The following is a 72,089-nucleotide window of genomic DNA, read 5'->3' on the forward strand; positions in this document are numbered from 1 at the left end:
AATTTTTAATTTTCTAAAACTCAATTTCCCCATTTGTAAGCTAAGTTTACTACTAATATTTATTTATTATAGTTATAGAGATGATTGAAAAGTTTGTTTACACAATGTTTAGAAGAATATTAGGCACATGAAAATGTGAAATTGTAAACTAATAAAAATAATTATTAGACTGCTGTTAGTGTAATTAAATAACATATAGAGGCCATATACTCACTCTTAGCAAAGCCAGAATATAAACTCATGCAATTTCACTTCCTGATTTTAATGTTTTCCCAAACTTTACCTTTAATAACAGTGGAGAACCCCAGGGTTGTGTAAAATCTTAACTGAAGAATATCTTATTAAATTGTCAAGACTGTATTCATCATTTGGTATATATATCAAATTGAATTTAGACTGTTTCATTTGCTTACTGTTTTACTTTTTTCAAAGTTTCCATCTATTTTAAAATTTGAACCTCACAATTCTCTGAATTATTTAGGGAAGAAGCTATTTCTCTACAATTTAGATACAGAAAAATGTTACAGGAAATGTAGTTAAGAATTCACACTTGAAACTGATGACTGTGTCAAAAATAAAAGCTAGAGATCTTCTCCCACTAAAATTGAGAAGCTAGACATCTAAGCACTGCTTTAAGCATTGTGGGATACATCTGTATGGGAAGTTAGCAAAAAGAGAAAACTACCGAGAAGGAATTAAAGAAATGTTTGTGGCCTTGAGAATTGAGAAAACGTGAGATCAAACACATGTTTAACAAAACTGTTTGGCTGGAAAGTAAAATTTAATTAGAAGAAACATTAATACTGTATGAAATGGAGACAGAACAGTTGGCTTTGGTAAATTGTTGTAAAGCCTTAGTTTCTTTATAGGCTTAATTTATTTATGTATAAACTAAAATGTTCCTGTTTAATTTGAGGGTGGGAAAATTTTTTCAACCTGTTGTTTTTTCCCATGCCCATAATTCAAAGTAGCTTTGTTTGCTACTGCTAAGTCACTTCAGTCATGTCCGACTCTGTGCAACCCCATAGACTGCAGCCCACTAGACTCCTCTGTCCCTGGGAGTCTACAGGCAAGAATACTGGAGTGGGTTGCCATTGCCTTCTCCAATGCATGAAAATGAAAAGTGAAAGTGAAGTCGCTCAGTTGTGTCTGACTCTTCGTGACCCCATGGACTGGAGCCTACCAGGCTCCTCCGTCCATGGGATTTTCCAGGCAAGAGTACTGGAGTGGGTTGCCATTGCCTTCTCCGATGGCTTTGTTTACGTCTATTCAAATGAACAAGTGATTGCTTCAAGTTGACCAAATCAGTATTTTAAATGTCATTTTAGATTAACCTTTATATAGGGGAGAGAGAGAGAGAGATGAGGAAATATTTCTATAATATCACTGGAGGCATGAAACCTTACTTTTCAATAGCTACACTGTAAACTAATTTTAAATCTTAAAATTTTACCATAGATATAATTTAATTGTTTTAAGGCTTTAAGGACTTTTTCTTTTTGGATGTGACAGAATTAATTTTGTCTGTAAAAGAGTGTGATAAGCAGAGAATTTATAAATTAACTGATAAAATATAGCTACAAGATTAGGGCAGAAGATACGTAACAAACTTTAAAAAAAGGTTTTAGTTACTTATAGTGTATTTTGGGATCCACATTGATAGCAAGAATACTTGGAGTATGTAGTTACCAGTTCTATGTAATATTTGTCATTAGTATTGAGACACAAGCTACATTCTCAGAGGCTATGGTCAATCCCAAGTGAATTGTTTGTATTTCCATATGTCAAATCCATATTAAATCCATATGATTTAACAGATTGTTTATGAAGTGTTTATTCATTTTTTAGTATTTTCCATAAGCTTTTAATTAAAATCCCTTCTATTTAGAACTAGAGGATTTGTCTAGTATACCTCAACATTTTCTTCCAGTTTAAAATAATTATATGGCTTTAAACTTCAATTTCTATATGAAAGTTATATTTAGTTAACTTTATTATTGACAGCCTCACTGGTAACACAAGAATACATATAATAAAAATATCGATTATTACTTCAATGGCTAATAAAACAATGACTATTTATTGATTTGAGTGTTTTGTGACAAAATATAAAATATTTCACCATTTTACAAATGTTGTTGTTCAGCTGTTAAGTCATGTCTGACTCTTTGCGACCCCATGGGCTGCACCACGCCAGGCTCCCCTGTCCTTCACTATCTTCAGGAGTTTGCTCAAATTCATGTCCATTGAGTTGGTCATGCTATCTAACCATCTCATCCTCATCCACCCACCCTCTTCTTCTTTTGCCTTCAATCTTTCCCAGCAACAAGGTCTTTTTCAATGAGAGATAGCCTAAGTTTAGAGGAATAAAGTGTTTTGTACCAATTTCACACACCATGGTATAATTAATAATGGATTCTAGACCCCAAATGTTTGTCTTCAGAAAGCCTTTCCCACACACCTCCCATGCACTTTTTCTCTGAACTATACAGTGTAAAATTTTTACACATGGGTTCTAGAAAAGTCTTAGATTGGACAAATAAGGAGGAGAAAGCCATACTCCAATTCAAACCACTGAGAAAATTGTTGCTCTTAAAATATGATACAGTGAGTTAAGGGCAAAGTCGTGAAGGTAAAACTTCCTTTTGATTCTCTGTTTTTAGTTTTAGCTACCATTCTATTCTGTGGTCGATTTAGTATATGATTTTTAATGATGTGCCAGAAATAAACATACTTCTGTTATAAAATGTTAGAACTTTACTATCTCAAAACAGTAATAAAAATATAACTAAGCAATCAAACTTTTTCAAACCAATTGCATTGGCTTCTTACATAGTTTCCATCTCCTCTTTGTAAATATACATGCATCATTATATAAATAAATATTTAATTTTATATTCTACCTCATTTTAAAATTATTTTGAAGCGGGATATTTTCTACTAGTGAATATTTTTAGGTTTTATACTTTCTTCTGTATCATTAAAGGTAAACTTTGTAATACTTATGCTTAATTGTGTCTTTAACAAATTTGAGTTTGTAGACATACAGAGCAATGTTTCTTTTCAAGAACTTGTATATTTTTTTAGAAGTGGGAAATATTTGGCAACTAATCATTATTTTTAAATAATTTGACTGATTGATCAAATGTATTTATATTTATTAACATTTATTTTGAACCTAATCTTCTTAAAGATGGACTTGTGAAAATCATGAAACTAATCAGAAACAAAAAATACTATCAAATTTTCATTTTGTGAAGCTGGAATTATTTTCATTAAACATAGTTTCATGATATTATTGTGCTTTAATTAATTTTATTGGACTAGAGTTGATTTACAATGTTGTGTTTACTTTCTGCTATACAGCAAAGTTAATCAGTTATACACATAGGTATATCCGTTCTTCTTTTATGTTCTTTTCCCAATGGGTCATTATAGAGTACTGAGCAGAGTTTCCTGTGTTACAAAGCAGGTCCTTATTAGTATCCATTTTATTTATAATAGGTTGTTTATGTCAATTTTAGTCTCCCAGTTTATGTCTCCCTCATTTCCCCTTGGTAACCAAAAGTTCTTTTTATCTACATGTAAAACTCTATTTTCATTTTTGCAAATAACCGAAATAGCAGACATTAGTGTTATCATAGATTTTATCCATGAATATTTCTGGTATCAAATTATGCATTATGTCTTTCAAGGGACTGTTATGACTTTTTACTGCCCTGGACCATGGAAAATAGAAATAATGTCACTGTGTTTATTCTCTTGGGACTATCTCAACATAAGAACTTTGAAATCTTCTGCTTTGTCTTATTTTTTATTTTCCTACATTGCTATTTTGGAGAAGGCAATGGCACCCCACTTCAGTACTCTTGCCTGGAAAATCCCACGGATGGAGGAGCCTGGTAGGCTGCAGTCCATGGGATCGCTAAGAGTTGGACACAACTGAGTGACTTCACTTTCACTTTTCACTTTCATGCATTGGAGAAAGAAATGGCAACCCACTCCAGTGTTCTTGCCTGGAGAATCCCAGGGACGGGGGAGCCTGGTGGGCTGCCACCTATGGGGTTGCACAGAGTCGGACATGATTGAAGCAACTTAGCAGCAGCAGCAGCACATTGCTATTTAGATGGGAAATTTTCTCATAATGATTTCTATTATATGCAGTCTTCTCATTGACCAACTTATGTATTTCTTCCTTAATTACCTCTCACTCTCTGACCTTTGCTACACATCAACGGTGACACCCAAACTAATGATTGATTTACTGGCAGAAAGGAAGACCATTTCCTATAGTAACTTCATGACACAGCTTTTTATCCTTCACTTCCTTGGAGCCATTGAGATTTTTATCCTCACAGGGATGGCCTATGACCGCTATGTGGCCATCTGCAAGCCCCCGCACTACACCATCGTCATGAGCAGAGCAAAGTGTAAGACAATCATCATAGCTTGTTGTACTGGGGGACTGATACCCTCTGCCAGTCAGTTTCTTCTCACCATCTTTTTTTTTTTTTTGATTGCTCATCTCATTTATTAAACCTTTTGTTTAACAAATCTCCTGTATATGTAGATGATTTTTAGTTTTTTTTTTTACAAATGTTGAAACAAATATAATCTCATAATTTTTGCAGACACCTGCATATTCTATAGGAAAGAAGCTTTAAAGTGAAATTTCAGAGATAAGTGATGAGTCCATTTTTCTTGTTTTTGATATGCATTACCAATCATCTTCAGGGCTTCCAAAGTGGTGCTAGTTTCATCTTTTTACCATTCTGTGGCCCCAGTGAGATTGATCACTACTTCTGTGATGTGTATCCTTTGCTGAAATTGGCTTGCATGGATATATACAGGATTGGTCTCCTGGTAGTTGTTAATTCAGGTCTGATTGCTTTGGTGACTTTTGTGATTTTGATGGCTTCTTATTTTCTACACACAATCAGGGATTACCCTGCAGAGAGCTGCACCAAAGCTCTTTCCACTTGCAGTTTTCACATCACCGTTGTGATCCTCTTCTTTATGCCTGTCCTCTTCATCTACATTAGACCAGCTGAAACTTTTCCAGAAGACAAAGTGTTTACTTTTTTCTACACCATCATTGCTCCCATGTTCAACCCTCTGATCTGTACATTGAGAAACTTGGAGATAAAGAATGCTGTGAAGAAAGTGTGGTATCATCAATTGCTTAAGAAAGGGCAGTAACAGGCATGAAAAAAATATTTCAGAAAGTCACTTTAGGGCTAGAAATATCATGAGCCCTGGATAATATGGGATGATATACAAGGAGTTTACAGTGATTGCAAAAGCTGGGTATAGAATCTTCAGCATTTTCTCAGGTCTCTCCTGGTTGGGAAATTTAATTTTTTTTCATGTTTATTTTCCCTCTTTTCTCTTCCCATACCTGTCTCAAGAATTCCTTAATTTGACATTGTATTTTGACTGTGCAATAAAATATTTTATTTCTTCCTATATATATATGAAAGGTTTTTTTTTTTTCTTTTGAAATGCTTAATTTTCTAGGAAATGGTAGGTGGAGAATAGTGGGAAGTGGAAGTATTGATAAGTTTTATTCAAATTTACTAGATTTGAGTAAAATAATTATGTCGGTTCTTAAAGTGAAAGTGACAGTCATGTCCAGCTCTTTGCAGTCATGTCCAGCTCTTTGTAACCTGCCATATTCCTCTGTCCATGAAATTATTCAAATTTACTAGATTTGAGTAAAATAATTATGTCGGTTCTTAAAGTGAAAGTGACAGTCATGTCCAGCTCTTTGCAGTCATGTCCAGCTCTTTGTAACCTGCCATATTCCTCTGTCCATGAAATTCTGGAGGCCAGAATACTGGAGTGGGCAACCATTCTCTTCTCCAGGGGATACTCTCCACCCAGAGATCTAACATGGGTCTCCTGTTTTGCATGCAGATTCTTTACCATCTGAGCTAACAGGCAAACCCTCTTAAAATATCAGACCAATATTAAATAAGCACTCTTAATTACTGAAACATAAATTCTCTAGTAGCATATAGCCAATTCTCTCCTTTGGATTGTCAATCTTATTCTAGGCTGCTCTTAACAACATAAACTAATAGGAAGTCATCTAATAGAGGACAAATATTGTGAGATTTTACTTCCAGCTTCTCAGAGGAGAGCATTTAAAGGAGAATTTTTGAGTTGAGGCTAATAGGTAAATGAGTGTAACATTTAACTCCTTTGGCTACTTAGAGTTTATTACCACTCTTCTACATTAAATTTGAATCTTCTTATAAAAAACAATAACATCTCTATGTTTTTGCCAAACAAGATGCTCCTTCAAAGACAGTCTCTCTCTCTCCCAAAAAGGAATGCAAATCCTAAACCTTCTGGACAACATTAGTTTCTCTTCTAGTTCAGGTTGCAATCTTTCTTGAATAATCTGTCACAATAAGAAGAGATTGTAAAATTAATGCTCAAAACTTTAAAAAGAAAAAAAATAGTATGTAATTAAATGTATGAAAAATATACAATGCTAAATTAGTCTTTGTTTCTGTGATTGGGATCAGGAATTTAGATATACTGAAGATAGCTTATCTAAGTTCCATGATGTCCGGGGTTGCAGCTTAGATAATTCAAAAGTTGGGAGGGAGCTAGAAGAAGGGGTATATGTATACCTATGGCTGATTCACATTGAAGTTTGACAGAAAACAGCAAAATTCTGCAAAGTAATTATCCTTCAATAAAAAATAAATTAATTTTTTTTAAAAGCTCATTAACTGGAAGCTGAAATCTTAACACCTTGAATTGCATTCCTGGAAGTTGAGGTTGTCTGTGAGCTGGGACCTCACCTGAGCTGCTGGCCATAAAACTCCACATCTGTCCTGTATGTGTGGGTTTTCAATGGACTGGTTTGGGCTTCTGTATAGTACAGAAGCTGTGAAAAACTATTACTAATTTTCACACTTTCTATGCTATGCTTTCTAAATAGTTAAATGTCCAGTGAAACCATTAGCAAATGCCATGTTTAGGAACAGTCCTACACATCTAGACATCTCGTTGTCTATACAAACTAGACAATCAAATCCATTGGCTGAGGTTTTGACTCCTGAGAAGAATTTCTTCACTGTTATCTTTTTGGGAATATTCATGTTTGAGGCTGTAATGCTACAACATTCCATGTTGAGTCAGTGCCAGATTTTCTGGTAGAACTAAAGGCAAACAGATGCAATCATGTGTTTCCTCCTTGGCCAACTCACCATAAGATCACAGTTGTTGACTGAGGGAAAAGAGACAATTTGGCAAGGGTTTCATGAACATTTCTTAAGTGTATGAGACATGTTCAAACCTAACCTCTTAGATTATTCATCATTCTCACTTGATGATGTGTTGCTGGCAATCACTGAGCTTCTTCGTGGGGGAAAATTTACCACTCTGTTTTTCACTTCAGTTCAGTTCAGTTCAGCTGCTCAGTTGTGTCTGACTCTTTATGACCCCATGGAGTGCAGCACACCAGGCTTCCCTGTCCAACACCATTTCCCAGAGATTGCTCAAACTCATGCTCATCAAGTCGGTGATGCCATTCAACCATCTCATCCTCTGTTGTCCCCTTATCCTGCTGCCTTCAATCTTTCCCAGCATCAGGGTCTTTTCCAATGAGTCAGATCTTCACATCAGGTAGCCAAAGTATTGGAGTTTCAGCTTCAATGTCTGTCCTTCCAAAGAATATTCAGGAATGATTTCCTTTAAGATTGACTGCTTTGATCTCCTTGTCATCCAAGGGACTCTCAAGAGTCTTCTCCAACACCACAGTTCAAAAATATCAATTCTTTGGCACACAGCTTTCTTTATGGTTCAACTCTCACATCCATACATGACCACTGGAAAGCAAAGCTTTGACTAGATGGACCTTTGTTGACAAAGTAATGTCTGCTTTTTAATATACTGTCTGGGTTGGTCATAGCTTTTCTTTCAATTTCATGGCTGTAGTCACCATCTGCAGTGATTTTGGAGCTCAAAAAAATAAAGCCTCTCACTGTTTCTATTGTTTTCCCATCTATTTGCCATGAAGTGATGGGACCGGGTGCCATGATCATAGTTTTTTGAATGTTGAGTTTTAAGCCAACTTTTTCACTCTCCTCTTTCAATTTCATCAAGAGGCTTTTTAGTTATTCTTCACTTTCTGCCATAAGAGTGGTATCATTTGCATATCTGAGGTTATTGGTATTTCTTCCCAGCAATCTTGATTCCAGCTTGTGTTTCATCCAGCCTGGTTTTTCGCATGATATTCTGTGCATGGAAGTTAAATAAGCAGGGTGACAATATACAGCCTTGGCATACTCCTGTCCCTCTGTGGAACCAGTCTGTTGTTTCATGTCCGGTTCTAACTGTTGCTTCTTGACCTGCATATACTTTTCTCAGGAGGCAGGTCAGGTGGTCTGGTATTCCCGTCTCTTTCAGAATTTTCCAGAGTTTGTTGTGATCCACACAGTCAAAGGCTTTGGCATAGTCAATAAAGCAAAAGTAGATGTTTTTTGAGAACTCTCTTGCTTTTTCCAGAAGATGTTGGCAATTTGATCTCTGGCTCCTCCGCCTTGTGTAAATCCAGCTTGAACATCTGGAAGCTCATGGTTCATGTACTGTTAAAACCTGACTTGGAGAATTTTGAGCATTACTTTGCTAGCATGCGAGATGAGTGCAATTGTGCAGTAGTTTGAACATTCTTTGGCATTGCCTTTCTTTGGGATTGGAATGAAAACTGACCTTTTCCAGTACTGTGGCGACTGTTGAGTTTTCCAAATTTGCTGGCATATTAGTTTTTCACTTGGGAAGGTCTATACTCTTTTGCCTCAGAGACCCTAATCCTTAGACATTAACATGAGTTTTTGTTCAAATTACTGAATCTGAAGCAGGAGGTACAGTTGAAGTCATCATCTAAGTAATTTATGAACATCCATTGTCAGTGTTCAAAGTATATCTATCCACAAGCTAAACAAGTAATTTGAAAAGCACTTGTAATAGCAATTAATGCTCCCTATTGTTTATGTTTTGTTTTTGTTGTTGCTATTTTGGTGACCTTAATATATGCATGTCTGTCAGAGATATGGTGTTATTTTAGCTACATGGTAATGATAGAGAAATTATATTCCATGGGCTTACATTTGGGCATAATAAGAATCATTCTGTCATCAAGAGTGTCTATTTTAGCTGTTCATTTAGGAACTGTGGAAACAAACATAGTGTGAACCTTTGTTCCCATGGAGACCAGTATAAGATGGCCTGGGACCACCTTATCTCTAGCAGTGAAGTGCTTTCACTTGAGGTCAACTGCTTCAAAAATCCTATGATTCTTATTGAAAAAAAGAAGTATATTTCTTGGGACTTACTGATCTATCATAAATTGCTGTTCACAGAACCCTTTTTACTCTATTTTATAAAATTCTTGTTACACTATCTGGTATCTTCACCTTAGTGACAATATCAGTGAAGGTTATTCCCCTTAAGCTGTATGGACTGCCACAGAAACTAAGAAAAAAATCTTATTTTAAATAATAAATAAGATTCACATGTGACAAATTTCTATAGCAATGACAGAAATGAAAATTTCCAAAATTTCAGGAGGGGAAAACAAACAAATTTCTTTTTAAAAGACAAGAAAAGAGGACAGATTAAAAATAAAAAATATATTAAAAATATAAAACAGATATAGAACTATAGAAATGAATCCATGAAAATATGTCAGACTGCTTGATTTAAATTATTGAGCTAAAAGATAATAATTATCAGACTAGACTTTTAAATATAGTCATATATTTTAAACGGGCTTCCCTCTTAGCTCAGTCCATAAAGAATCTACCTGCAATGCAGGAGACCCAGGTTCAATTCCTGGGTTGGGAAGATCCCTTAGAGAAGGAAATGGCAACCCATTCCAGTATTCTTGTCTGGAAAATCCCATGGACAGAGGAGACTGGCAAGTTACAGTTCATAGAGTCGCAAGAATTGGACACAACTTAGCAACTAAGCCACCACCACCATACAATTTAAAGAGATTAACCTAAACAATAAAGATGCCAAGTGGTTAAAAGTAAAGGAAGAAGATTGGGTAAGTACTAATGAAAAGAAAAGTAGTATTCATATTAGTGTCAGAGCAAAAGTAACAGAAAAAGGTATGTCGATAGTGTTAATGAGATTTCATAACATTAAGAAACTACAAAAATTCTATGGAAATAGAAATTTGTATATTCTATGGAAATAGAGGCTTATAAACCTGGTGAGATCTCATGGACAGCACAGTTCACTTGAACCAGAGACTCCAGAATGTGCATTCCATTTAAGCACACAGAGATTAATTTTTTAAATATCACATGTTGTGCTACAAATTAATTTTCTTCAAATACACATTACTTTGACCACCTCATCTGATGACAATGCAGTTAAGTTTCTACTGCAATAAGCACATATTTTAAACAAGCTGAAAAGTAAAACTATACAATAAAGCATCTAGTGAGGTTGGGAGGGTGTTTTAAATTTGAAGCAACACACAGAATGTTTTTCTTTCTTTTTCCAAACAGTTTATTCCATAGTAAACCAAACTTCGAAACTTGGTCTGGAGTTTCCCTGACAGTTCAGTAGACTTTGCCTTCCAGTGCAGGAAGTGTGGGTTTGATCCCTGGATTGGGGAGTTAAGATCCCACATGCCTCATGACCAAAAACCCAAAGCATAAAACAGAAGCACAGAAATAATATTGTAACAAATTCAATAAAGACTTTAAAAATGATCCACATCAAAAAATAAAATAAAAAGCCCATTTCTGATTTTCTTGGCCTTTGGCTTCTTCAGTATTTTCTAATATTTCCCCTGTTCAGACATTATCTCTTAGTTCTTCCTCAAATTTTGTTTCAACATAAAGGACATGATTTATAGTCTCAGTATTGACCAAAAGTAGGCTTTCAGTTTGTACTCACATTCCTCAAAGTATAAGGAATTAATAGCTGTGACATAACTATTTTTTAAGGACTTGGCCAGCTTTTCTTTGGGGAGCTGTCTCATCCTTACAAAAAGTGAGAAGGAGGTTGGGGGTTATAATCTCCAAGGTCATCTATTTAAATACCTCTTGGAAATCAAACAGAAGGCTTATGTGTACATTTCCATTCCCAGAACCACAGAGGAGATGTAACTTTTGGTAGAAAACAAAAGCACTATTCAACATAAATGCCAGTGATGGTACAGTTTTAAAAATCTAAATGATTTTTAGATCATCTAAAAATTTAGATGATTTTAATTTCAAAAATCAGGAGAGCAATTCCTATTTCTGTAAGGACAGCAGAAAAGTCCCAGATCCAGGATTCACGTGAGCTGATTTTAAGATAAATTTCATTAACTTTAGCAGTGTGGTTAAATTCTGACTGCATTAAGAACATTGCTACCATTTATTCAGAGATAAAGGATTTTATCTAATGAGATAATCAACTGGTAAGTAAAATTTCAATCAACCTATAGTAAATAATAATTACTTTCAAATACAAAAGATAAATTTTGCATACACAATTTAAATTAAATTTTACCTATAAACATGCTGATTACATATGTTAATTCCCTTTGTCATATGCCTCACAGATATCAAATTAAGCAAATTTTTGGTATGATTTTGAGAAATTCATGGCGAAATGATAGCATTTGTGCCACATAGGGGTTATATTAAAGAAGAGAAGAAAAAAACTTATACTTAAGACAGAAGAGAAAAAAATCTTAAAGAGAAAAAGGGGTATAGATGAAATAAGGGAATGTACTGATATAGAGATTCATCACTCTTCTGCCTCCTTTGCTACCCTGCATAATATGTATTTAGTGAGTAATTAAAAAAGCAAAAACTTTACAATATAGAAAACCTTAGTATCAGAGGATCCTGAATGTAAAGGTAGAGCAAACTCATTCAGGAAGATTGAGAACAGGATGAACAGTTACACAGAGAGCAAATATAATTAGTTTAGCCAAGAATTGGTACAGGTGTTAAGAGAAAACTTTGAAACTGTTGGGAAACTTTCAGTTTATTCACGACTTTTTGTGTGAGACAACTTGATTTTGAAAGACATAACAAAAACAAACAAACAAAAATAACATGTCCCTAGAATCATAAGACTAGTTTGTACCTGACAACCAAATTAGCAATATCTGGATAGTGAAAGAAAATTAAACCTAAAAACAGTCTTCAGTATTTATCAGTATTTACCCAAATTGTTAAGTATTTGGCTTTCATTTTTACAAAAAAGAGATAATAAAATGATCACTGGATGCTTATTTGGATTAATGGTTCAATTCATATGAAATGCTTAAAACTCCTTCCAGGAAATATTAGGTATTATTATCATTACTTATCTTTTATGTCTGTGAAAGACCTGTAATAAAAATCAATTTGATATGAATTGCAATGGCTTCATTTTTAGCTATTAATATTTCAGCACACTTTTGTTTATTTTTTATTATGCTATATGAGATACTCAATCTATACACAATGATATGAAGAAAAACAAAGTGAAAGAGAAAATAATCAGTGTCCATTGCACAGTATGTACCTGCTAATTTTACTTGCACTACCATGAAATATTTATATTTATACTAGAAATGCTCATATTAAAAAGGAGAAAATTGTTGTCATAAGTAGTGAATTTGTCTTAGCAGCAATTTTAGTCCTTGTAGTTTATCATATGAAATGTTCTCTTTAAATCACATAAATATGAAAATGAGGATCTTGTATATATAAAATCAGTAACTAATATTAACAAAGGAAATTGGAAATAATGAGGTATTATAAATGTAAGTTATAATTTGAATAGCATGATCATGAAGTCTCTGATGTTAAGTTGGAGGCTGTCTAGGAGAGGCATTGAAGGGAAAAAAAGGAAACTAATTAAGCATTCTAATTATTTTCCCATTTTTGTTAAGATAGCATCTAGTTAACATGAGAGAGACAGATTTTCAAACTATCCTGCCTATGAATTAATGAAATGTTTCTACTCTTTTTTTTTTTTCAGTAAGAATATGCTTTCCTCCAGGATCATATGAGCAAATTATCAAAATGATCTTAAATTCTTGGACTAAAAATATGCTTATAAACTATAGAAGCATATTGGAAAATTAATTGGAAATGAAAGTATCTACAACCTAAACTAAAACTATTTAAGAAAGTAACTTTTACTTATTTTTCTGATTATAGAAATACTAATAATATGCATGATATTCTAAAAAATATTTTCTTGGGATATTCATTTATGAAATTGTCATTATTTCTTAAAGAAATCATTGTAACCTAAAAGATAACAAAGCAGGGACATTATAATTAATCAAATTATAAAATATTCTATTATAAAGATTATTGAAGCCTGAGCCCTATAAAGCAAGTGCCATTCACCTCTATATTATTGTTATTAGTCATTTTGGCAACATTTGTTTCTCAATTTTATGTATAATTACTGTTATTTTTCCTAATTTAAATTTTTTAAAAATGCCACAGCTACTTTTGCTTCACCTGATACAGTATTTTCTTTACTGTTCTCCACAATGCTTGTAAATATATCAGACTTTTTTCCAGAATCAGGGCTTCTTCTTGTCCAGTCGCTAAGCATGTACAAATCTTTATGACTTCATGGACTGTACCAAGCCAGGCTTCCCTGTCCTTCATTGTCTCCTGGAGTTTGCTCAAATACATGTCCATTGAGTCAATGATGCCATCCAACCATGTCACTCTCTGTTACCTCCATGAATCTTTCCCAGCATCAGGGTCTTTTCCAGTGAGTCATCTCATCACATCAGGTGAACAAAATTTTGGAACTTCTGCTTCAGCATCAGTTCTTCCAATGAATATTCAGGGTTGATTTCCTTTAGGATTGACTGGTTTGTTCTCCTTGCTCTCCAGACTCTCAAGAGTCTTCTGCAACATCACAGTTCGAAAGCCTCCATTGTTTGGTGTTCAGCCTTCTCTGTGGTCCAATTCTCACATCTGTACATGACTACTGGAAAAACCATAGCTTTGACTATATAGATCCATACTGATAAAGTGAAATCTTTTATGCTGTCTAGATTTGTCGTAGCTTTTCTTCAGTGATGCAAATGAGTCATTTGTCTTGTGTGCAAGCAACTCACTAATAAAGATAATAATGATTTAGTGCAATATTAAAAAAAAAAAACAAATCTGGTCAACCACTTGTAAAAGAATGAAACTAGAACACTTTCTAACACCATATACAAAAATAAACTCAAAATGGATTAAAGATCTCAATGTAAGACCAGAAACTATAAAACTCCTAGAGGAGAACATAGGCAAAACACTCTCTGACATACATCACAGCAGGATCCTCTATGACCCACCTCCCAGAATATTGGAAATAAAAGCAAAAATAAACAAATGGGACCTAATTAAACTTAAAAGTTTCTGTACATCAAAGGAAACTATTAGCAAGGTGAAAAGACAGCCTTCAGAATGGGAGAAAATAATAGCAAATGAAGCAACCGACAAACTACTAATCTCAAAAATATATAAGCAACTTCTACAGCTCAACTCTAGAAAAATAAATGACCCAATCAAAAAATGGGCCAAAGATCTAAATAGACATTTCTCCAAAGAAGACATACAGATGGCTAACAAACACATGAAAAGATGCTCAACATCACTCATTATCAGAGAAATGCAAATCAAAACCACAATGAGGTACCATTTCACACCAGTCAGAATGGCTGCGATCCAAAAGTCTACAAGCAATAAATGCTGGAGAGGGTGTGGAGAAAAGGGAACCCTCTTACACTGTTGGTGGGAATGCAAACTAGTACAGCCACTATGGAGAACAGTGTGGAGATTCCTTAAAAAACTGGAAATAGAACTGCCTTATGATCCAGCAATCCCACTGCTGGGCATACACACTGAGGAAACCAGAAGGGAAAGAGACACGTGTACCCCAATGTTCATCGCAGCACTGTTTATAATAGCCAGGACATGGAAACAACCTGGATGTCCATCAGCAGATGAATGGATAAGAAAGCTGTGGTACATATACACAATGGAGTATTACTCAGCCATTAAAAAGAATACATTTGAATCAGTTCTAATGAGGTGGATGAAACTGGAGCCTATTATACAGAGTGAAGTAAGCCAGAAGGACAAACACCAATACAGTATACTAACGCATATATATGGAATTTAGAAAGATGGTAACGATAACCCTGTATACGAGACAGCAAAAGAGACACTGATGTATAGAACAGGCTTATGGACTCTGTGGGAGAGGGAGAGGGTGGGAAGATTTGGGAGAATGGCATTGAAACATGTGAAATGTCATGTATGAAACGAGATGCCAGTCCAGGTTCAATGCACGATGCTGGATGCTTGGGGCTGGTGCACTGGGACGACCCAGAGGGATGGTATGGGGAGGGAGGAGGGAGGAGGGTTCAGGATGGGGAACACATGTATAATTTTTTTTAATTAAAATTGAATAAAAAAAAATAAAAAAACAAATAAAAAATAAAAAAAACCCACATTCCACAAGAAAATTATCAACATTTTAAATAAAGATACAGTTCTATCCTGCAATTGCACAACTTACTTTACCCCCTTCACTTTAAGTATGCTTGTTTGAATCTCCTAAGCAAACAAGCTACTTCAGGAAAAGAAATGTATCTTTCCTAAGCTCACGTTTCATCCCATACGTAAGATGACTGTGCATATTTGTTTATACTTGAGCAAGTGTACTTATAAACACTATTCTCTTTCACTCTAGAAAATAATCAGATCTGCCATATTATATGGCAAGATTTTCATACAAAGTTTAGAATTAACTGTTTAAAAATATTAGTATAGGAAGCTAATTTACTAAATGAATGTATTTCTCCAACACTCACTCTGATTGACATCATGCATAGTCAATATTTCTCATGCTAACCTGTCCTTTTCTTTCAGGCAAACTCACTGAGTCGTCACTGTATTAGACCACAAAATATACCAATAATATCACTGAATTCATTCTCTTGGGACTTTCCCAGAACATGAAAACCAAACATGCGTGCTTCCTACTATTCTTATTTTGTTACATAGCTATTTGGATGGGGAACTTGCTCATCATGATTTCTATCACATGCAGTCAGATAAATGATCAACCCATGCATTTCTTCCTTAATTACCTTGCTCTATCAGATCTCATTGGAAAAGACTCTGATGCTGGGAGAGATTGGGGGCAGGAGGAGAAGGGGATGACAGAGAATTAGATGGCTGGATGGCATCGCTGACTCGATGGATGTGAGTCTGAGTGAACTCTGGGAGTTGGTGATGGACAGGGAGGCCTGGCGTGCTGCGATCCATGGGGTCGCAAAGAGTCGGACACAACTGAGCGACTGATCTGATCTGATCTGATTTGATCAGATCTGTGTTATACCTCAACAGTGACACCCAAGTTAGTCACTGACTTGCTGGCAGAAAGTAGCACAATTTCATATACTGACTGCATGGTGCAGCTTTTTGCCATGCACTTTTTTGGGAGGATTGAAATCTATATCCTCACTGTGACAGCCTCTGACTGCTATGAGGCCATCTGCAGGCCCCTGCACTGCACCGTCATCCTAAGCAGGCACAGATGCTGTGCCATCATCAGTGCTTATTGTGCTGGGGCATTTCTGCACTCCTTTGTCCAGGGTCTCCTCACCATTAACTTACCATTCTGTGGCCCCAGTGAAATAGATCACTATTTCTGTGACATTTATCCTTTGCTGAAACTGGCCTGCATGGATACCTACGGAGTTGGGATCCTAGTGGTGGCCAGTGCAGGCATGATGGGGTTGGTGATCTTGTAGTCGTGATGCTGTCCTACATTTTGATATTATACACCATCAAGTCTTACCCTACAGAAACCTGGTACAAAGCTCTTTCCACATCACAGTTGCGGTTCTGTTTTTTGTGCCTATTCTCTTCATTTACATTAGACCAGCCACAACGTCTCCAGAAGACAAGGTATTTGCTCTCTTCTACACCCTCATTACTCGCATGTTCAACCCTCTGATTTACACTCTCAGAAATGCAGAGATGAAGAATGCCCTGAGGAAGATGTGGTGCCAGAAACCATTTTTGATTGCAAGGTAAATCATCTGAAGTCACTTTGCCTCCTCATTACACATCCTATTCAAGTGATATTTGCTTACTTTAGTTTAATAAACAATGGAATTTACACTAGGAAAACTAAGCATAAACACTAGCATTAGTTGAAATCCTTTCTTCTATCAATCCATGTTTCTTATTAACATCTTCCCCTAGTAATAGGAGTCATCATTTCCTTGTTGAAGTTACACTTTGCTTTTTTTTCCCCCCTCTTTCCTTAAGTTGCTAAATGGAGGTTACCATTCTAATCTCCCCTATTTTAGTTCCATGAAACGAATCTCCAAATGTACATAAGCTATACTCATGTTGATCATCTCAGACAGAAAGTCCATAGAACCTTGCTATACTCCCTGCAGTCTTATAAAAAAGGAGTATCTGAAATTTAAAGTCTTATTTTCTACTCACCTGAGGACTTCCCATATTCATTGCAACTCTTTGAAAAGCAAAAATGTAGGAAATGAACAACAAAAATGTGATTTATGTGAGAATCACTATATAAAAATTGGAGCATGTTTCGTCTTTTGGACTCTGTGGGAGAGGGAGAGGGTAGGATGATTTGGGAGAATGGCATTGAAACATGCATAATATCATATAAGAAATGAATCACCAGTCCAGGTTTGATGCAGGATACAGGATGCTTGGGGCTGGTGCACTGGGATGACCCAGAGGGATAATATGGGGAGGGAGGTGGGAGAGGGGTTCAGGATTGGGAACACGTGTACACCCGTGGCAGATTCATATTGATGTATGGCAAAACCAATACAATATTGTAAAGTAATTAGCCTCCAATTAAAATAAATAAATTAAAAAAGGGATTTTAATGAAATCATCTTGAAAATGACAAAAATTAATAATTATATAACCTTTTACCATAACAATATCTTCATATATACTGAAAAATTAGTTTGGAAATAAAAAGAGTAGCTATATGATTTATTGCTCAAATTGAGATAATTTGAATGTAAAAAGAAGAGGTCTGCTAATAATTATGCTGAAATAATGGACATAAAATCAGATTATATCAAGCACATAGGATGGCTGCCCACTTTTCAATGTCTGAGATGTATGGATACTCTACTAGTAAAAATGTTAGTGGCAGAACACTGCAGAATCTGCATGTTATCTTAGTTGAAGACAATGGGATTGTAAAAACAAAAGTAAATGATAGTACTGAAACTATTCAATCTAGTGTATACTTTTGGTTTTCCATTACCGTTGCATTGCTGTGCCCTCCTCCAGGGGATCTTACCCACCCAGGGATCCAACCCAGGCCTCCTGCATCTCCTATATTGCAGGAACATTCTTTACTAGTGCCATCTGGGAAGCCCAAAACAAAGGGTACACATCTTCAATTTCCATAGAATTTCTATACACTTTGATATCCCTAGATATATATAGAATTAAGAAGTATCTCTTAATAACTGAATTGAGTCTTAAATAATTGAATTTTATTTTTAATTCTTTAACAAAATAAGATTCACTTGACATCATGAAAATAACTCGAAGGGGATGAATAATGTATTATATTGCACATGTATAGGGGCTTCCTAGGTGGAGCTAGTAGTAAAGAATCCACCTGCCAATGCAGGAAAAGGAAGAGATGTGGGCTCAATCCCTGGGTGGGGAATATTTCCTAGAGGAGGGCATGGCATCCCCACTCCAGTATTCCTGCCTGGAGAATCCCGTGGACAGAGGAGCCTGCCAGGCTATGGTTCATAGGGTCGCAAAGAGTCAGACAAGACTGAAGCAACTTAGCAGCAGCAGCAGCACGTGTGAAAGGAAAAAAATTATAGATAGACTGAATATGTAAATGAATCCATATAGGGAAAGACAAAATAATATCATAGCACAGTGTATAATGAAAAATTTCAGAGGAGTTCAAATGTGGAAGTAAGGGGAACATTCATATAGAATATGAATTATAATTTTTTTAATTACTAAATACTAAAAATTTTTTGAAAATTGTTATTAGAGCAATTGATAACCTAGCTAATTCTGTGAATTATTATGAAATATACATCATGGTGTATGCTAGTTTGCATTAGTTCATTAAAGGTATCTTGAAGCAATAGAAAATTATAAACAAGTGTTTTAGTTTTTAATAGTTTACCTTAGGTTTAAAGAGTTTGTTTTCCAATAAAATTATTATTATAAAATGTTGAGTTACTCTAAAATTGTACTAATAATAGTTGGCAGTTATGGCAGTAGATGGTAGTTATGGCAGTAGATGGCAGTTATGATTCAAGTGATTTATTAAAATATGAATTTAGTAACAAGTGAACAGGAAGCATGCAGATAAATATCTTACTAAGTGAGGGGCCCTGAAAAGACCTTATTTTTTTTTTCTCTGTTGTTTAGAGATATTAGTAACTAGTTCATAAGCTAATTGTGATGCTGAAAGGAAGTGTGTAATATCATTCTTAGAATAGAAACTGCTCAAAATTGTTTTGCTATTGTTCTTATTTCTAATGTTATATTAGAAATGTATACCTTATTTATAACAATACTATTAGAATACAATTCTAATAGTTTTTATAAATTAATTTCTGTGAAATATTTTATTTTTACTCTTTTCATTATATTAGAAACATAAGTAGAAGAAATAGAGGAAAACAACAGAATGGGAAAGACTAGAGATCTCTTCAAGAAAATTAGAGATACCAAGGGAATATTTCATGCAAAGATGGGTTTGATAAAGGACAGAAATGGTATGGACCTAACAGAAGCAGAAGATATTAAGAAGAGGTGGCAAGAATACACAGAAGAACTGTACAAAAAAGATCTGCATGACCGAGCTAATCACAATGGTGTGATCACTCACCCAGAGCCAGACATCTTGGAATGTGAGGTCAAATGGGCCTTAGGAAGCATGACTATGAACAAAGTTATGGGAGGTGATGGAATTCCAGTTGAGCTACTTCAAATCCTGAAAGATGATGCTGTGAAAGTGCTGCACTCAATATGCCAGCAACTTTGGAAAACTTAGCAGTGGCCATAGGACTGGAAAAGGTCAGTGTTCATTCCAATCCCAAAGAAAGGAAAGGCCAAAGAATGCTCAAACTACCACACAATTGCACTCATCTCACATGCTAGCAAACTAATGTTCAAAATTCTCCAAGCCAGGCTTCAGCAATACTTGAACCATGAATTTCCAGTTGTTCCAGCTGGTTTTAGGAAAGGCAGAGGAACCAGAGATCAAACTGCCAACATTCGCTAGATCATTGAAAAAGCAAGAGAGTTCTAGAAAAACATCTATTTCTGCTTTATTGACTATGCCAAAGCATTTGACTTTGGCATAGTCAACTGTAGGGAGGGAGGAGGGAGGAGGGTTCAGGATGGGGAACACATGTATACCTGTGGCGGATTCATTTTGATATTTGGCAAAACTAATACAATTATGTAAAGTTTAAAAATAAAATAAAATTTAAAAAAATTAAATTAAATTAAAAAAAAAAAAAAGAAAATTCTGAAAGAGATGGGAATACCAGACCACCTGACCTGCCTCTTGAGAAACATATATGCAGGTCAGGAAGCAATAGTTAGAACTGCACATGGAACAACAGACTGGTTCCAAATAGGAAAAGGAGTATGTCAAGGCTGTATATTGTCACCCTGCTTATTTAACTTCTATGCAGAGTACATCATGAGAAACGCTGGGCTGGAAGAAGCACAAGCTGGAATCAAGAGTGCCGGGAGAAATATCAATAACCTCAGATATGCAGATGACACCACTCTTTTTTTTTTTTTTTCCTTTAAAAAAAAAAAAATTACTTTATGGGATTAGCATGTCCCTAAGCAACTGGTGAGGGGGCTTCAGGAGCTTACTTTAGAGTGCTCAGCACCCGTGACCTGTAGGGTGCATTGAAAGAGCACACGTCATGCTGGTGAGCCCTTATCTCCAGGGGGAGAATTCAGGCCAGGGCGTCTGCAGGCTGCCATCGAGGCAGAGATCCTGAAGAGTATCGATGACACCACTCTTATGGCAGAAAGTGAATAGGAACTAAAAAGCCTCTTGATGAAAGTGAAAGGGGAGAGTGAAAAAGTTGAGCTTAAAGCTCAACATTCAGAAAACGAAGATCATGGCGTCTGGTCCCATCACTTCATGGGAAATAGATGGGGAAACAGTGGAAACAGTGTCAGACTTTATTTTGGGGGGCTCCAAAATCACTGCAGATGGTGACTGCAGCCATGAAATTAAAAGATGCTTACTCCTTGGAAGGAAAGTTATGACCAACCAAGATAGCATATTGAAAAGCAGAGACATTACTTTGCCAACAAAGGTCCATCTAGTCAAGGCTATAGTTTTTCCAGTTGTCATGTATGGATATGAGAGTTGGACTGTGAAGAAAGCTGAACGCTGAAGAATTGATGCTTTTGAACTGTGGTGCTGGAGAAGACTCTTGAGAGTCCCTTGGACTGCAAGGAGATCCAATCAATCCATCCTAAAGGAGATCAGTCCTGGGTGTTCATTGGAAGGGCTGATGCTGAGGTTGAAGCTCCAATACTTTGGCCACCTGATGTGAAGAGTTGACTCACTGGAAAAGACTCTGATGCTGGGAGGGATTGGGGGCAGGAGGAGAAGGGGACGACAGAGGATGAGATGGCTGGATGGCATCTCCAACTCGATGGACATGAGTTTGGGTGAACTCTGGGAGTTGGTGATGGACAGGGAGGCCTGGCGTGCTGCAATTCACGGGGTCACAAAGAGTCGGACATGACTGAGCTACCGAACTGAACTGAAGCAGATTTCTGTAGTGTATTTTCATGCATGTTTAAATAACATTATAATAAAATATGATTTCAATCTTCACAAGATATATGTGATCATTTTTCTTATAAAGCTCTATAAACTCTAGTTCTGAAATATTGATCTAATTATCTATATTATTTTACAGAGGTGTAAATTGAAAATCAGCAGATAAAATTCTTTCTAAGCATCGAATGTCAAAGTACAGTTAAGACAGTTAAGTAATCAGGTTTGTGTGTGTGTGTGTGTGCATGCTAAATTGCTTCAGTAGTGTCTTTTTGTGACCCTATGGACTATAGCCTGCCAGGCTCCTCTGTCCATGAGATTATCCAGGCAAGAATAGTGGAGGGGGTTGCTATAACCTCCTCCAGGGGATCGTCCAGACTCAGGAATTGAACTCATTCCTTTTATGTCTCCTGCATTGGCAGATGGGTTCTTTACCACTATCACCACCTGGGAAGCCCCCTAAGTAGTCAGGTAAGGGAAAGCAAAAACCATAAAATTCATGGCAACACTCAAAGTTTTATTTAAAGCTTTTCAGCAAGGAGGAAGTCATCATAAAGGCAGAGATCAAAAGTTACTCAGTCATGTCCAACTCTTTGTGACCCCATGGACTGTGGCATGTATTTGTAGTAGAAAAAGAAGAAAAGAGTGGAATAGGATTATCAGACTAGATAAAACTGAGGAACACCTGGTTTAGTTTTTAAGCAAAACAGATAGTTGGGTAAATGAATCTTACTTCTTCAAAGATAGTCTTAACCCCATTAAATTCCATCAGATAATTGTTCAAAAATTCCATTTTTCTCTCTCTACCCTATATATATATATGTATATATACAGAAATATGTGTGTGTATATATATACACACACATCAGACTTCCCTGGTAGCTCAGCTGGTAAATAATCCACCTGCAATGCAGGAGACCCCTGGTTGATTCCTGGGTCAGGAAGATCCCCTGGAGAAGGGATAGGCTATCCACTCCAGTATACTTGGGCTTCCCTGATGGCTCAGTTGGTAAAGAGTCTGCCTGCAATGTGGGAGACCTGGCTTCAGTCCCTGGGTTGGGAAGATCCCCTGGAGGAGAACATGGCAACCCACTGTGATATTTGTGCCTAGAGAATCCCCATGGACAGAGAAGCCTGGTGGGCTACAGTACATGTGGTCAGAGTCAGATACACCTAAGCACAGCAGCAGAATATATATATATCAGTTCAGTTCAGTCGCTCAGTCGTGTCTGACTCTTTGCGACCCCATGAATCGCAGCATGCCAGGCCTCCCTATCCATCACCAACTTCCAGAGTTCACTCAGACTCACATCCATCGAGTCAGTGATGCCATCCAGCCATCTCATCCTCTGTCGTCCCCTTCTCCTCCTGCCCCCAATCTCTCCCAGCAGCAGGGTCTTTTCCAATGAGTCAACTCTTCACATGAGGTGCCCAAAGTACTGGAGTTTCAGCTTTAGCATCATTCCTTCCAAAGAAATCCCAGGGCTGATCTCCTTCAGAATGGACTGGTTGGATCTCCTTGCAGTCCAAGGGACTCTCAAGAGTCTTCTTCAACACCACAGTTCAAAAGCATCAATTCTTCGGCACTCAGCCTTCTTCACAGTCCAACTCTCACATCCATACATAACCACAGGAAAAACCATAGCCTTGACTAGACGGACCTTTGTTGGCAAAGTAATGTCTCTGCTTTTCAATATGCTATCTAGGTTGGTCATAACTTTCCTTCCAAGGAGTAAGCGTCTTTTAATTTCATGGTTGCAGTCACCATCTGCAGTGATTTTGGAGCCCCAAAAAATAAAGTCTGACATTGTTTCCACTGTTTCCCCATCTATTTCCCATGAAGTGATCTGATCTATATTTTGTCAAATATTATTTTAGAATTCTTATACACTTGAATTTAGATAGTAAGTGAAAATCTTTTACTTTGAGATAAATCATCTATTTTGAGGAACTAAGGGATTTATATTTTCTTCTTTTTTGTAGCAAAGTCAGTTGTGGTTTATTTATTTCTTGATCATATATACTTAATGTCAAACCCAGTTAAAATAGCATGAGTTTGTGTATGTATGTGTGTGTGTGTATATATATATATATATATATATATATATATATATATAAACACATATATTTTCCCCAATACTTACAATGTCACTTCACAAACAGATAACACAGTGACTTGCTTTTCAGACTATAAGACTTGCCATGTAGACTATAAGACTGGACTTTACACTATGTTCTACTTATATCTATATATTCTTTTCACTTAAGTAAAATAATAGCAGTTCACAAATACACACAAAAAATTCTAGGTATTTGACTAAAAGAAATCTAGAGTTGTAGGATACAAGGCTAGGTATATAGTTCTGAAAGGAGTTTGCAGTATGCAATTGTTCCTATTTTCCTATAACTGCCTTTTTGTTTTTGTTTAGTCGCTGAGTCATGTCCAGCTGTTTTGCATCCCCATGGGCTGTAGCCCACCAGATTCCTCTCTCCATGGGGTTTCCCAGGCAAAAACACTGGAGTGGGTAGCCATTTCCTTCTCCAGAGGATTTTCTGGGCCCAAGGATCGAACCTGTGTCTCCTGGATTAGCAGGCAGATTCTTTAACTGTCTTTTACCTTTTAACATATTATTACCTTTTAAAACTTGAGGCCAAGTGCTTTGAGAGCTAGGTATCCCCCAGGTTTAGCCTTCAATATGGGCAGGATCACTCTCCCTCCAGATTTTTCAGTGTGTTTTTACTCTGTAAAAAGTTTTCTTTTCTTTTCTTTCTTTTTCTTTTTTTTAACAAAGGGGATTATTAGTGAAAAGTGAAATCAAGGAAAATGCATTGAGAGGAAAATAAAGAAGGAACCATTTAAGGCAAGCTGTTGTTGAAGGCTTGTCTTTTACACATTCTGACTGATTTTCCCATTAGCAGGAGAGAATCAGCAACAGAGGGAGTGATGAGAAGACAGTCATTGGCGTCAAAGATGAATGACCTTCAAGTCATTAACCTCCCTTCTCAGAACCTTTTATTGCACCAAACTCTTCTTATGGAATTTTTCATCTCCATGTTTCTAAGTGTGTAGATAAGCAGGTTGAGCATGGGGACAATAATTGTGTAGAAGAGTCTAAACACCTTATCTTCTGGTAGTGTTGTGGCAGGTCTATTGTAAACAAAGATGACAGGTGTGACAAAGAGGATCACAACTGTGATGTGGGAACTACAGGTGGAAAGTGCTTTATGGCAACTTTCTGCAGAATATGCATGCATATTATACAAAATCAAAATGTAGGAGGTCATCAAAACCACAAAGATCACCAGTCCCATCAAGCAGAATTGCCAATGACAAAAAAGCCAATTTTGTGTGTATCAGTGCAGGCTAGTTTCAACAAAGGATATACATCACAGAAATAGTGATCTATTTCATTGGGGCCACAGAAAGGTAAAACAATCTCAAGAAGAAAGAGACCAAGAGAATGAGGAAGGATCCCTGCGCATGATACTATGAGAATTGAGTGACATCTTTGCCTGTTCATGATGATGGCGTAGTGGAGAGGTTTGCAGATGACCACAAAGTGGTCATAGGCCATCCCTGTGAGGATGAAGACTTCAATACCCCCAAAGAAGTGTGTGGTGAAAAGCTGTATCATGCAGTTTTTATAGGAAATGGCCTTTTTCTCCATCAGTAAGTCAGTCATGAGTTTGGGTGTCACAGTGGAGGTGTAGAAGAGATCTGAGAGTGCAAGGTAGTTAAGGAAGAAGTACATGGGCTGGGTGATTAGCTGACTGCATGTAATAGAAATCACAACAATCAAATTCCACAACCAAATAGCCAGATAACAGAAAAAGAAAAATCCGGACTTTCTTGTCCATAGAAAGTCCCAAGATAATAAATTCAGTAACATTATTTCTATCTTCCAAGATCTGATGTTCAAAAAAGTTATCTGAAATGACAAAAGCAATGAAACTAATCACTGATGAGAAAATGGAAACCTAATATCTACTTAAAATGGCACCAATGCCTTTTAAAGACAAGTTATTTTGAGACCCACTGAAATCATTTTCATTTAATATGACTCTTTTGAATATCTAGTACTAATATTCTTCTAAGAGCTAAGAATACAGTGATAAATTAGACAAAGTTCCAGTTTTTATATAATTTAAATTATTTTGTGAGGAAGCAAGGAATTAAATTTGTCAAGAATTTAAAAAAAGAGAGAGAATCTTATTAGTGTTAAGTAGGGTGACATATAATGTGCAATTTAGGATGTAAAATAGAGGTAACTACAGAATTTGGGATTTCTTTGGAAGGAATTATGCTAAAGCTGAAACTCCAGTACTTTGGCCACCTCATGCGAAGAGTTGACTCATTGGAAAAGACTCTGATGCTGGGAGGGGTTGGGGACAGGAGGAGAAGGGGACGACAGAGGATGAGATGGCTGGATGGCATCACTGACTCAATGGATATGAGTCTGAGTGAACTCCGGGAGTTGGTGATGGACAGGGAGGCCTGGCGTGCTGCGATTCATGGGGTCGCAAAGAGTCAGACACGACTGAGCCACTGAACTGAACTGAACTGAATGAGATATATAATTTTTAGAGAATTCTATGTGGAATGAACTTTATACTGTGTGCCATTTCAGGTTTTGGTAAGAATTTAGGAAGTAGCTTTGAAAAGAATGAATTTTAATGTCAGAAAAAGACAGTAGAGGCATTTTGGAGGAAAAGAGGCTAATTAAAAAAATAATAGTAATTCAATGCACTCTTTTTCCCCATAAGTACTCTCATGCTATGCCTAGGTCAGGAAGACCCCCTGGAGGAGGGCACGAGAACCCATCCAGTGTTCTTGCCCAGAGAATCTCATGGACAGAGGAACCTGGCAGGCTACAGTCCATGGAGTTGCAAAAACATCCGACAATACTGAGGGAATAACATTACATTTCATTCAAATTTTGCTTCAGATTTCTCTGAATCAACTTTTATATTTTGTCCACAGGAACCAAGAAAACCAGAGTGCAGAAGTTACTTTCATTCTCTTGGACTTCTCAGAATATCCCAAACTCCAGATACCCCTTGTCCTGTTATTCTTAACCATCTACTCTGTCACTGTGCTGGGGAACCTGGCCCATGATCCTAATTATCAAGATAAATCCCAAACTCCACACCCCTATGTACTACTTCCTCAGATATTTGTCCTTTGTTGATCTCTGTTACTCAACAGTAGTTACACCCAAGCTATTAGAAAACTTGATTGTGGAAGACAGAACCATCTCCTTCATAGGATGCATCATGCAATTCTTTGCCTGCATATTTGTGGTGACAGAGACATTCCTGTTGGCCATGATGGCATATGACCAATTTATGGCCGTTTGCATGCAACCCTCTTCTCTACCCAGTTGTCATGTCCCGGAAGCTTTGTTCCTTATTGGTGGGTGCATCATACTCTTGGGGTACAGTCTGTTCCCTGACTCTTGCCCACTTTTTATCTGAATTGTCCTTTAGAGGAAATAATATCATAAATAACTTTGTCTGTGAGCATGCGACCATTGTTGCTGTTTCCTGCTCTGACCCCTACATTAGCCAGGAGATCATTTTAGTCTCTGCCACATCTAATGAAATGAGCAACCTGATGATTATTCTCACCTCCTATGTTTTCATTTTTATCACTGTCCTGAAGATGCCTTCAACTGGGGGGGGGGTGCCACAAAGCCTTCTCCACCTGTGCCTCCCACTTGACTGCCATTACCATCTTCCACAGTACCATCCTTTTCCTCTACTGTGTTCCTAACTCCAGAAGTTCATGGCTCATGGTCAAGGTGGCCTCTGTCTTTTACACAGTGGTCATCCCCATGCTGAACCCAGTGATCTACAGCCTCAGGAACAAAGATGTGAAAGAGACTGCTAGGAAGCTGCTGCTGCTGCTGCTAAGTCACTTCAGTCGTGTCTGACTCTGTGCAACCCCATAGACAGCTAGGAGGCTATTCAATACCAAATTATTATGTCAATGAATGTAAAACGGCTTAGGATTGCTTTTTCATTTCCAAGAGCACTGTGGATAACTGTCCAAGTTTTCTAGAATTTTTAATAGCATTTCAAATTCCAATTTTTAGGAAGGAAAACAGTGCACACATTTAACGTAATTCCCTTGTTGATACATCATTCGACAACTTTAGTAAACTGTAGAGAATTAGCAATAAAATGATAAATAACACCTAATTAAAGCCTAGACTATTTAAGTCTCTAGATAAAGTGTTTGTCATGTAAAGATTTCTGAGTAAAGACACATTACCATTTGGCTGTTTAGGTGAGTCTTCTTTTTTTCTTTTCTTTAAGTCATTATAAGTCATCGAAGAATGGATTTGAGTTGTCATGAAAGTTTATAGTTAACCATGAGAGAGTTACATCAGTTGAATTATAGTAACTAAGAGTTGTTCAACACTAAGACACTAAAGTTAAAAGACATGCCTGTGCTTAGTTGCTCAGTCATGTCTGACTCTTTACAATTCTATGGGCTTTAGTCTGCCAGGCTCCTGTGTCCATGGCAAGAATACTGGAGTGGGTAGTCATTCTCTTCTCCAGGGCATCTGCATGACCAGTAATCAAACCTATGTCTCCTGCATTGCAAGCAGATTCTTTGCCATCTAAGGTACCAGAGAAGCCTAAATTTAAAGGATATATTTATTTAACACCACATAGAAAGAATTGGTACATTGTAAGTGCAAAGAAGTCATGTCTTTGCCCCCACAAAGTCCTGAATATAATTTGGTAAAATTCTACTTAATATAAAATTTATTTGTTCTTGGTACATAAATCATCAAAAATAAAATTAAGAAATCCACACTTCAGAAATAGTTCCAGCTAAATCTAAAATAGTCTTTCATGTCAGTCAAATTACATATAAAATAGCTATTGATGTACTATAATAACATAACAGAGAACTTCATTGGTAAGTAACATTAATGGTAGATTGAATTGGGGCCCTGCTAGTATCAATTAAAGCATCTTGGTTAACCTGATTTAATTTTGCCCAACTATCAAAATCATGGACTTCCCTGGTGGTTCAGATGATAAAGAATCCGCTTGCAATGCAGGAGACCTTGGTTCTATCCCTGGGAGGGGGGGGGAGGAGGCTTGGGTGGGGGGGGAGATCCCCTAGAGAAAGGGAGGGCAACCCACTCCAGTATCCTTGCCTGGAGAATCCCATGACAGAGGAGGCTGGCGGGCTTTAGTCCATGGAGTTACAAAGATTCAAACACAACTAAGCAACTAACACACTTCACAGTAAACTCACATCCAGTCTATAGAGTGAATTCTATTTGACATATGCTGTGGTGCTTCCCATGTGGCACTAGTGGTAAAGAACCTGCCTACCAATGCAGGAGACGTAGGAGACATGGGTTCAGTCCCTGGGTTGGGAGGATCCTCTGGAGGAGAACATGGCAACCCATTCCAGTATTCTTGCCTGGAGAATTCCATAGGCAGTGAAGTCTGGTGGGCTACAGTCCATAGAGTGGCAAGGAATCAAACACCACTGAAGCGACTTAGCATGCACACACCTTGGTATCAGGTATACCCAGCCCCTCCTCCCTAGACTCCACTATCACATAAGATATATATTATCTGCCAGAAATTGGGGGGAAAGCCTAATACCTCTTTGTGAAAGACTATTTTTCACCCTGCTAAGCATTTTGTCTAATAGTAATTCTATGTTCATCCATGTGAGAGGAACCACCAAACTTATTCTACAGTGTCTGTAGTGATTCCCTGGTGGCTCAGATGGTAAAGCATCTGTCTACAATGCGAGAGACCCAGCTTTGATCCCTGGGTTAGGAAGATCCCCTGGAGAAGAAAATGGCAACCCACTCCAGTACTCTTGCCTAGAAAATTCCATGGATGGAGGAGTCTGGTGGGCTACAGTCCATGGGGTCACAAAGAGCCAGACATGACTGAGGGACTTCACGACTTCAATAATTAAATATGCTGAGAATATTTTCACATGCTTGTTGGACATTTGTAAATTTTGAATCTGATTTGACTTTTTGTCTTTATTCTTTCTTTTCTGTACCTTTTCTTTTCACTTTATTGATAATGTTTTTCATATACAAATATTTTAAATTTTGAGGAAGCTCAATTTAGCAATTTATTTAGTTATTGTCACTTACGTTTTTGTTTCCCTATCTAAAAATCTACTGCCAAATTCAAGGCCATGACATTTAAGGCCTGTATTTTTCCTGTAAGAGTTTCATAGTTTATGCTCTTTCATTCAGGTCCTTGTTCACTTTCTGAGTTAATTGTTGTGTATAATATGAGGTAAGTGTCCAATCCCATAATTGTACCTGTGAACACCCAGTTTTCCTGGCATCATTTATTTGAAGAAGAATCTATTCTTTCTCAAACGAATATTAAGAGAATCATAACCTCAGAAGCACCATGATGATGGTGAGGTACATTTGGGAGAAATCAGAGCCCGTATAGGGCACAGCTACCCAGTCAAAATGTATTTTGAATCTTCCACTAGTGAGAAATAAGCTTGTTGTTATTGTTGTTCAGTCACTAAGTCATGTCCAAGTCTTTGCCACCCCATGGACTGCAGCACGCCAGGCTTCCCTGCCCTTCACTGTCTCCTGGAGTTTGCTCAAACTCATGTCCACTGAGTCAGTGATGCCATCCAACCATCTCATCCTCTGCTGCCCTCTTCTCCACTAGCCTTCAAACTTTCCCAGCATCAGGGTCTTTTCCAGTGAGTCAGCTCTTCATCTCAGGTGGCCAGCACTGGAGTTTCAGTTTCAGCATCAGTCCTTCCAACGAATATGCAGGGCTGATTTCCTTTAGGATGAACTGTTTTGGTCTTGCTGCCCAAAGAACTTTCAAGTCTTCCCCAGCACCACAATTTGAAAGGACAGTTCTTCAGCACTTTGTCTTCTTTATGGTCCAAGTCTCTCATCCATACCTGGCTACTGGAAAAACCATGGCTTTGACTATATGGACTTTTGTTGGCAAAGTGATGTCTTTGGTTTTGAATATGCTGCCTAGTTTTGCCATAACTTTCGTCCCATGGACCAAGTGCATTTTAATTTCACGTGTGCAGTCACCATAAAGCAATGATTTTGGAGCCCAAGAAAGTAAAATCTTTCACTGCTTCCACTTCAGCTCCTTCTGCATCAAGTTATTATTTTTAACCTGTGTCCTTAAGGCCAAGATGGGTGGTTACTGAAATTAGTGAAAATATCATCCTTTTAATAAACAGATATTTTTAGAAAACATATCATCCAAAATTTCTTTTTAGATTCAGTAATAAATATAAACATCTGAGAACATTCTATGTTTGAAAAGCCAATGGAAGCTGTTTTCTATCAATAGAATCAATAGTGTAAATATAAAATAAAGTTTATAGTACAAATATTGTAAAGTACAAAATAAACAGTATAATTATAGTTTAGCAGCCATATGTTTAGAAACATAGGACTATATATATATATATATATATATATATATATACACCATCATAAGAAAATTTTAAAAACTAAATATGGATTAATAAAAGATAAATCTATTGCTGTATAATTTCCTCTTGTGGATTTATGTATTTTATATACACATAAAATTTTTTTAATGGTGTTGTTTATTTCTTAAGATTAAATGAGTAAAGTTGATAATACAAATGCCCTAAGTCTTTAGGGAAATAATATACAATCAATATACCACCTGGGACAGATTTCAGAGTTAAAATGTAATTAGTTGAATTGCAGTCATCAAGGCAGTACTTTAGTTAGGTTCTCTAGTTTTCAGTCATGATGGCATATATTTGTGATCAAGTTTGGTGCCAGGATTTACTTTTCAGGCTTAATCTTATCTTTGGTATCTCTGAGTTTTCTTAACAGGTTGGAAAATCATAATATATGAAATAATTAATGAGAAATACTGGGCACTTTTACTATCCTTTTCAGATGTGTTTCTATTAAGTACTAAGCAGCAGCATTGCTGGAGTTCATTAATCTTAGCAAAGAGTTCTTCACTAAATTACTCATTCAAGTTCTTCTGTATTTAGGTGAGTTGACTCATGTCTCTTTCGTTTTGCTTAAAAAAGAAAATACAAAGATCCAGTAATCTTTGTAGGAGACAGACACATGTGTAGAACAAAGTGTCCACAAAGAACCACTTTTGCTGAGAAGGTTTATGGAGTTATATTCCAATTCTTTCTTTCAAATAATTTTTATCCTAGTTTTCTTATTGGTATTCACCATAAAGTTGTAAATGGAGAATTCTCCTTTGGGCAAAAGGGAGAATTATAACAAAATGGGCCTTGTCTTCAAGATTTTCCTGTAATTTTCTAGAAATAAAGTGACAGTAATAACCATATTTATAAATAATAGGAATATAACCTACAGTAATTGTGAGTGATAAATATGAAACTTTGTATACAGAAGGGATGAAACAATGAGTCATGTCTATAAAAGTAGGTGGTAAAATAAAGCAAACATCATAAGAAAGAATAAAATGGGGAAATAAACTATAGAGAAATAGGCATGTACTATATAGCAGAGGTTGATAAATCCACCTTCACTAAAGAAGGATGTATTAAGTGATAATGAGGTTGAATTTATAGATCCAAGCAGTTTTTGGAAAAGTCATACTGAATAATGTTAATGTTATGCATTTGCTATTAACATTTATTTGGAATCTTAAAGTCACTGTTATATTAAACAATCATGGAAAATTATTCTCATAATCTTGCACAGAGCATTTTAAATTGAAGGAATGTGGCTGGAATAATATAGTCATAATCAATCTTTGCAGTGCTGAGACCTTACAAACTATTGTTACAGAGGGTCTGTTGTGGACATGGTCCTTGGAAGGTATCTTTCTTACAAGTTCATCATGTGGGAATCAGAGAATGCTATAGTGTGGTGGGAAAACCTAGAGGAAAATAAGGAAATATGCATCTTAAACCAAGTGTTCTAATGAAATTCTACAGTGTTTCCATTGTGTGGCTTCTAGAAGAAGGGATTTCTGCATTGTCTTCCCCAATGTGTCCACCAGTTGATAGATATCCATGCTTGTGCTGGATTTTCACAAGCATATCAGATGTTTGAAATCATAACAATTATTCATAATTCTAATATATAAAAAGGTAAATATCTGTTATACCATGTCTTACAGCATTTGAATTCATTATTAAAGTCTCTAGTTCCAATCTAGTGATTTAAAATTTATATTAATATTCTTATCTTACTATAGAGGAAATGCATTGTGATCAGTAGTAATCAAGAAATATTCTGGTGTCCCATTTGAAATAGGTATTTTCCAGCCACTTTTCTTTGGAAGAACTAAAAACTTAATTCAAAATGGCAGAGTATATATTTGATCCATTCTGAAGCCTATATGCTTTCTCCAGTACTTTCACAGTTCTTATTTTTGTCACCCAAATTCCAAAATCTGCTACAATGGAAAAAAAATAAGAGTTTTCTGTTCAATATTGTTTCAACTATTATCACAGGAAACATAGCACATATTTTGTTTTGAAACTTCTGATGAATAATACAATTGGGTATGAAGAACACATTTAAATAGTTTCAAAATTAATTCAACATAAGTGAAAAAGTTTAGTATGTCTTGTAGCATAGCTCCAGAATGAGCTGAGAATTTGGAATAACTAGGAATATGAAAGGAATTGAAAGGAGACAGAACCAAGAAAATATTAAAACTGTTTTGCAGAAATGTTACCATTATACAAATTAGCATATAAGTTAATTGTCTCATAGCTCAGGAGGTGAGGCAGATAAGAAACTGTGGAACCTAATGATGTTTTTCTCTAATACATGTAATTGGATTGACATATGATGACATATGATATGATGATATCATATCATATGTCATATCATATGTCATATCATATCTGAGTTTTCACAAAGCTCAGAGTCACGCAAAGACAATGTGTCTTGAAAGCAGCTGATGATAATGAATTTTATTATTTGAAATAAAGCAGGATCTAATCTGTTTTAGTTCTTTGTTTCTGAAGATCATACACAATGAAGATTATTGGCTGTATAATTGACATATAAGTGAACATTAGCATTTGAAATAAAACAGAAGTATAGCATTTACAGAAACATTGTAAACAGAGACCCAGTGAGCTTCACAACACATTTTCTATTCTCTAGCCTATTTCAAAGTTTAGTTTTTACTCTTCTGGATCAACATTGATATTTTGTCCACAGGAACCAAGCAAACCAGAGTGCTGAGGTCACTTTCATTCTCTTGGGCTTCTCAGAATATCCTCAGCTCCAGCTGCCCTGTTCCTAGTCTTTCTGACCATCTACAGAGTCACTGTGCTGGGGAACCTGGGCATGATCCTGATCAAGTCCAGTTCCACGCTCCACACGCCCATGTACTTCTTTCTCAGCCCCTTATCCTTCCTTGATTTCTGTTACTTGACAGTAGTTACACCCAAGCTACTAGAAAACTTGGTTGTAGAAGACAGAACCATCTCCTTCACAGGATGCCTCATACAATTCTTCTTTGTCTGCATATTTGTGGTGACAGAGACATTCCTGTTGGCAGTGATGGCATATGACCAATTTGTGGCCGTTTGTAACCCTCTTCTCTACACCGTTGTGATGTCCCAGAAGCTTTGTTCCTTTTGGTGTCTGCATTATACTCTTGGAGTATAGCATGTTCCTTAATATACACATACTTTTTATCAATGTTGTCCTTTTGTGGGACTAAGTTCATAAATAACTTTGTCTGTGAGCAAGCGGCCATTGTTGCTATTTCCTGCTCTGACCCTTACATTAACCAGGAGATCATTTTAGTCTCTGCCACATTCATTGAAGTAATCAGCCTGATGATTATTTTCACCTCCTATGTTTGCATTTTTATCGCTGTCTTAAGGATGCCTTCGACTGGGGGGCACCACAAAGTCTTTTCCACCTGTGCCTCCCACCTGACCACCATTACCATCTTCCATGGGACCATCCTTTTCCTCTACTGTGTTCCTAACTCCAGAAGTTCATGGCTCATGGTCAAGGTGGCCTCTGTCTTTTACACAGTGGTCATCCCCATGCTGAACCCAGTGATCTACAGCCTCAGGAACAAAGATGTGAAAGAGTCAGTGAAGAAATTAATCAATATTAAATTGTTCTATGATAAAATGTAAAGCTAGAAGGATTTTTTGAGAGTAAGAGTGTCTCAATAGCAAATCGAATCATGAACCTATTTTAACCTTGCAATTGACAGGCCAATTTCTGTTCATTATTTTATTTTATTATAGTAACTTAAAAAAATAAAATTTCAAATAAAAATAAAAGTCTACTTAAACTAAAACTTTGATACAAACATTGAATTGTAATTTTTAGTGTGTATAATATCTGATCTTGTATTTTTCCTGGTTAAATTTCAGTTTAATTCAAGTCATGTGAACTGTAGGACTCTTAAAATGGTCTGAAGAGTTATAGCCTACAATAAGGAAGTTTACGTCTTAATGTAAAAGTAGTACGTTAAGAGCTGCTCAGCATAAAACTCTAAGTATCTTAAGACTTTATTAGTTCCATAAGAAACACTTTGGCTTTGGAAGATTCCCAGGCAAAAAAGACAAATTTGAAATATACCTAACTTAAATAGTTCATAATATGGTATAGTTTAAATATAATTGATAATATAACCAGGTATAAAATATTTTCTATGTGCTAGTGCAAGAAAATGATACAAATTTTGGAGATATAATGTATACCTATCACTTGTTTTTCCATATACATCATTGCAGTTGTATATTTTAAAATGTATTTATCTATCTCTTTTACTAGAAATTTTACTTAGATAATTTTTGATTCATTTTAAGTTACAGTATCTTTAAACCAGTTCTCCCATGATAGTATAACAACCAACAAATGATTATGATTTAGTGTACAGATTTCAGTAAAGCATTAGCTATTTATTCATGAAAAAGAAACATTTATGAACTCCAGTAAGTTGCAACAATGGCTATTTTTGAAAGAGTGACTTTACTGAGGCAGCTCTGCTGATATGCAGCAGGTCACTCCAGCTTCAAGGCTGAGCTAATCAAACCAACTAATCTTCAGTCTACAGACCTGTATGTAAACCATACTCCTTGGATCATTCTTATGTTGAAGCAATCAAGTCCCTGTTTGGGTCTCATATATTAACTTTTTACAGGTCAAAGTTTAAAAAAATGGCTAAACTCAAAGGCAAGGTTTGAAAAGTATTGCTTCTTGTAAAGCTATTATGTTCTAGATCAGGGGTATAGGGTGACATGAAGAAGTTGACTCAATATTTGTGCATGTGTGATGCGTGCCTTCTCAGTCAGGTCTGACATTGTGATGCCATAGACTGTAACCCCTCACGCTCCTCTGTTCACAGAATTTTCCAGGCAAGAATACTGTAGTGAGTCACAATTTCCTCCTCCAGGGGAACTTTCCAATGCAGGAATCAAATCCAGGTCTCTCAAGATTGAACTGGAGTCTCTGGCATCTCCTTTATTAGCAGGCAGATGCTTTACCACTAGCGCCACCTGGAAAGCCCTGGCTCAATATTCACCAAAGATTAATTAAAACATTTACCTCAACACAGATATTCTTTCTTGATAATTCCAGGTAATTCTATAGCAAATAGCAGAGAATCCATGACTATGACTTATTTTACCAAAGGTTTTAATAATTGATGGGTCATTGGATTGCTTTAAGCAAATGACTGAGACTAAATATAACAACTTGCCTTTCCTATTTGTGTCTTACTAGCTGGTTTTAGAAAAGGCAGAGGAACCAGAGATCAAATTGCCAACATCTGCTGGATCATCAAAAAAGCAAGAGAGTTCCAGAAAAACATCTATTTCTGCTTTATTGACTATGCCAAAGCCTTTGACTGTGTGGATAACAATAAACTGTGGAAAATTCTGAAACAGATGGGAATACCAGACCACCTGATCTGCCTTTTGAGAAATCTATATGCAGGTCAGGAAGCAACACTTAGAACTGGACATAGAACAACAGACTGGTTCCAAATTGGAAAAGGAGTACGTCAAGGCTGTATATTTTCACCCTACTTATATAACTTCTATGCAGAGTACATCATGAGAAACTCTGGACTGGAAGAAACACAAGCTGGAATCAAGATTGCCAGGAGAAATATCAATAACCTCAGATATGCAGATGATACCACCCTTATGGAAGAAAGTGAAGAGGAACTAAAAAGCCTCTTGATGAAAGTGAAAGTGGAGAGTGCAAAAGTTGGGTTAAGGCTCAACATTCAGAAAACTAAGATCATGGCATCTGGTCCTGACACTTCTTGGGAAATAGATGAGGAAACAGTGGAAACAGTGTCAGACTTTATTTTGGGGGCTCCAAAATCACTGCAGATGGTGACTGCAGCCATGAAATTAAAAGATGCTTACTTCTTGGAAGGAAAGTTAGGACCAACCTAGATAGCATATTGAAAAGCAGAGACATTACTTTGCCAACAAAGGTTCATCTAGTCAAGGCTGTGGTTTTTCCTGTGGTCATGTATGGATATGAGAGTTGGACTGTGAAGAAGACTGAGCACCGAAGAATTGATGCTTTTGAACTATGGTGTTGGAGAAGACTCTTTAGAGTCCCTTGAACTGCAAGGACATCCAACCAGTCCATTCTGAAGGAGATCAGCCCTGGGATTTCTTTGGAAGGAATGATGCTGAAGCTGAAACTCCAGTACTTTGGGCACCTCATGCGAAGAGTTGACTCATTGGAAAAGACTCTGATGGTGGGGGGGATTGGGGGCAGGAAGAGAAGGGGACAACAGAGGATGAGATGGCTGGATGGCATCACGGACTCGATGGACATGAGTCTAGGTGAACTCCGGGAGTTGGTGATGGATAGGGAGGCCTGGCATGCTGTGATTCATGGGGTTGCAAAGAGTTGGACACGACTGAGTGACTGAACTGAACTGAACTGAACTGAACTCTTTTAAACTGTGGTGTTGGAGAAGACTCTTGAGAGTCCCTTGGACTGCAAGGAGATCCAACCAGTCCATTCTAAAGGAGATCAGGCCTGGGATTTCTTTGGAAGAAATTAAGCTAAAGCTGAAACTCCAGTACTTTGGCCACCTCATGCGAAGAGTCGACTCATTGGAAAAGACTCTGATGCTGGGAGGGATTGGGGGCAGGAGGAGAAGGGGACAACAGAGGATGAGATGGCTGGATGGCATCACTGACTGGATGGACGTGAGTTTGAGTGAACTCAAGGAGTTGGTGTTGGACAGGGAGGCCTGGCATGCTGCAATTCATGGGGTTGCAAAGAGTTGGACACGACTGAGTGACTGAACTGAACTGAACTGAACAGGCTTCCCTGGTGGCTCAGATGGTAAAGTGTCTGACTGCAATGCGGGAGACCAGGGTTCAATACCTGGGTCGGGAATATCACCTGGAGGAAGAAATGGCAACCCACTCAAGTACTCTTGCCTGGAGAATTCTATGGACAGTGGAGCCTGGTGGGCTACAGTCCATGGGGTCGCAAAGAGTCAGACACGACTGAGTGGCTTCACTTCACTTCACTTAAATCGTGATTAAGGTTTATAAGCAGAAAGTAGGGAGGGACCATGTGTTGTGGTTTTAATTCAACATATTAAATATTACATTTCCTTCCATGATTTAGAGATTCCATGAAAATTAAATATTTACCATAATGCTTTGCACAAAAGCAGAGAGGACCTCCCACGTGGAGACACGCACACCCCACCAGCAGAGGACACAGCCTCACCCCTCGAGAGGAGCCCACCACAACTTGAGAGGAGCCTGCTGAACATCACACACGAAGAGGAGCCCCTCTTCTCCTAATACACATGAACCTCACACCACAGGGATAGAGGAGCTTGCACACCACCACTAGAGAGAATCGAAGCCCCCACAACTACAGAGTGGACCCCAACCACAATGATAGTCCCTTGCCAGAACTAGCAAGCAGCCACCAGTCAATACAAAAAGACAGGAGCCACCCTGCACATCCCTGCTAGAGATGAGTCGCCCCAAGAGAACTCGACAGGAGGCCCGCCTGCAAGTCTCCAGGAACACTGAGCACCAACCAAGCTAGAGGAGAACTCTGACAACCCTGCCATGAATCCAGTACAATCCTGCATTCCATGCTGCAAATCCAGAGGAACACTGATTCCTCACTGCACTTCGAGAGGAGCTCTCAGTCCCCTTTGGCAACTCTCAAGGAAACCCCGAGTTTCCAGCAACAACTAGAGAAGAACCCCAGGTTCCTGCTGCAACATGAGAGACTGCCCAACTCCCCTTCTACAACTCGAGAGGATACACGACTTCCCAACATCAACTCAAGAGGAGTCCTGACTCCCCTGTTGCCACTCAAGAAAATCCCCAGATGGCCATCACAACTCGAGAGGAACACTGTGTTTCCCTCCACAAGTCGAAAGGACACCGAGTTCCCTCTCAACTCATGATATGGCCTGATTCTCCTGCAGTGACTCGAATGGAACCCTGACATACCCCTCACAACATGAAGGGAGGTCTGACGCCCCTGTTGCTACTCTAGAAAAACCATGAATTCCCCAACTCAACTCAACAGGAGGCCTGACACACCTTTCACAATTCGAAAGGAAATTGGAGTTCTGTACCTCAACATGAGATGAGGCCTAACTCCCCGGTTGCAACTTGAAAGGAACCCTGAATTCCCTGTTGCAATTGGAGAGGAACCCCAAGTTTCCCACCTCAACTCGAGATGAGGCCCTATTCCTCTGCAGCAACTCAAGAGGAATATTGAGGTTCCCCTCGAAACTCAAAAGGAGGCCTGACTTGCCTGAGGCAATGTGATTGGTTCACTGACATCCCTGTCTCAACTCGGGGGGAACCCCGAGACACCCATAGCAATTCGAGAGGAACCCCGAGTTTGGGACCTCAACTCAAGATGACGCTGGATTCCACTGCAGTGATTTGAGAGAAATCCCAAGTTCACCCTCACAACATGAAAGGAGGTCTGACTCCCCTGAGGCAACACGAGTTTCCCTGAGGTCCCCGTCACAATTTGAGAGGAACCCCGAGCTTCCTGCCACAACTCAAGAAAAATGACAATACTCCCCTTAAACACTAGAAGTGGCCCGATTCCCCTGCAGTGACTCAAGAACAATACCATGATCCCCCTCACAACTTGACAGATGGCTTGACTCCCTTTAGGCAACTCCAGAGTTTCCCAGAGAAACCTGTTGCAAATTGAGAGGAACCTCAAATTTCCTGCCACTACTTGAGAAGAGCCCTGTGTTCGCCACCTCATCTTGAGATGAGGGATGATTCCCCTGCTTCAGCTTGAGACGAAACCCGACTTTCCCCTCGTACCTCAAGACGAGGCCTGTCTCAACTATTGCAACTCAAGAGGAACCCGAGGTTCCTGCTTCAAGTCGAAAGGACACCAAATTCCCCTCAACTCGAGATAAGGCCTGATTCTCCTCCAGTGACTCAATGGAACACCGAGATTCCCCTCCCAACATGAAGGGAGGTCTGACTCCCTTGTTGCACCTCTATAAAAAGTCTGAGTTCCCCACCTCAACTCCAGGAGGCCTGACACCCCTTTTACAACTCAAGAGGAAAGTGGAGTTCCATGCATCAACACCAGATGAGGTGTGACTCCCCTGTTGAAACTCAATAGGAAACCCGAGATCCTTGTTGCAACTGGAAAGGAATGCTGAGTTTCCCGCCACAACTCAAGAAAAACCATGAGATTCCCCCCTCAACGTGAGTTGAGACCCTTTGCCCCTGCAGCACCACGAAAGCATTCCCAAATTCCCTCTCACAACTTGAAAGGAGGCTTGACTCCCTTTATGCAACTCCAGAAGTTCCCCGAGATACCCATTGCAACTCGGCAGGAACCCCAAGTTCCCCGCTGTAATGCTGAAGAGCCCCATGTTCCCCACCTCATCTCAAGATGAGGGACGATTGCCCTGTTTTGACTGGAGAGGAATCGTGACTTTCCCCTAGCACCTCAAGAGGAGGTCTGTCACCTATTGCAACTTGAGAGGTACCCCGAGGTTCCTGCCACAGGTTGAAATGACACCAAGTTCCCCCTCAGCTCGAAATGAGGCCCGATTTCCCCACAGTGACTCGAGCGCAATCCTGCGTTCTGCCTTGCAACTCTAAAGGAGGCATGACTCCCTTTATGCAACTCGAGAAGTTCCCCGAAATACTCAACTCAAGAGGAACACCGAGTTCCCGCCTCAACTTAGAAGAGCCCCGTGTTCCCCACCTCATCTCGAGATGAGGGCCGATTCCCCTGCATCAACTCGAGAGGAATTTCGACTTTCCCCTTGGACCTCAAGAGGAGGACTGTTCCCGAGTTTCTTGTCACAAGTTGAAGTGACACTGAGTTCCCCCTCAACCCTAGATAAGGCCTGATTCCCCTGAAACGTCTTGAATGGATCCCCGAGTTTCCCCTCACAACACAAAGGGAGGTCTGCCTCCCCTGTTGCACCTCTAGAAAAACCCAGTTCGATGCCTCAAATCAACGGGAGGCCTGACACCATTTTTACAACTCCAGAGGGAAGTGGAGTTTCATGGCTCAACACGAGATGAAGCCTGACTCCCCTGTTGAAACTCAATAGGAACCTTGAGATTCCTGTCACACCTGGAGAGGAACAAAGAGTTTCGCAATCAACTCGAGATGAGGCCCTATTCCACTGTAGTGACTCGAGAGGAGTCCCAAGGTGCCCTTGCAACTCGAAAGGAGGCCTGACTCCACTGTTGCAACACGAGAGGTTCCTTGAGGTCCCTGACACAACTTGAGAGAAACCCCAATCTTCCCACCTCAACTTGAGAAAAACCACGAGATTCCCCCTCAACGTGAGATGAGGCCTGATTCCCCTACTCAAGAGCAATACCATGATACCCCTTGCAACTCAAAAGGTGGCTTGACTCCCATTATGCAACTCCAGAGGTTCCCCCAAAATATCCATAGCATCTCGAGAGGAACCCTGAGTTTCCCACCTCAACTCGAGAAGAGCCCTGTGTTCCCCAACTCATCTCGAGATGAGGGCCGATTCCCCTGCTTCAACTTGAAACGAATCCCAACTATCTCCTTGCACCTCAAAAGGAGGCCTGTTTCAGCTATTTCAATGCGATAGAAACCCTGAGGTTCCTGCCACAAGTTGAAAGAACCCTGAGTTCCCACTCAACTCATAATAAGGCCTGATTGCCCTGCAGTGACTCGAATGGAACCCTGAGATTTTCCTCACAACACAAACGGAGCTCGGACTCCCCTCTTGCACCTCTAGAAAAAGCCCAAGTTCCCCGCCTCAACTCGATAGGAGGCCTGACATGCTTTTCACAACTCGAGAGGAAAGCAGAGTTCTATGCCTCAATACGAGACAAGACCTGACCCCACTGTTGTAACTTGAGAGGAACCCCGAGTTTCCCACCTCAACTAGAGATGAGGCCGCATTCCCTGGCAACAACTAGAGAGGAATCCTGAGGTTCCCCTTGAAACTCCGAAGGAGGCCTGACTCCCCTGAGGCAACACAAGCGGTTCACTGACATCCCCATTACAACTCGAGAGGAACCCCAAGATACCTGTTGCAATTCGAGAGGAATTCCAAGTTTCCCACCTCACTTGAGTCTGGATTCCCCTGAAGCAATTTGAGATCAATCCCAAGTTCCCCCTCACAACTCGAAAGGGGGCTTGACTCCCCTTAGGCAACACGAGAGGTTCCCTGAGGTCCTCGTCGCAATTCGAGAGGTACCTCGTCTTCCTGCCGCAACTCGAGAAAAACCACGACATCCCCCCCTCAATGAGAGATGACGCCAGATTCCCCTGCAGCAACTCAAGAGTGATCGCGAGTTTCCCCTCGCTACTCGAAAGGAGGCTTGACTCCCTTTTGGCAACTCAGGAAGTTCTCCAAAATTCCTATCACAACCCGAGAGGAACCCTGTGTTTCCTGCCACAACTCTAGAAGAACCTTGTGATCCACACTTCATCTCGAGATGAGGGCTGATTACCCTGCTTCAACTCGAGAGGAATCATGACTTTCCGTTGCACCACAAGAGGAGGCCTGTCTCACCTATGGCAACTCGAGAGGATCCCTGAGTTCCCCATCACAACACAGGTAAAGCTCTGAGTTTCCCACCACAACTCGAGAAGAATCCCGAGATCCCCACCTCAATTCAGGATGTGGCCCAATTCTCGAGTCTGCAGCTACTCAAGAGGAATCCCGAGTTCCCCTTCGCAGCTTGAAAGGAGGCCTGACTCCCCTGAGGCAACACAAGAGGTTCCTGATGTCCCCGTTGAAACTGGAGAGGAACCCCAAGCTTCCCACCGTATCTCAAGAAAACCCACGAGATTCCCCCTCAATGTGAGATGAGCCTCAATTCCCCTGCAGTCACTCGAGAGCAATCACTAGTTCCCCCTCCCAACTTGAAAGGACCCTTGACTTCCTTTTGGCAACTTGAGAGGTTCCCCGAGATTCCTATTTCAACTTGAGAGAAAGCCCGAGTTTCCAGCAACAAGTTGAGAAGAACCCCGTGTTCCCTGCCTCATCTCGACATGAGGGCCGATTCCCCTGCTTCAACTCAAGAGGAACCCTGACTTCCCCCTTGCACCTCAAGAGGCCGCCTGTCTCACCTAAGGCAACTCCAGAAGATCCCCGAGTTTCCCATCACAACTTGAGAGAAACCCCGACTTTCCCACCAGGACTCAAGACTAACCCTGAGTTCCCCGCCTCAACTTGAGATGTGGCCCGATTCCCCTGCACTGACTCGAGAGTAACCCCGAGTTCCCCGTCCCAATTCAACACGGGCCCCAAGACCCTGATGAAACTTCAGAGTATTCCCAAGAGAAGCCTACCCCACCCCAATTGGAGAAGAGCCCTCTACCGCAACCAGAGAGGAAGCCTCATACTACAACTAAGCAGGAGGTCCACCCTGCTACAAATAGCCGGGAGCTTCCTGCCCTTTGCAACTAGAAAAACAGCCCTTTCTCATTACAACCGTAGAGGACTCACCCAACTCCCAATTTGAGAAGAGCACTCTACCGCATCTACAGAGGATCCCAGCTAGCACAGCTAAAGAGCAGTTCCCAGCCACAGCGTGAGAGGTGGCTGCAAACAACAACTAGAGACAAGCCGACCTACAGCAAATAAAGAGTGGACACCCACTGCAAAGAGAGTGGACCCCAAGCCACATATAGAGAGTCGCCTCCTGCATATTGCACTTAGATAGGGACCAGCTTGCACATCACTACTAGACAGGATACGCCCCACTGTAGCTCAAGAGGAGTCTCCACCACACCTTTAAAAGAACGCTGAGGCACATGCTGCAACTCAAGAGGCACCCCGAGTTCCCCACTGCAATTTCACAGGATCCCTAGTCTGGTACAAGAAAAGGGGCCACTGCACCAAATGACGGAGGGGCTCTCTGGCCAAAACTGAAGCAGATTTCCCAGGCACAACTTGAGAGGTGTCCCCCAGGATATCACACCTACAGAGAAGACCTTCTGCCTCCAATGGAGACAAGCTCCCTGAAAGAAGTCGAGTGGAGGCCCTCACAACTAGAGAGCAGCAATCCTATGAATAGAAGTGAGGAATCCATATCGCCAAAACCAGAGAGGACCTCCCACGTGGAGACATGCACACCCCACCTGCAGAGGACACAGCCTCACCCCTCGAGAGGAGCCCTCCACCACAACTTGAGAGGAGCCCACTGGACATCACATGCAGAGAGGAGCCCCTCTTCTGCTAATACAGATGAACCTCACACCACAAGGAGAGAGGAGCTTTCACACCACCACTAGAGAGAATCGAAGCCCCTGCAACTACAGAGTGGACCCCAACCACAATGATAGAGTAGTCCCTTGTCAAAATTACTGAGTAGCCACCTGTCATTGCAACAAGACAGGAGCCACCCTGCACATCCCTGCTAGAGACAAGTTGCCCCAAGAGAACTCGTCAGGTGGCCCCACCCCAAGTTGCCAGGAACCCTGAGTACCAATGAATCTTGAGGAGAACACCAACTTCCCCACCACGACTCCACTGCAATCCTACATCCCATGCTGCAAATTCAGAGGAACACTTATTTCTCACTGCACTTTGAGAGCAGCTCTCAGTCCCCTGTGGCAACTCTCAAGGAAACCCCAGGTTTCCAGGAACAACTAGAGAAGAACCCCGAGTTTCTCCTGCAATTAGAGAGGAGGCCTGACTCCTGTGCTGAAACTCTAGAGGAAACACGGCTTCCCAACCTCAACTCAAGAGGAGTCCTGACTCCCCTTTTGCCACTTGAGAGGTATCCCCAGATCCCCATTACAACTCGAGAGGAAACCTGAGTTTTCTGCCACAAGTCAAAAGGACACTGAGTTCCACCTCAACTCAAGATAAGGCCTGATTCCCCTGCAGCAACTCAAGAGCAATCCTGAGTTCCCCCTCACAACTTGAAAGGAGGCTTGACTCCCTTTGCAACTTGAGATGTTCCCCGAGATATCCATCGCATCATGAGAGGAACCCCGAGTTTCACACCACAACTGCAGAAGTACACCATGTTCCCTAACTCATCATGAGATGAGGGCCAAATCCCCTGCTGTGACTCAAGAGGATCCTGACTTCTCCCACACACCTAAAGAGTAGGCTTCTCCCTCCTATTGCAACTCCAGAGGATCTCCAAGTTCCCCATCACAACTCGAGAGAGACTCTGAGTTTCCTGCCACACCTCGAGAAGAACCGTGTGATCTCCACCTCAATTTGAGATGTGGCCTGATTCTCCTGCAGCAATACAAATGGAACCCCGAGTGTCTCCTCACAGTACAAAGTGAGGTCTGACTCCCCTGTTGCAACTCGAGAAAAATCCCGAGTTCCCCGCCTCAACTCCATAGGAGGCCTGACACCCCTTTTACTGCTCGAGAGGAAAGCGGAGTTCCATGCCTCAACAGGAGACGACGCCTGACTCCCCTGTTGCAACTCAAGAGGAACCCATAATCCCTGTCACAACTGGAGAGGATCCTCGAGTTTCCCGTCTCAACTCAAGATGAGGCCATATTCCCCAGCATTGACTTGAGAAGAATCCTATGGTTCCCCTCACAACTCGAAAGGATTCCTGACTCCCCTGAGGCAACATGAGCTGTTCCCTGAGATCCCCGTCACAACTCGAGAGGAACCCTGAGTTTCCTACAATAAGTGGAAAGGACACCGAGTTCCCCTTCAACTCGAGATAAGGCCTGTTTCCTCTGCTACAACTCAAATGGAACCCCGAGTTTCCCCTCACAACACAACAGGTAGTCTGACTCCCCTGTTGCAACTTGAGAAAAATCCTGAATTCCTCGCCTTGGCTCAACAGTAGGACTGACATCCCTTTTACCACTCGAGAGGAAAGTGGAGTCCCATGCCTCAACTTAAGATGAGGCTTACCTTCCCTCTTGAAACTCGAGAGGAACCCCGAATTTCCCGCCTCAATTCAAGATGAGGCCCTATTCCCGTTCAGTGACTTGAGAGGAATCCCGAGGTGCCCCTCTCAACTCAAAAGGAGGCCTGACTCCCCTGAGGCAACCCGAATGGTTCCCTGAGATCCCCATCACAACTCAAGAGGAACCCTGAGATAACAGTCACAATTGGAGAAGAACCCTGAGTTTCCCACCTCAACTCAAGATGAGGTGAACTCGAGAGGAGTGCCTCAAAATTAGAGTGGAGCAATCTCACAAAAAACTAGTGAGGAGGTCCCAGTGCCAAAAGTAAAGAGGATGCCCCACCTCACTAAGACAACCCACCATGGGAGGCATCACCCCAATTCGAGAGGTGCTCTGAGTCCACTGCCTCAACTGTAGAGGAGCCTTCCACAGCAACTTGAGAGGAACTCAGAGTTGTGTGCTATACTCAAGAGGAACACTGAGTTCCTGCCACAAATTGAAAGGAGCCCCGAGTCCTCTGTTGCAACTTGAGAGGGACCCCAAGTTCCCCGCCACAACTTGAAAGGATCCCAAGACACCTGCTGCAACTTGAGAGGAGGCACCACCAGAACTCAAGAGGAGCTCTGAGTCCCCTGCCTCAACTCAAGGGGAGCTTGCTTGGCAAATCAAGATAAGACCTCAGGACAACTAGAGAGGAGCACCATGCCACCACAAGAGAGGAGCCCAGGCACACATCACTATGTGAGAGGAGAAACCAATGGCACAATTAGTGAAGTGCAGCTCGCCACAACTAGAGAGGAGCCCACACACCACATCTGAAGATCTCCACAGCACATTTCAGCTATTGAGGAAAAGCCCTACCCAATGCACCTAGAGAGGAGACCCCCACAACAGTTAGAAATTTGACTACCTACCACAACTCAAGAGTTGAACCCCACTGCAACTAGAGAGGAACCTTTTGGATAAAACTAAATTGGAAACCCCACCACAACTAGAGATCTTCCCCTTGCACAGATCAACTAGAATAATGACTGCAACAACTTGAAGGAGCCACCAGATCACAACTAAAGAGAAACCCCCAGTACAGTGCAACTCGAGAGAGCCCCTGGCCATAACTTGTGTGTTGAGCATGCACTACAAAGAGAGAGGAGCATACGAACTGCATCTGGAGATGACTCACCCACATATTGTAATGATTGAGGAACACCACTGCCCAACGCAACTAGAGAGGAAACACTGAGTCCTTTGCTGTAATACGAGAGGTGCCACTGGCCCCAGTGACAGAGGAACTCCCAACAAAACTGGAGAGGTTTCCCTTGCCACACGTAGAGAGGTGACCAGCAAGACATCACAGATAGAGTGGAGCCCCTCTGCTGCACATAGAGATGAGTCCCATGAAGTAACTCGAGAGGAGGCCCTCACAAGCAGAAAGGAGCATCCATGCAAAAATGTGTGAGGAACACTGAGTGCCAAAAGAAGAAAGGAACCCCCTTCACAGCCACCCATCACCACCTAAGAGGAGGGACCACTGCAACTCTAGAGGAGCCCCGAGTCCACAACCACAACTGAAGAGAAGGATTCCACTGCTATTCGAGAGAAGCCACCAGCCACAAGGTGAGACCATGCCCCTAAACACCATATCTAGAGAGGAGTCACTCTGCAGGAAATACAGATGAGTCCCCCAACCACAATAAGGAGGCCCTGCACATTGCAATGAGAGTGGACTACCCTCAGATATTGCAGCTGAAGAGCCCCTCACCATAACTAGAAGGGAACCTGCACACTAGAACTAAAGAGTAGGCCACTAGCACACCACAACTAGAAAAGAGCAGCCACACCACAGCTAGAGATAATCCCTAACCACAACTAGAGAGGAGCTTGCACATCACAATTAGAGATAATCAAACCCACCACAACTACAGAGTTGACCCCAACCACAACCAAAGTAAAGACTCATGCCAAACCAAGTGAGTAGCCACTGGGAAATTGCAACAAGAGAGGAGCCATACTGCACGTCCCTGCTAGAGAAGAGTCGACCCAAGACAACTCGTGAGGAGGCTCCCCTGCAACTCACTAGAGAGGAACCTTGAGTTCCCCGCCACAGCTCGAGTGAAACTCTGAGACCTGTACTGCAACTTGAGAGGAACCCTGAGTTTCCACCACAACTCAGGAAGAGTTATGTGTACTCTGCTGCAACTGGAGAAGGACCCCAAGTTCCTCTCTGCAACTCGAGAAGAAACCCGTGTTCCCAGCTGCAACTTAACTGGAGCCCCAGGTACCCTGTTGCCACTTGAGAGGAATCCCCAGTTCCCCACTGCAACTTGAGAGGAACCCCTAGTTGCCTGCCTCAACTCAAGAGGAGGCACGACTCCCCAGGTGCAACTGGAGAGGAAGCCCAAGTTATCCCACCATAACTCAAAAGGACTCCAAGCACCCTGCTGCATTTCGACAGGAGGCACCACCACAACACGAGAAGAGCTCTAAGCCTCTTGCCTCATCTCAAGAGGAGCTCTCATGGCAAACTGAGACAAGACATCAGCAAAACTAGAGGAGCACCATGCCACTACAAGAGAGGGACTCAGGCACACATTACTACAAGAGAGGAGCACCCATAGCACAATTAGAGAAGTACAGCTTGCCACAACTTGAGAGGAGCCCACATACCACACTTGGAGAACAGCCCCACCTCACATTGCAACTGTTGAGGAAAACCCCTGCCCAATGAAACTAGAGAGGAGACTCACCACCACAATTAGTGGACCCCCACTTCAAATAGAGAGGAATCTTCTGGATAAAACTAGATTGGAAACCCCACCACAACTAAAGAGTATCCCCTTGCCCACAGCAAATGGAGTAACGACTGCAACAACTCAAAGGAGCCACCACACCACAAACAGAGAGAGACCCCTAGTACAATGCAACTAGAGAGATCCCCAGGCCACAACTAGTATGTTGAACATGTTCCACAATGAGAGAGGAGCTGGCACCCCGAATCTAGACAAGAGTCCTCCACATACCACAAAGACTGAAGGACACCACTCCCCAATGCAACTAGAGAGGAACAACTGAGTCCATTGTTGCAACACGAGAGGAACCACTGGCCACAATGACAGAGAAGATGCCCACCAAAACTAGTGAGGTTTCCCCTGCCACAAGTAGAGAGGTGTCCACCAAGACATCACACATAGAGATAATCCTCTCTGTAGCAAATATAGAGGAGAACCCTGAATTAACTCAAGAGGAGGCCCTCATAAGTTGAGAGGAGCAACCACGATAAAAATTTTGAGGAATACTTAGTGCCAAAAGAAGAGAGGCACCCTCTGCCAAGCCCCCCATCACAACCTAAGAAGAGGAGGGACCACTGAAAACTGAGAGGAGCCCCGAGTCCACAACCACAACTCAGGAGGAGGATTCCTCCACTTAAGCCACTGGCGACAATGTGAGAGTATGTGCACAGACATCATGCCTAGAGAGGAGTTGCTATGCGGTAAATATCGATGAGTAATCTCCAACTCAAGAGGAAACATAAGTTCCTTGCGACAGTGCAAGGGGCACCCTGAGTCCTATGCTTCACGTCAAGAGGAACCCCAACTTCTTCAATGCAACTCGAGCAGAACCGCAAGTTCCCCACCTCAGCTCAAGAGGAGGACCGACTTCCCTGCTGCTACTCGATAGAAACCCCATGTTCCCCGTTGGAACTCAAGATGAGCACCAAGCCCCCTGAGGCACCTTGAGAAGATTCCCAAGACCACCACTGCAACTCAAGAGCAACCATGAGAATCCAGCTCAACTTAAGAGAAGCCCTATTCCCCATCACGAGGACAGTCCCTGGAAACAAAGACAGGAACTCCCCCACCAGGAGAGGATCCCCTCACCACAACGAGAGTGGGGTCCCCAGGACATCACACCTAAAAAGGAGTCAGTTCAGTTCAGTTCAGTCGCTCAGTCGTGTCCAACTCTTTGAGACCCCATGAATCGCAGCACGCCAGGCCTCCCTGTCCATCACCAACTCCCAGAGTTCACCCAGACTCACGTGCATCGAGTCAGTGATGCCATCCAGCCATCTCATCCTCTGTCGTCCCCTTCTCCTCCTGCCCCCAATCCCTCCCAGCATCACAGTCTTTTCCAGTGAGTCGACTCTTCGCATGAGGTGGCCAAAGTACTGGAGTTTCAGCTTTAGCATCATTCCTTCCAAAGAAATCCCAGGGCTGATCTCCTTCAGAATGGACTGGTTGGATGTCCTTGCAGTCCAAGAGACTCTCAAGAGTCTTCTCCAACACCACAGTTCAAAAGCATCAATTCTTCGGTGCTTAGCCTTCTTCACAGTCCAACTCTCACATCCATACATGACCACAGGAAAAACCAATAGAGATGAGCCCACTGAAGTATCTCAAGAGGAGCTCTACAAAATTAGAGAGAAGCAATCCCGTGAAAAACTAGTGAGGAGACTCAGTGCCAGAAGTAGAGAGGATGCCCTACCCCATGGAGACAATCCACCACAACTCGGGAGGAAGCATCACTGCAACTCGAGAGGAGCTCTGAGTCCTGTGGCTCAACTAAAAAGGGGCTTTCCATGGCAACTGGAGAGAAACTCCTAGTTCCTCTGTACTCGAGCAGAACACTGAGTACCCTCCACAACTCAAGTGGAGCCCTAAGTCCACTGCTGCAACTCTTGAAGAACCCTGAGTTCCCTGCCACAACTCAAAAGGACCCCGAGCTGGCTGCTACAACTCAAGAGAAGGCAGCACCAGAACTCAAGAAGAGCTCTGAGTTCCCTTCCCCAACTCAAGAGGAAGTCTCATGGAAAATTGAGATAAGACCTCAGCACAACTAGAGAGGTGCACCATGCCATCACAAGAAAGGGGCCCAGGTCATATCACTACAAGAGAGGAGCACCCACAGCACAATTAGAGAAGTGCAGCTTGCCACATCTAGTGAGGAGCCCACACACTACATATGGAGAAGAACCCCACTGCACATTGCAAATATTGAGGAAAACCCTTGCCCATTGCCAATAGAGAGGAGACCCCAACCACAACTAGAGACTTGACCACCCAGCACAACTAGAGAGTTGAACCCCACTGCAAATAGAGAGGAGTCTTCTGGATAAAACTAGATTAAAAGATCCACCACAACTAGAGTGGAGCCCCTCACCGAAACTCGAGAGGAACCCCCTGATTTCATCTCGACAGGATCCACTGCCCCCTTTTAGAGGAGTCCTGAGCTTCTGCAGCATATTGATATGTGCTTCCTGAGACAAATAGAGGAGCACACAATCTCAAGCACAGAGATGCCCTCACCACAACTCGAGAGCCCTGTGAACACCACAATTAGCTTGAGTCCCCTGCCACAACAATAAGTTGCTCCCTGCCACAATTAGAGAGGAGTGTGCATATCACAACTAGAGAGAAGTTACCCACAACTAGCCAGGAGCCCCTGGATATTGACTTAGAGAGGAGCCTGCCACAACTCCAGACGAGCCTACATTCCTCAGTGGAGAAGAGCCACATAGACATTCCGCCTATTGAGGAAAAGCCCCTTCCAAGGCACCAAGAGAGAAGTGCCCTCAACATAACTACAGAGTTGACTACCCATCACAACGAGAGAGGGTCAACCCCAACAAAATTACTGAGGAACCCCTAGCGCCAAAGGTGGAGAGGACCTCCCCTGTGGAGCCACCCACACCCCAACCAGAGAGGACACATTCCCACAACTCAACAGGAGACCTCCACCACAACTCAAGAAGTGCCCACTGGACATCACACATAGAGAAGAGTCACTCTGCTGCTAATAAAGATGAACCTAACACCACAAGTAGAGAGCAGCTTGCGCACTAAAGAGAATCGAACCCACCACAACTACAGAGTTGACCCTGACCACAATGATAAAGAAGTTCCATGCCAAAACTAGTGAGTAGCCACCTGACATTGCAACAAGACAGGAGCCACCCTACACATCCTTGCTAGAGACGAGTCACCCCAAGACAACTCGAGAGGAGGCTCCACCACAAGTCGAGAGGGACCCTGAGTACCTCTCTCAAACTTGAGAGAAACCCCAGGTTCCCCACCACAGCTCGAGTGGAACAATGAGACCCACACTGCAACTCGAGAGGAACACTGAGTTCCCATTGCATCTTGAGAGGAGCTCCGCTGCTGCAACTCAAGAGGAACCCCAAGTTTCCCTCCGCAACTCAGGATAAATCCCAAGATCCCCACTACAACTTGAGAGGAGGCCCTTCTCCTCTGCTGCAAATTGAGAGAAATCCTGAGTTACCCAGAGCAACTCAAGAAGAGCCCCAAGCCCCCTGATGCAACTTGAGAGGCTTTCCAAGAGGAGCCAAACCCACCACAATTTGAGAGGAGCACTCTATCACAACAGGAGAGGAAGCCCCATACCACTTCTAAAGAGTAGACCCCCGCCCCCACCACAACTAGAGAGGAGTCTGAAAACCACAACTAGAAAGGAACTGAAACAAAAACATCAGTTGACTCCACTGCAACTACAGTGGAGCCCAATGTATAACTATACAGTAGCATACCACACATAACAATGAGACAGGAACCAGCTGCTAATCACTACTAGAGAGGAGTTGCCCCACGCAGCTCGAGAGGAGGCCCACTCACAATTATAAAGGACCCTCAACTCACCTGTTCCAACTTGAGAGGAACCCTGAGTCCTCCACCATAACTCTACAGGAGCCCTATATCTTCACAAAGAAGGAGCCCCTGGTGACAAACAGAGGAGCCCCCCACCAAAACTGGAAATGATTCCCCTGCCAAAATTCAAGAGGAGCCCTTTGGCACTTTGTGCCTAGAGAGGTGGCCTCTGCCACAAATAGAGATGTAGACCCTGACATAACTCGAGATGAGCCTCTCACCCTTAGAGTGGATTAACCCCATTAAAACTAGAAAGAAGCCCCCAATGCCACAAGTAGAGATAACACTCTTCCACAGAGAACCCCCAGAGATTGTACCACAATTTGAGAAGAGCCCCGAGTCCCCACCTGAACTTGAGGGAAGACCTGTGCCAAAACTCAAGAGAAACCTATGGCCACAATGAGAGAGGAACCCACCCGCCAAAACTGGAAATTGTCCCACCACCACAACTGGAGAGAAGACCCAGGACATTGCACCTAGAGAGCGCCCCCTCCACTGCAAATAGAGATGAGCCTCTGCTGCAAGTCGAATAGAATCCCCTACCACCAACAGAGAGGAATAATCTCGACACAACTAGAGAGTAGAAGTCACACGCAACTAGATAGGAGCCCCCTCAACATCAACACTTGAGAGGAGCATTCCTGCACATCAAAATTAGACAGAAGCCTACTTACAAAACTAGAGAGGAGGCTCCCATGCCAAAACTAAAGAGGAGGGACCGTGTGATAATTAAAGAGTAGGCTCACGGATATCGCACCTGGAAAGAGTGCCTGTGCACATTGCTACCAGACAGTAAATCCTCTCCATATTTTGAAAGAAAAATTCGACCCCAACTCTAGAGGTGACCTCTGCACACCATAACTAGAGAAGAGCCCCACTAACACAACTCGAGAGGAAACTACACAACACAACTCGAGAGGAAGAGTTGACCCCACACACGAACTAGAGAGGAACCCCATGCTGCAGGTAGCTTAGCCACCAACACATTGCAACTAAACAGAAGCCATCCTGCACATTGCTACTAGAGAGGAGCCACCCCATAACAACTTGAGTGGAGGCACCTCCTCAACTTGAGGTGAACACCAAGTCCCATGACACAACTTAAAAGGAGTCCCTCACCACAACTAGAGAGGAGCCCACCCGGACACCACATGAAGAAAGGAGGCCCTGCAGCCCGCCCCTAGAGAGGAGAAATCTCATACACCACGTCTAAAGAGGAGGCTTCACACCACTACTAAAGAGTTTCCCCTCTAGCCACAAACAGAAATGAGCAAGCAAACTGCACCGAGAGAAGAGCCTCACAGCATTATGCAACAAGACAGGAGTTCCCACTCCACAACTAGAGAGGACTTCCCAAGGCACAGCACAACAAGGGAGGTGCACCCCGACACATCACAACTTTGAGCCCAACCACCAAAACTAGAGAGCAGAATACATGCAGCAGCTAGATAGTTGATCTTCAGGAGCAATTAGTGAAGAGCACATCACTGCAACTAGAGAACCCCCATCCCATATATCACATCTAGAGTATAGAACCACTGCCACAACTAGAGTGGACACCCCTGCCACAGGTAAATAGGAGCTGGCCCCACACATCACAATTAGAGAAAAGTGCCCATGCACATCAAAACTGGAGTGTAACTCCCACACAGATCATAACGAAAGAGGAGGCCAGCACTGCAATTAGAGAGGAGATCCATGCCATAATTAGAGATAAGCCCCCATGAATATTGCCATTAGAGAGGAGCATATCCACACATCACAATTAGACAGAAGCCCCCTGCCTTGAGTAGAGAGGAGCCCACCATGCTGCAACTAAAAAGGACTCCTTCTGCCACAACTATACAGTAGCCTCCTGTAAATCACAACAAGAAAAAGGCCTTCACACCAAATCAGGAGCCACCCCCATCACAATTTGAGAAGAACACTCCACTGCAACTAGAGAGGAGCCCAGCTACCACAACTAAAGAGGAGCCTCCGATGCCACAACTAGAGATGAGTCTGCAAATGACAACTAGAGAGGAGCCGACCCACCACAAATAAAGAGTGCACACCCACTGCAACTAGAGTGAAGCCCCATGCCACAACTAGACAGTAGCCGCCTGCACATTGCAACTAGAGAGGGACCAGCCTGCACGTCTCTACTAGAGAGGATCTGGCCCACTGAACCTCGACTGGAGGATCTACCGCACCTCTCAAGGAAGCCCAAGTCACCTGTGGTAACTCAAGAGGCACCAGGAGTTTCCTGCTGCAATTTGACAGAAGTGCTCAGCTGTAACAAGAAAAGGAGTCACTGGCCAAAATGACAGAGGGGCTTCCCAGCCAAAACTGAAGTGGATTCCCCCAGTCCCGGGGTCCAGCCCCGGTTGGATCCAGGGATATCCTCAGGAGGACGGCATTTGGCGAAAGAATAGATAAAAGGAAAAAGAAACAGAGGCTTGACCTGACTGGTTTACGTGGGAGACTAAAAAAGTTCATGACACAGAACTTGCTCTGACCATGGAGGCCGCAGGCGCACTCCCGAATTGCTGAAGATGCCCCACCTTAGGCATCTTCTCAAGTGGGTCTTAGAAGCCCAGGCAAGTAAGTGGTCTCAGAGAGCCCCCACACTCCGATCGGTCATCCTGAAGGAAGAACAGAGAATAAAAGGAGAGAAAAAGAAGCAAGAATGAACAACATGGGGAGATCAAGCTTTGAGCAAGGCCCGTAGCTTTATTTTCAAAGGGAGCTTATGCACCTTAAGTTGTGCATAGAGGATAATAGGGGTGTAAAATCATGCAAAGTCAGCAGTCTTTGATCCTTATCAAGATGAAGCTTTCTTTTCTGCAAACTTATCATATACAAATGCTTTAGGTGATTTACATCATCTTCTGGCCAGAAGGCCTATCATCATTTTATGACTCTTTGTTCCGATAAAGGTTAGTTAACCAGAAAACTTGTTTTTTCTAAGAGTAATTATTTTAAAGTTTGACGCCATCCTTCAAAAGTGTTAGATAAAGTTGCATTCCTATAGGGCAAAGGTGCAGTGGGCTCACAACAAGGAAAGAATTTATTACCTTAAGGGTCTAAAGTTGTTAACACCAAGGACACTACTTATTTTTTCTACATACCAACTATATTAATTAGTATTCTCCCAGGGACACAATACAGGGGATGGGGAAACTTGGCAGCAAGCATTGGCTCAACAATAAAATCTTCTACTAGTTCTATTCTAACAATTTCTAACTCCCCGAGAGGCTCTATACTATTTGAATATCTTAAGCTTCCCATGCCTCTTGCGGTTGGGAGGCTGTAAACAATCCTATGTGTAGCTGTAGGAGTCGGGTAAACCTGTCAAGCAAGTTAGAGAGCCATCTGAGGTGTTTGGATTGAAACACTCCTAATATGCCCAGGAGGCTAATTAACTAGGGCTCTAAGTTGATTTCCTTCAAAGAAAAGGTGGTTGGGGTTAGCCCCCATTGATGTCAGAGGAGTTGGTGAAAGTCATAAAATAGTAAAACAGACAGATTCCGGTTTTGGGGTAGATGCTCAGGCAGATCCAGGGGGGGCCCTCGAGTCCTGACTCGCCTTTGCATATCAGGCCTCTCCACATGACCTTTGTCATGGGCGGGAACTCCCATGCTGGCTCCTGGCACCCCAGCAAAACTAGAGTGGAGTCCCAAAGGACTTAGAGGGAAGACCCTTCTGCCCCCAATAGAGATGAGCTCCATGAAGTAAGTCGAGTGGAGTGCCTCACAACTAGAGAGCAGCAATCCCACTAATGTTAGTGAGGAACCCCTAGCATCAAAAGTAAAGAGGACCTCCCCTGTGGAGGCACCCACACCCCAACCAGAGAGGACACAGCCCCACAACTCAATAGGAGTTGGCTGGACATCACAGAGAGACACAAGCTCCTCTGCTGCTAATAGAGATGAACCTCACACCACAACAAGAGAGGAGCTTGCACACCACAACTAGAGGAAATCGAAACCACCACAACTACAGAGTTGACCCGACCACAATGACAGTGTAGTCCCAGGCCAAAACTAATGAGCAGCCAACCGACATGGCAACAAATCATGAGCCCCCCTGCACATCCCTGCTGGAGAGGGGTCAGCCCAAGACAATTCGAGAGAAGGCCCCACTGCAAGCCGAGAGAAACCCTTAGTATGCCCCCAACTCGAGAGGAACACCAAGTTTTCCATCACGGCTTGTGTGGAACTCTGAGTCTTGCAGTGCGACACAAGAACACTAAGCTCACACTGTGACTCAAAAGAAGATCCGAGTCTCCTGCTGCAACTTGAGAGGAACTCTGAGTTCCCTGATGAAACTCTAGAGGAGGCCCAACTCCCTGATGCAACTTGAGAGGAACCATGAGAATCCACCTAAATTCAAGAGGAGCCCTATTCTGCATTACATTGAGAACCCCCAGAAACAAAGACAGAGGCACTCTCCTGCCAGAGCTGGAGAGGATGCCCTCACCACAACTAGAGAGGTGCCACCAGGACATCACACCTTAAAAGGAGTCACTCTGTCACAAATAGAGATGAGCCCACTGAAGTAGCTTGAGAGGATACCTTCAAAATTATAGAGGAGCAATCCCAAGAAAAACTAGTGAGGATTGCCCAATGCCAAAATTAGAGATGATGCCCCACCCCACAGAGACCACCCACCAAAACACAAGAGGCAGTATCACTGTAACTCGAGAGGACCTTTGTGTTCCCTGTCTCACCTGAAGAGGAGCTTTCCATGGCAATTCAAGAGGAACTCCTAGTTCCACACTGTACATGAAAGAACACTGAGTACCCACCGCAAATTGAGAGGAGCCCTGAGTTCACTGCTGGAACATGACAAAAAGCCCGAGTTCCCTGTCACAACTCAAAAAATACCCATGCACCCTGTTGCAACTCGAGAGGTGGCATCACCAGAACTCAAGTGGAGCTCTGAGTGCCCTTCCTCAACTCAAGAGGCTCTCTCACAGTAAATCAAGAATATGACCTTAGGACAACTAAAGAGTAGCACCATGCCACAACAAGAGAGGAGCCCAGGCACACATCACGACAAGAGAGGAGCACTCTCAGCACAATTAGAGAAGTTCACTTCGCCACAACTAGAGAAGAGCCCACACACCACACCTGGAGAAGAGCCCCACCGCACATCGCAACTATTGAGGAAATCCCCTGTACAATGGAACTAGAGAGGAGACCACCACCATCACTAGAGACTTGACCACCCATCACAACAAGAGTGTTGACCCCCCACTGAAAATAGAGAGGAGCCTTCTGGATAAAACAGGATGGCAAACCCCACCACTAATATAGAGTAGGCCCTTGCCCTCAGCAAATACAGTAATGACTGCAACAACTCGAAGGAACTACCATGCCACACCAAGAGAAACCCCTAGTACAGTGCAAGTAGTGAGAGCCCCTGACCACAGTTAGTGTATTGACCATGTGCCACAGCATGAGAAGAGCTTGCAAGCTGCATCCAGAAAAGAGTTCTCCACAAAACACAATGATTGAGGAACACCATTGCCCAATGCAACTAGAGAGGAACCACCAAATCCTCTGCTGCAACACGAGAGGAGCCAATGGCCAGAATGACTGAGGAGCCCCCCACCAAAACTGGAGAGGTTTCCCCCATCACAAGCAGAGAGGAGTCCACAAGATATCACACACAGAAAGGAGCTCCTCTGCTGCATATGTAGACATATCCCCTGAAGTAAATCGAGAGGAGGCCCTCACAAGTAGAGAGGAGGCCCTCACAAGTAGAGAGGAACAACCATGCTAAAATCTGTAGGAACATCTAGTGCCAAAAGAAGAGAGGATCCCCTTCAGATCCCCTCATCACAACCTTAGAGAAGGGTCCACTGCAACTCAAGAGGAGCCCCAAGGCCAGTGCAACAAGTCAAGAGGAGGACACCACTGCTTCTCGAGAGAAGCCACCAGCCACAATGCAAGAGGAGGCCCCCAGACATTATACGTAGAGAGAAGTCACTCTGGCAAATAAAGATGAGCCCCACCACCACCACAAGAAAGAGGCTCCTGCACATTGCAATGAGAGAGAACTACCCACAGATATTGCAACTAAAGAGCACCTCACCATAACTAGAAAAGAGGCCACACACCGCAACTAAAGAGGAACCCACCAGCAAACCACAACTGGAAAGGAGCAGGCACACAACAGCCAGAGATAATTGCCCATGACAGCTAGAGAGGACTCCCCACTGATACTGAAGAGGAGCTCACCGGCACACTGCAACTAGAAAGAAACATGCATGCCACATGTAGAGAGGAGTCCTCAACCACAACTCGAGACCCCCACTGAAATTCAAGAGGAGCCCCCTGCTTCATCTCAATAGGATCTGTTGCCTCTTTGTAGAGGAGCCCAAACTCCCGCAGCAAATTTATATGTGCCTCCTGAGATAAATAGAGAGGAGGCCACCACCTCAAGTACAGAGATACCTACAACACAACTGGAGATTCCTATGAAGACCAAAACTAGTTTGGAGTCCCTGGCACAACAAGAAACTTGTAGCCTGCCACAACTAGAGTGGAGCCTGCACATCACAACTAGAGAGAGGTCCCCCACAACTAGACAGGAGACCCTGGAATTCAACATAGAGAGGAGCCCTCCAGCACAACTATACACAACCTCCCACCACAACTCCAGAGGAGTCTGTATTCCTCATGTGGAGGAAAGCCCCATACAAACTGAAACTATTGAGGAAATCCCCACCAATGCAACTAGAGGGGAACTTCCTCACCACAACTAGAGAGATGACCACCCATCACAAAGAGAGAAGTTCAAGCCCAAAATTAGTGAGGAAACCCTAGTGCTCCAAGTAGAGAAGACCCATCACCATGGAGCCCCCACATGACAAACGTGATAGCAGGCACAACAGCAACTCAAGAGGAGGCCCAAGTACTTGCAGCAACTCTAGAGGAGCCCCACAATGAAACTCGAGAGATGCCCCATGCAGCAACTCGAGAGGTGCCTCCTACTACAACTAGAGAGGAGCCCCAGCCACAAATTAAGAGCACCATACACCCTGTACCCTGCCACAACTGGAAAGGAGCACTTGTTCACAACTAAAGATGAACCTGCAAACCACAAATAGGGAAAAGGCCCCTGAAAATAGAGAGGAGCTCCCAATTGGATTGGAATAAGTGCAGAGCCAAACACCACAACTTGAGGGGAGAACTCCACAACAAACAGACATTAACCTCGCTGAACATCACCACTAGAGCTGAGCACCCCCACATATCACAACTAAATATAAACCCCCTTCGATGAGTAGAGAGGAGCCCAACACGCACAACTAACAAGGATGCCCCCTGCCACAGCTAGAGTGTTCTCCTTCACTTCACAACCGGAAAATGCACCCCTTCACATGACAAGCAGAGATAAACCACCCCAACCACAGTTGGAGAGGAGCATTCTACCACAGCTAGAGAGGAACCCCCATACCACAACTAAAAAAGAGTGCCTCCACCACAACTAGAGGGGAGTCTGCAAACCACAACAGAGGAGCAGGAAAGAAGAAGAAAAAAAAAAAAAAGCTGTCAGTCTAACTCCACTGCAATTAGAGTGGATCATGCCTTAACAATACAGTAGCCCACTGCACATCACAACTACACAGGAGCCAGCCTCCTAATCACTCCTAGAGTGGAGCTGCACCATGCAGCTCGAGAGGAGGCCCCACCACAACTATAAAGGAACACCAAGTCACCTGTGGAAACTCGAATGGATCCCAGGGTCACCCAATGGATCTTGACAGGATCCAACTCCAGAGGAACTGAGAGAATCCGCCTCAATTCAAGAGGAGCCCTATTCTGCATCACGAGGGGATCCCCCAGCAACAAAGTAAGAGGCACTCCCATGCCAGAGCTGGAGAGGATGCCCTCACCACAACTAGAGAGCAGTCCCCGGGACATCACACCTTATAGGGGTCACTCTGTCACAAATAGAGATGAGCCCATGAAGTAACTCGAGAGGAGCCACGCAAAATTAGAGAGTAGCAATCCCTCGAAAAACCTGCAAAGTAGAATGTGGGATCTATTGGGCTGTCTAAAAAGTTCCTTCATTTTTTTAACTAAAAATAATGTAAATTTAAATTTTTATTTAAAAATAAAAGACACATTTGTCACTTAAAAAAAAAAAAAAAAACTAGTGAGGAAACCTCAGTGCCAAAAGTAGAGAGGCCTCCCCACTCCATGGAGACAACACACCACAACTCAAGAGGAAGCATCACCACAACACGAGAGAAGCTCTGAGTCCCCTGCCTCAAATCAAGAGGACACTTTCATGGCAACTTGAGAGGAAATCTGAGTTGTAATCCAGAGGAAAACTAAGTATCTGCCACAACTTAACAGGAGACCCGGGTCCACTGCTGTAACTCGAGAGGAACCCCTAGTTCTCCAATGCAACTCGAAAGGACCCCAAGCCCCCAGTGCAACTTGAGAGGAGGCACCACCAAAACTTGAGAGGAGCTCTGAATCCACTGCCTCAACTCAAGAGGAGCTCCCATGGCAAATCGAGATAAGACCTCAGCATGACTAGAGAGGAGCACCATGCCAACCACAAGAGGAACCCAGACACACATCACTACAAGAAAGGAGCACCCACGGCACAATTAGAGAAGTGCAGCTCACAACAACTAGAGAGGCACCCACGTATCAGATTTGGAGAAGAGCCCCACCACACATAGCAACTGTTGAGGAAAACCCCTGGCCAATGCAACTAGAGAGGGGAACCACAGCACAACTGGAGACTAGACCGCCCACCACAAATAGAGTGTTGACCTCCACTGAAACTAAAGAGGAGCCTTCTGGATAAACCTAGATTGGATATCCCACCTCAACTAGAGAGTAGCACCTTGCTCACAGCAACTAGAGTAAGGACTGCAACAACTTGAAGAGCCACCACACCACAACTAGAGAGAAGTCCCTAGAATAGTGCAACTAGAGAGAGCCTCTGGCCACAGCTAGCTTGCTGACCGCATGCCAAAATGAGAGAGGAGTCTGTACACTGCATATGTATAGATTCCCCTGCATACTGCAATGATTGAGAAACACCACTGCCAAGGCAACTAGAGAGGTACCACAGAGTTCTTTGCTGCAATACTAGAGGAGTCACTGGCCACAATGACAGAGGAAACCTCCACCAAAACTGGAGAGGTTTCCACAAGTAGAGCTCACCAAGACATCACACATAGAGAAGAGCTCCTCTGCTGCAAATAGAGGGGAGCCCCCTGAAGTAAATCGAGAGGAGGCCCTCGCAAGTAGAGAGGAGGAACCATGCTAAACTTTGGGAGGAACACCTAGTGTCAAAAGAAGAGCAGAGCCACCTGCAGAGCCCACCATCACAACCTAAGAGGAGGGAATACTGCAACTCAGAAGGAGCCCTGAGTACACTGCCACAACTCAAGAAAAGAACTCCACCACCACTTGAGAAAAGCCACTGGACAGAATGCAAGATGATGTCCCCACACATCATACCTAGAATGGAGTCACACTGCGACAAATATTGATGAGCTACCCCACCGCAAGAAAGGAAGCCTTTGCACATTGCAGTAAGAGAGCACTCCCCTCAGATATTGCAACTAAAGAGACCCTCATCATAACTAGAAGGGAGCCTGCAAACCACATCTAGCAAGTAGCCCACCAGCACACCACAGATAGAAGGGAGAAGCCACACTGCAGCTAGAGATAATCACCCACCACAACTAGAGAAGAGCCCCCACTGATACTCAAGAGGATCTCACCAGCACACTACAACTAGAAAGAAACCCCTATGCCACAGGTAGAGAGGAGTCCCCAATCACAATTAGAGAGGAGCCCCTCAAAGGAACTCCAGAGGAGCCCCCTGCTTCATCTTGACAGGATCCTCTGCTTCCTTTTAGAGGAGCCCCGAGCCCCCACAGCAAAATTATATGTGTCTCCTGAGACAAATAAGGAGGAGCCCATGACTGCAAATATAGAGATGCCCCCACCACAACTAGAGAACCCCATGAACGAAGCAACTAGTTTAGAGTCCTTTGCCACAATAAGAATGTTGCACCATGCCACCACTAGAGAGGAGCCTACACAACACAACTAGAGAGAAGCCCCCCACAACTAAACAGGAGCACCTGGAATTTGACTTAGAGTGGAGCCCGCCTTAACAGCAATAGACAAGCTTCCCACTGAAACTACAGAGGAGCCTGCATCCCTCATGTGAAGACCCCCAGACAAACCACAACTATTGAGGAAAAGCCCTGCCCAACGCAACTGGATAGGAGCTCCCTCACCACAACTAGAGAGTTGACCACCCATCACAACTAGAGGGTGTCAACCCCACCAAAATGAATGAGGAACCAATAGCACAAAAAGTAGAGAAGACCCTGTAGCCCACCCCCACATGACAAATGCTAGAGAAGGCACAACCACATCTCAAGAGGAGTTCTGAGTACCCTGCAAAAACTCTAGAGGAGACCTTCAACCCAGCATGAGAGAAGCCCCTGTCCACAACAGGAGAGGAGTTCTCTGGACATCACATCTAGAGAGGAGCCCATTCACTGCAAAGAGAGACAAGCCTCACATCACAACTAGAGGAGACCCCCTGCACATTGCAATGAGAGAGGAATCCCCACAGACATCACAACTAAAGAACAGCACCTCACTATAACTAGAGAGGACCCTGTACACTGCAGCTAGAAAGAGGTCCTCGTATTACAGCTATAGATGAGTCCACCATCACACCTAGAGAGGAGCTGCCCACTGAAATTTAAGTGGAGCTCACCAGCACAATACAACTAGAAAGAGGCACCATGCCACAGCTAGAAAGGAGTCCCCCACCACAATTACGGATGATTGTGTGTTAGCTGCTCAGTCGTCTCCAACTCTTTGTGACCCCATGGACTGTGTAGCTAGCCAGGCTCTTCTGTCCATGGGATTCTACAGGCAAGAATGTCAGAGTGGGTTGTCATGCACTTCTCCAGGAGATCTTCCCAACCCAGGGATCAAACCCAGGTCTCCTGCATCCCAGGCAGATTCTTTACCATCTTAGCCACTGGGGGCCTATGATGAAAAGTGAAAGTGAATTCGTTCAGTAGTGTCTGACTCTTTGCAACCCCATGGACTATAGCCTACCAGGCTCCTCCATCCTTGGGATTTTCCAGGCATGAGTACTGGAGTTGGTTGCCATTTCCATCTACAATTTCAGATAAACCTCCCATCAAAACTTGAGAGGTGCCTCCTGCAGCAACTCGAGAGGTGACTCATGCTACAACTGGAGACGAGCCCCAGCCACAAGTTGAGAGCCTCGTGCACCCTGCAGCTAGCTCAGAGCCCCCTGTTACAACTAGAAAGGAGCACCCCTCCACAACTAGAGAGGAGCCTGCACAACACAACTAGAGAAAAGACCCCCACAACTAGACAGGACCTTTCACTCAGACTGTAATAAGAGAGGAGCCCCACACCACAACTAGAGGGGAGAACCCCACAGGAACTAGATATTAGCCCTGCTGATCGTTGCCTCTAGAGAGAGACACACCAACACATCACAGCTAAACATAAGCCCCCTGCTATGAGTAGAGAAAAGGCCAACACACCACAACAAAAGAGGATGTCCCTTGCTACAATTAAAGAGTATATTCCTTCAACTCACAACTGGAAAAAGGGCCCTTTCACATCACAAGCACAGAAGAGGCACCCTCAGCAGAGTCCAAGAGGAGTATGTTACCACATCTAGAGAGGAATCCTCATACCACAACTAAAGAGGAGACCCCACTCCCACCACAACTGTAGATGAGTCTGCAAACGACAACTAGAGAGGAGCAGAAACAAAAATGTCAGTTGACCCCCACTGCAACTAGAGTGGAACCCTCTGCAGTAACTATACAGTAGAATACCACACATCACAACTAGACAGGAGCCAGCCTACTAACTGCTACTAGAGACGAGCTGCCCCACAGAGCTCAAGAGGACACCCCTCCACAACTCTAAAAGGATCCCAAGTTACCTGTCACAACTCGAGAGGAACACCAAGTCCTCCACCACAACTCAACTGGAGTCCTTTGCCATCACAAGGAAGGAGCCCCCAGCAACGAAACTAGGAACCACCCTCCTCACCAAAACTAGAGACGAGCCCTCTGGCACATTGTGCCTAGAGAGGAGTCCCTGTGCCACAAACAGTGATGAAGACAGTGAAGTAACTCAAGAGAAGCCTGTCACAACTAGAGTGGAGCAACCCCATGTAAAACAGATAGGAGCCCCCAAACAACAAGTAGAGCCAACACCCACCCCACAGAGAAACCCCAGATGAGGCACCCTGCAATGAGAGAGGAGCCCCAAAACCTCTGCTGAATTTAAGAGGAGGCCTAAGCCACAGCTCAAGAGAAGTCAGTGGCCACAATGAGAGAGGAGCCCACCCACCAAAACTGGAGAGTATCACCCCTACCACGGCTAGAGAGGAGACCTCTGACAATGTGAAAGGTTGTTGCTGAAGCACACAAAGACGCCAGGATTCTTGGCCTCCGGAGGAGAATAATTCAATCTGGGGCCAGAGATGAGGCTTGATCGCTCAGAGCTTTGTGTAATGATGTTTTATTAAAGTATAAAGGAGATAGAAAGCTTCTAACATAGGCATCAGAAGGAGGCAGAAAGAGTATCCCCTTGCTAGTGTTAGCCATTGAGTAATATACTCTCTAATTAGTTATTACAGTGAATCAAAAGAATGTCTATAGGTTGTAAAGACCTCACTAGACCTACTCCCATAATTTACACCTTAAGAAAACAGGATTAGCCAGAAGGTTATTTCCATAAACTGTCCTCAAGCAGGATACATCATTGTTATATAATCCTAAGGAATGTAGAGGGACAAAAAAGTTTGTCCTTTCTTCCTCCTTGAGAATTCCAGACCCCTCTCTCCTTGGGGACCCCTGGACTTCTTATCAATCTGCCTAGGAATTGACTCTCTCATTCCCCACTTTTCTTTTAGGAGAATTATGTTGCCAAGGGAAAGGGGCGTCATTTTTGTTCCATAACTACTTCCTGCTGTTTAGGGGCATGGTCCCTAAATTAGTGAAGCAACATATTCTCCTAACCCTCATATTGAGGGTCTCTGATCCAGGGGCCCCAAGTAATAGTTTGCAGAGGCTATGGCACTCATAGGAGCTCAGACAACCATTTGTGACTTAAAAGCCTTCATGCAACCTGAAACAAATCCAATTACACAGTTACAGATGTAGGAAGCAAACAGCAAAAATAGAACAATCAGAATTATTGTAATTAAGATAGTTTTCCACCATGGAGAACAAGTTAACATCTCCCAAAATGAGGCAATTGAGGCTTCAGGAGTATCCATAGCCCCAATCATCTTGGCCATTTGTTTAGTTAAAATGAGTAACATTAGTGCTCATATCAGGTACATAAGGACAGCATTAGGTATGAATAATGGCACAAGTTCCTCCTTGTGCAGCTGTCGCAATATCTAAAGCTAATCTGTTTTGTAAAACCACCTTTCTAATTTGTGCTTATTCAGCATTAAGAGCTGAAATAGCTTTTGGAGAATCTTGTAATGCCTGTTGAGTAAAATTAGTCAAAGCATCCACTCGTAGCATAACATGTGTAGTTCCCAAAGAGGGAAAAAACACTGTGACCAAATAATCATACCAGTGAAATACCAACCTTGTCCACCAAGTTTAAGGTGGGGTAAACTAGCAGGCTTTTCTGGAAGCTCTGAAAATTCAAAGCCGTGAGTAAAGGCTAGACCTAGGGTGCCTCTCCCTATCCAACCAGGGGGAAGCCATGCCCACAGGTAAGAGCCACATACCCAATATGTCCCATTTGGAGCAAGCCAGTGTGACTGAGATATCCAGTCCCAATCAGTGCCTGGCCAGACAAAGGGAGGACCTGAATTGGGGTTGGAAAACATCGGAATGATTGCATTGCATATTTCCTGAGGCAAAAATCCCGAGTGTTTCTAACCACTATAATTAAGTTATTGACTAACATCTGGGGATGGCTCTATTTGTTCCCAGCATAAAGGGGCAGTAGATATTAGATGTCCTTTTTCAGGAGTTAACCATATAACCTCATCCCATATTTGATAAACGTCAGGTAAAAAACCATTAGATATAGACCTATTTGCCTTATGTGCAGCAAAATAGTCATTGAACTGAGACAATGTATAATCAAAATTAAAAGTCACATTATGTCCATAGTTAAAGTACAACTAGTCCATTTTAGGGTTGTTAGATGTCATCAGATGAAGAAGAGGCATCGCATATGATTGTTGTCAAAGGTATTTGCAGACTTAGAGAAAGTCTTTTCCTTGAAGTGGAGATGTCCACCACAGGAAGCCTTCCACTGGTGAAGAGGGGAGCAACCCACAGACCCAGCACTTAGACTGATCGTGAAGTGCTGCATAGGAGTGAGCCCAGGACAAGAAGGCATTGTCTTGAGGATTAAATGGCAGACTCAGGATTTTCTGAGTCAGCAGAAGTAGGCTCACATAGATTATCAGGCCCATCTGAAAAGTACAAAGTCAGAGCATAGAAAGTAAAGACATAAAATGAAGTCACTTAGTTCTAGTAAGGGTGCCACCTCTTGAGTGTGATGTACCCATGAATCAATTCCTAGCACTTTGACAGTTGTGGGAGAAAAAAGAATAACCTTGTAAGGGCCTTCCCAGAGGGGCTCAAGGGATGGGCCCCCAGACCCCAATGTTTTTATAAGGACCTCCTTTCATGGCTCAAATAGAGGCTTGCTTGACTCAGAGGCTGGATCAGGAGTCATCTCCCAGAGTTCTGTTAATGTCTGTTGAAAAGCTGAGAGCTGAGTTACATAATTAGTTAATTCCAAGTCTTCAGTGTCTATAACAGTGTCCGTGCATAAGAAAGGACTTCCATAAATACATTCAAAGTGGGGCAGTCCCTCCTTTTGGGGGGCAGTTAGAGCCCTCATGAAACCTATGGGTAGGGTTTTAAACCAATTGTCCTGTGTCCCTTGAGTTAATTTGCACAGATGTCTTTGATAATGTCATTAGCTTTTTCAACCTTTCCTGAGGATTGGGGTCTCCAGGAACAATGTAAGTGATATTCTATTCCTAGAGCTTTAGACACCCCCTGAGTTACAGCAGCTTTAAAGGCAGAGCCATTGTCACTCTGAAGGCTCCTTGGCAGCCCAAACGTGGGAATACTTTAATGGATTAAAATCTTTATCACCACAGTGTAACCTGCTTTATGCTTTCCATCCCAAACAAAAGAACTGCCATCAGTAAATACTTCCATGTCAGGATTGTCTAATGGGATATCCATCAGGTCCTCCTGAGCTGCATAGTTTAAAGTTAGGAATTGGGAACAATTGTGATCAGGTGTTTCATTTTCCTTCTCAGGAAGGAAAGTAGCAGGATTTACATTTCCACAAACTTTAAGCTTAGTTACTGGTCCTTCTAACAACAATGACTGATATTAAGAAGCCTACTGTCTGTCATCCAAATAGTAACCTTACAATTCAAGATTCGACTCACATCATGAGAAGTCAGTACACTAAGGTTTCATCCATTAATTATTTTTAAAGCTTCAGGTGCTAATAAAGCCACTACCCCAATTACTGTTAGGCAGTGGGGCCACCCACGTGAAATTACATCTAATTCTGTGCTTAGATAAGCAACAGGTTGTTGGTCCTCACCTCGGGGTTGTGTCAAAACTCCCAAGGCCACACCTTTTCTTTCAATGACAAACAAATTAAAATCTGACCCTGTGGGCAAGCTCAGAGAAGGAGCTTACAGGAGAACAGTCTGAAGAACCTTAAAAGCCTTTTCAGTATCTGGAGACCAAACCAGTTTGTCAGTTTGGGCCTGCTGAGTTTCAGCTATCAGTTCAGTTCAGTCGCTCAGTCATGTCCAACTCTTTGCAATCCCATGAATCGCAGCACGCCAGGCTTCCCTGTCCATCACCAACTCCCAGAGTTCACCCAGACTCACGTCCATCGAGTCAGTGATGCCATCCAGCTATCTCATTCTCTGTCGTCCATTTCTCCTCCGGCCCCCAATCCCTCCCAGAATCAGAGTCTTTTCCAATGAGTCAACTCTTCGCATGAGGTGGCCAAAGTACTGGAGTTTCAGCTTTAGCATCATTCCTTCCGAAGAAATCCCAGGGCTGATTTCCTTCAGAATGGACCCGTTGGATCTCCTCGCAGTCCAAGGGACTCTCAAGAGTCTTCTCCAACACCACAGTTCAAAAGCATCAATTCTTCGGCTCTCAGCCTTCTCAATAGTCCAACTCTCACATCCATACATGACCACAGGAAAAACCACAGCCTTGACTAGATGAACCTTTGTTGGCAAAGTAATGTCTCTGCTTTTCAATATGCTATCTAGGTTGATCATAACTTTCCTTCCAAGGAGTAAGCGTCTTTTAATTTCGTGGCTGCAGTCACCATCTGTAGTGATTTTGGAGCCCAAAAAAGTAAAGTCTGACACTGTTTCCCCATCTATTTCCCATGAAGTGATGGGACCAGATGCCATGATCTTCGTTTTCTGAATGTTGAGCTTTAAGCCAACTTTTTCACTCTCCACTTTCACTTTCATCAAGAGGATTTTGAGTTCCTCTTCACTTTCTGCCATAAGGGTGGTGTCATCTGCATAGCTGAGGTTATTGATATTTCTCCCGGCAATATTGATTCCAGCTTGTGCTTCTTCCAGTCCAGCATTTCTCATGATATACTCTGCATAGAAGTTAAATAAGCAGGGTGACAATATACAGCCTTGACGAACTCCTTTTCCTATTTGGAACCAGTCTGATGTTCCATGTCCAGTTCTAACTGTTGCTTCCTGACCTGCATACAAATTTCTCAAGAGGCAGATCAGGTGGTCTGGTACTCCCCTCTCTTTCAGAATTTTCCACAGTTTATTGTGACCCACACAGTCAAAGGCTTTGGCATAGTCAATAAAGCAGAAATACATGTTTTTCTGGAACTCTCTTGGTTTTTCCATAATCCAGCAGATGTTGGCAATTTGATCGTTGGTTCCTCTGCCTTTTCTAAAACCAGCTTGAACATCAGGAAGTTCATGGTTCACATATTGCTGAAGCCTGGCTTGGAGAATTTTGAGCATTATTTTACTAGCATGTGAGATGAGTCCAATTGTGCGGTAGTTTGAGCATTCTTTGACATTGCCTTTCTTTGGGATTGGAATGAAAACTGATCTTTTCTAGTCCTGTGGCCACTGCTGAGTTTTCCAAATTTGCTGGCATATTGAGTGCAGCACTTGCACAGCATCATCTTTTAGGATTTGAAATAGCTCCACTGGAATTCCATCACCTCCACTAGCTTTGTTCATAGTGATGCTTTCTAAGGCCCACTGACTTCACATTCCAGAATGTCTGGCTCTAGGTCAGTGATCACACCATCGTGATAATCTGAGTCGTGAAGATCTTTTTTTGTACAATTTTTCTGTGTATTCTTGCCATCTCTTCTTAATATCTTCTGCTTCTGTTAGGTCCATACCATTTCTGTCCTTTATCGAGCCCATCTTTGCATGAAGTGTTCCCTTGGTATCTCTAATTTTCTTGAAAAGATCTCTAGTCTTTCCCATTCTGTTGTTTTCCTCTATTTCTTTGCATTGATTGCTGAAGAAGGCTTTCTTATCTCTTCTTGCTATTCTTTGGAACTCTGCATTCAGATGCTTATATCTTTCCTTTTCTCCTTTTCTCTTCTCTTCTTTTCACAGCTATTTGTAAGGCCTCCCCAGACAGCCATTTTACTTTTTTGCATTCAGCTATAAGTTTATATAAAAGCTGGACAAGTTCCCCATAACCCAGAATCTTTCAAATGTGACAGTAACCTGTGATTCCCAAAATCCTTTCAATTGTCTTAAGGTCATAGGTAAGTGATGATTTAGTATAGGTTTAATTCTCTCAGGGCCTATGGCCCTAGTCCCTTCTGATATGATTAGGCCCAGATATCTAACAGATTGTTGACAAAGCTGAGCCTTTTCTTTTGATGCCTTGTAACCGAAGCCTGCCAGAAAGTTTAACAAGTCTTCTGAGGCTCGTGAACAAACTTCCTCTGTCTCAGCACACAGCAAAATATCATCTACATATTGTAACACCACCGCTTTAGGGCTATTAAAGTTTTTTAGATCCCGTGACAAACTTTGTCCAAATAAGTGAGGACTGTCACGAAATCCCTGGGGCAAAACTGTCCAGATTAACTGAGAAGCTGGCTGCATAGGGTCCTCAAAGGCAAATAGAAATTGACTTTTCTCCGCCAAAGGCACTGAATAGAAGACATCTTTAAAATCAATTACTGAGAAATATTTGGCTTGTTCAGGAATTTCAGACAATAGAGTATAAGGATTAGGCACCACGGGGTGTGAAGGAATTACAGCCTCATATATTATTTGTAAATCCTGAACTAGTCTCCATTTACCATTTGATTTCTTTGTACCCAAAATAGGAGTGTTGCATGGACTGTTACAGGGAATTAATAGTCCCTGTTCCTTTAAATTTTCAATGATGGGTTTTAACCCTTCCTTAACCTTAGGTTTCAGTGGATACTGCTTCTTATGTGGAAATAAGTTCAGGTCTTTGAGCTTGACAACTACAGGAATAGCATTTTGTGCTTGACCCACAGATTTTCCATCAGCCCATATGCTAGGATTTATATTTTGTTCAATTAAAGGGAGAGAAAGGGAAGGCTCCATATTCATGAAAACAGAGGCATGGATCTTGTTCAGTATATCCCTCCCCAAAAGGGGTGAGGGAGACTATGGTCAATCAGAAACTTGTGAAAATAGCACCTAATCCCAGTCACAATTGACAGAAACACTGAAGTTATATGTTTTGGCTCGTCCAGACAGTCCCATTATGGAAGTGGATCGGGAAGAAAGTGGGCCAGGGGCTTCAGTAAGCATGGAGTAAGTTGCCCCAGTATCTAAAAGGAAATCAATGGATTGGCCCCCCTACAGTTATTAATACCTTGGGTACCTCAGGTGTAATTAGGACGGGAGCTTTGGGGGGACCCTCTGATTGTCTTGAGAGTCCAACCCCTGAAACCTATGCCTCTGGAGGCAGTCTCTCTTCCAGTGTGGTGTTTTGCAGGTCGGACATGGAGCCAGGGGCAGCTTAGATGCCTTAGGGAAATCCCTCTTGAGGTTCCCCTCCTTTCCACAATAATACCAAGCCCATCCCTTTTCACCTGGGTCCCTCTGGGCATTTTTCTCAGGCTGCTTAAGAACGCTTCTCATTGCCACTGAAAGG

General features: G+C 42.2%; 5 pseudogenes; 4 read left to right on the top strand and 1 right to left on the bottom strand.

Annotated features, from left to right (window-relative positions):
• Positions 4,687-5,199, top strand: OR4P84P (olfactory receptor family 4 subfamily P member 84, pseudogene; annotated as a pseudogene).
• Positions 16,352-17,084, top strand: OR4P33P (olfactory receptor family 4 subfamily P member 33, pseudogene; annotated as a pseudogene).
• Positions 24,856-25,752, bottom strand: OR4P6P (olfactory receptor family 4 subfamily P member 6, pseudogene; annotated as a pseudogene).
• Positions 26,829-27,785, top strand: OR5D91BP (olfactory receptor family 5 subfamily D member 91B, pseudogene; annotated as a pseudogene).
• OR5D88P (olfactory receptor family 5 subfamily D member 88, pseudogene) lies at positions 34,128-34,990 on the top strand (annotated as a pseudogene).

Source organism: Bos taurus, chromosome 18, assembly GCF_002263795.3.
Source record: "Bos taurus isolate L1 Dominette 01449 registration number 42190680 breed Hereford chromosome 18, ARS-UCD2.0, whole genome shotgun sequence".
NCBI lineage: Eukaryota > Metazoa > Chordata > Mammalia > Artiodactyla > Bovidae > Bos > Bos taurus.